We start from the raw sequence: 66425 nt of genomic DNA, 5'->3' as shown, positions 1-66425 counted from the left end.
CTGAACATGAATATTAAAGACTCTGGAATACCTAAAGGTTTTCTCACATTCTTTGCTGCATTATTTTGCTAGAGTTGACCAAAAAAAAAAATGAACCCCACACATCGGATGCTTAAACAACAGAAATTTATTTGCTTATAATTTTGGAGGCTGGAAGTCCACGATCGAAGTGTAGGTAAGGATGATTTCCTCTATAATGACCCTTAAAAGAAGCATTTCCTCCAGGAATCTCTCCTTGCCTTGCAGGTAACCATTTCTGGTCACTTCACATAAAAATCTGTTCCTGCTACCCTAGTATCTCTTTCACTTCTTTTTTTTTTTTTTTTGAGACGGAGTCTCGCTCTGCCGCCCAGGCTGGAGTGCAGTGGCCGGGTCTCAGCTCACTGCAAGCTCCGCCTCCTGGGTTTACGCCATTCTCCTGCCTCAGCCTCCCAAGCAGCTGGGACTACAGGCGCCCGCCACGTCGCCCGGCTAGTTTTTTGTATTTTTTAGTAGAGACGGGGTTTCACCATGTTAGCCAGGATGGTCTCGATCTCCTGACCTCGTGATCCGCCCATCGCAGCCTCCCAAAGTGCTGGGATTACAGGCTTGAGCCACCGCGCCCGGCCCTCTTTCACTTCTTATAAGGAAACCAGTCATATGGAATGACGGCCCCATTCTAACTGCCTCATTTTAAAATCACCTCTTTAAAAAACCATGTCTCCAAATACCACCATTATCTTGAGGTCCCAGGGATGAAAGCCTTAATATGTTAATGGGTGGATGGGACATAATCTACATCAGTGGTCCCCTTTTTGGCACCAGGGACGTTTTGTGGAAGACATTTTTCCTACGGACTAGAGTTGGGGATTAACCTGTTCCAGTTCAGATCATCAGGCATTAGATTCTCATAAGGAAGGCCGGGCGCAGTGGCTCAGGCCTGTAATCCCAGCACTTTGGGAGGCCGAGACGGGCGGATCATGAGGTCAGGAGATCGAGACCATCCTGGCTAACACGGTGAAACCCCGTCTCTACTAAAAATACAAAAACTAGCCGGGCGAGGTGGCGGGCGCCTGTAGTCCCAGCTACTCGGGAGGCTGAGGCAGGAGAATGGCGTAACCCGGGAGGTGGAGCTTGCAGTGAGCTGAGATCCGGCCACTGCACTCCAGTCCGGGCGACAGAGCGAGACTCCGCCTCAAAAAAAAAAAAAAAAAAAGATTCTCATAAGGAGTGTGCAACCTAGATCCCCTGCATGTGCAGTTCACAATAGAGTTCATGCTCCTATGAGAATCTAATGTCACTGCTGATCTGACAGAAAGTGGAGCTCAGGCAGTAATATTTGCTCATCCTACATTCACCTCCTGCTGTGCGGCCTGGATCCTAATAGGCCACAGACCAGTACCAGTCCATGGCCCAGGGGTTTGGGGACCCCTGATCTAGGCCATTCCACTTATTAGATTCATCAAGTTCTTCTCCAGCATACATCGGTGTATGATTAAAGCCTGTGGAACATAAAAAGGTTTTGCCACACTTCTTGAATTCATAGTTTCTCTCCAGTTTGTGTTCTAAAATGTTTATCAAGGACTGAGTAGCAGGCAAGGGCTTTCCCACATTCCTTACATCAATACGGCTTCTCTCCATTGAGAATCCTGACATATACCTTAAAGCTTGAGGAATAAGTGAAGATTTTCCACATTCCTTATAAACGTAGGTTTTCTCCTAGTGGGAATTTTGTGGTATCTGTCCTAAGGAGTAAATGAAGCCTTTCCCATATTTTCCATACACGTAGGGTTTCCTGCAACTGTGAATTCTTACAAGTTCATTATGACCTGAGATGATAATGAAGTGGTTCCAGATCCCCAACTCTCTCAGCATTTTTCTACAATATGACTTTGTTCACATCTTTCAGGTAAATGGGAACAACACAGGGCTTTCCCACAATTCTAACATCGATAAGGTTTCTCTCCAGTGTGAGTTCTTTAATGATATGGAAAGGGACTTTAGGAATTGAAGAATTGGCTGGGTGTGGTGACTCATGCCTGTAATCTCAGCACTTTGGGAGGTCAAACCAGGTGGATCACTGGAGGTCAGGAGTTCGAGACCAGCCTGACCAACATGGAGAATCCCTGCCTCCTCTAAAAATACAAAATTAGCCAGGCGTGGTGGTGCATGACTGTAATCCCAGCTACTTGGAAGGCTGAGGCAGAAGAATCACTTGAATCTGGGGGGGCAGAGGTTGTGGTAAGTTGAGATTGAGCCACTGCACTCCAGCCTGGGCAACAAGAGCAAAACTCCATCTCAAAAAAAAAAAAAAAAAATTCAAGAATTTATCATACTACTTACATTCACAGGATTTCTTTACAGTGAGTTCACATACTTGAAATGAATTTAAATAACTGTAGGTTTTTCAACATTGCTTTACATTTTTGGGGTTTTTCTCCAGTGAGTTTGTATGTGGATATTAAAAAGGAAAGATTATATAAATCCTTTCCAACATTTCTTATGCTGAAAGGGCATCTCTCTGGAGTAAATTCTCATACATTCAATAAGGTTTGAGTGAGTAACTAGTGATGGCTTCTCAATACTCCTCACATTCACAGGGCTCTGTTCACTATGAGTTCATGTTCAAGAAGGGCTGAGCATCGATGAATTTTTTTTTTTTTTTTTTTTGAGACAGAGTCTCGCACCGTCGCCCAGGCTGGAGTGCAGTGACAAGGTCTCGGCTCACTGCACGCTCCACCTTCCGGGTTCATGCCATTCTCCTGCCTCAGCCTCCTGAGTAGCTGGGGACTACAGGTGCCCGCCACCATGCCCAGCTAATTTTTTTTGTATTTTTAGTAGAGATGGTCTTTTTTTTTTTTTTTTTGAGACGGAGTCTAGCTCTGTCGCCCAGGCTGGAGTGCAGTGGCGCGATCTCGGCTCACTGCAAGCTCCGCCTCCTGGGTTTACGCCATTCTCCTGCCTCAGCCTCCCGAGTAGCTGGGGACTACAGGCGCCCGCCACCTCACCGGCTAGTTTTTTGTATTTTTAGTAGAGACGGGGTTTCACCGTGTAGACCAGGATGGTCTCGATCTCCTGACCTCGTGATCCACCCGTCTCGGCCTCCCAAAGTGCTGGGATTACAGGCTTGAGCCACCGCGCCCGGCCGAGATGGTCTTTCACCATGTTGGCCAGGATGGTCTCGATCGCCTGACCTCATGATCCACCTGCTTGAGCCTCCCAAAGTGCTGGGATTACAGGCATGAGCCACCATGCTTGGCCTTTTTTTTCTTTTTTGTTTTTTTTGAGAGTGTGTCACTGTTGCCCAGGCTGGAGTGCAGTGTCACAATCTCGCCTCACTGCAACCTCCACCTCCTGGATTCCAGCGATTCAGTCTGGTCACAAACTCCCAAACTCAGGTGATCCGCCTGCCTTGGCCCTCCAAAATGCTGGGATTATAGGCATAAGCCACCGCACCCAGAATTTTAGTCAGAGCTTCAGTGACCTGCAGGAAGGGAAATATCCAACTCCAGCCAACTCTATATATCCTGAGCCAACTAAAGGGTGGGAAAAACTATGAAGTTCACAGTGCAGAGGCACAGACTCACTAAAAGAGTGACATCTAATCCCTGGACAATAGAACACTGCCACTCTCCCCACAGCTTACCACCATTACTAGAGGCCTGCTTACAGCAGTTCCTCTTATCCAGTATGCCATGTCCAGCTAAGGAAAAATTACAAGCATACTAAAAGGCAAAACTTAGTTTAAAGAGAAAGAGTAAGAACCAGAACCAGACATAGCAGGACTGCTGAAATTATCAGACTGGGAATTTAAAACAATTATGATTGATATGCCCTGGGTTCTACTGGATAAAGCAGACAGCATCCAAGAACAGACAGACAGTGTAAATGCAGAATGGAAATTCTAAGAACCACAAAGAATTGCTAGAGATTGAAGACAGCAACAGAAATGAAGAATGTCTTTGGTAGGCTTATTATTGGCCAGAAAACAGTCAACTAAAGAGCTTAAGAATATGTCAGTTGGGGCCGGGCGCGGTGGCTCAAGCCTGTAATCCCAGCACTTTGGGAGGCCGAGACGGGCAGATCATGAGGTCAGGAGATCGAGACCATCCTGGCTAATACGGTGAAACCCCGTCTCTACTTAAAAATACAAAAAACTAGCCGGAAGACGAGGCAGGCGCCTATAGTCCCAGCTACTCGGGAGGCTGAGGCAGGAGAATGGCGTAAACCCGGGAGGCGGAGCTTGCAGTGAGCTGAGATCCGGCCACTGCACTCCAGCCTGGGTGGCAGAGCAAGACTCCGTCTCAAAAAAAAAGAATATGTCAGTAGAAAAGAGAATATATCAGTAGAAACATCCACAACTGAAAAGCAAAGAGAAGTAAGAATAAAAAAACAAGATATAAGACCTGTGGGATACCTAGAAAAGTTATATCCTACATATAAAGGAAATATCAGATGGAAAGAAAAAAAAAGGGGAAGAAACATTTGAAACAATAATGACAGAATTTCTCAAAATTAACTGACGCCAAAACACAAATCCAGGAGGCTAAGCAAACACCAAGCAGGACAAGCACCAAAAACCTATACCTAGGTATATCATTTAAAAAGAACAGAATATCAAAGATAACAAAAATTTTCATAGAAGTCTGAGGGGGAAAATGCTTTAAGTTTTGAGGATCAAATATAAGAATTACATCCAACTTTGAGCATAGAAGTGAAGAAAAATAACAATGTTTATTTTTCTAATTCTTAATTGATCTAACAGGTAACTTCTGAAAAACAGCTACAATGTATTAGATTACATATGCTAATTTTGTGTGTGTGTATATGCATATAAGTGAAATACAGTAATGAAGGAAGGTCTGAGAGGGAGGATTTAGGATTATTTTGATAGTATAAAGTACTAACACTACTCAAGAAACAATACAGTATTATGAGAATTCAGGTAAATATTATGGCATGTTAAATATTTAAAGGATATACCACATTCCTTACCTTCCCAGGGTTCTGAGGTAATTTTAGATGTGTAAAAAAAAATTTCTGTGGATTTAATGTAAGGCTTCCTACATGCATTACAGGTAGAAGGCTTCTCTCCAGCTTGACTTCTTACACCTTCTAGAAGGTAGAAAACATTAACGTAAGCTTTTCCACAATCCTAATGGGGTTTCGGTCCACTCCAAGTTCCAATATGGTGTATTGGGTCACATTCCTTACTTTCACAGTAAAAGAAACTTTCTTTCCTTTTTTCCCCTCTATTTTCATACGGTCTATATCCAGACAACTTGCATGTGAATATTAAAATACAGTGAACATTCACAGGCTTTTTCATGTGCCTTACATTCATACAATTTCTCTCCTACGTAATTCCTCCTGTATGTAGAAAGGACTGAAGACTCAATGAAGGCTTTCCCATGTCTTACATTCATATAGTTTCTCTCCAGCATGGCTTTGCATGTGAATATTAAGGCTTTTGGACAATCTATAAATGTTTTTGCTTATTGCTTACTGTATTCACTTGCTAGAGCCGCCACAACAAAACACCACAGACTGGGTGGCTCACACAAGAGAAGTTTATTTGCTCGAAGTTCTGGAAGCCCAAGATGAAGGTGCCAGCAGGGCTGGTGGCCTTGATAGAAGGATCTGTCCTGGCTCTCTGGCTTGCAGATGGCTATCATCTCATGACTTCACATCATCTTCTCTATTTGTCATCCCAGTTGTGGCTTTCTCTTCTTATAGGAACACCAGTCAGATTGGATTAGGGATGTACCCTAACAGACTCAATTTAAGCAAATCTTTTTTTTTTTTTTTTTTTGAGATGGAGTCTCACTCTGTCGCCCAGGCTGGAGTGCAGTGGCACGATCTCTGCTCACTGCAACCTCTGCTTCCTGGGTTCAAGCGATTCTCTTGCCTCAGCCTCCCAAGTAGCTGGGATTACAGGGACCCACCACCATGCCTGGCTAAATTTCTTGTATTTTTAGTAGAGCCAGGGTTTCGCCAGATTGGCCTCAAACTCCTGACCTCAAGTGATCCGCCCACCTCAGCCTCCCAAAGTGCTGGCATTACAGGAATTAAGTAATTTTCGTAGACTTTCTTCTCTCCAGAGGGAGTTCATTCATGTCTTTGAAGTGAACTGGAACAAATGAGAGCTTTCCCACATGTATTACATGGACAGAGTTTCTCACTAGTGAATTTGTTCATGTCTTCGAAGTGATCGGGGATGACTGTAAGCTTTCCCGCACTGCTGACATTTATAGGGTTTCTCTTCTGTGTGAGTTTTTTCATGAATTCGAAAGGAACTGGAACACGTGAAGGCTTTCCCACACTCCTTACATTCATAGGGCTTCTCTCCAGTGTGAGTCCTTCCATGTATCTGAAATGAACTGGAATGGCTGAAGGCCTTTCCACACTGTTTACACTCATAGGGTTTTTCTCCAGTGTGGATCCGCATGTGAATTTTAAGGTGGGTGGAATAGTTAAAAGCCTTCCCACATTCCTTACAGGTGTATGGTTTCTGGGCACTGTGTGTTCGCATGTGATTATTAAGACATGAGGGATACCCAAATACTTTCCCGCATATCTTACACTCACAGGCCTTCTCTTCAGTGTGAGTTCTCAAATGCCCACTAAGATTTGAGGAAACTGCAAAGGCTTTCCCACATTCAACACATACAAACGGTTTCTCTCCAGTGTGAGTTCTTATATGTTGAATAAGGCGTGAGGATGTAAGGAAGGATTTCCCACATTCCTTACATTCGTAGGGCTTGTCTCCACTGTGAGATCGTACATGCATACTAAGGCCCGAGTACTGAGTGAAGGCTTTCCCACATTCCTTACATACATAGGGTTTCTCTCCAGTGTGAGTTCTTCCGTGTATCTGAAATGAATTGGAATAATTGAAGGCTTTCCCACATTCCTTACATTCATATGGTTTCTCCCCAGTGTGAGTTCGCATGTGAATACTGAGGTAGGCTGGGTACCTATAGCCTTTTCCACATTCCTTACATTTGTAGGGCTTTTTTGCATTGAGGGTTTCTATAAGCACAGAAAGGCTTGTGGAGTTAATAAAACCTGGCCCATAATCCCTCCATTCATAGAGTTTTTCTCCATTGTGAGTTCTCATATGTGCCTGAAGGTATGACTCGTTAATGAAGGATTTTCCACAGTGACTACATCCAAATGACTTTTCTTGTGTGCTAGTTCTCTGGTATACAATATTTGGTGTCAGACTGAAGATTTTTTCACTCTGATTAAACTTCTCACCCGTAGAGGTTTTCTCATGCAGAGTAAGGAAATCTTTTCCATACCGATTACAGTTATGAGTGTTGCCTGTACTTTGAGTTCTCAAGTGCGTCTTAAGGCATGAGTGTTCACTGAAGACTTCTCCACACTGCTCACAGTCACAGAGCTCCCCTCCGTTGTGTTTTCCTTCCTGATGAAGGGATGATGATGATTTAAGGATTTTTCTCAAACATATTAACAGACGTACCCATCTGAAGCTACAAACGTTATAATGGTGATTATAATTGATGCCATTTTTATCACTCGCATTCAGGTCCTGCCCTGTAGATTTATTTTAAGTGGTACAACTTAACTCTTATTCTAGAATGTTGTGCCATCTACTTTAATCTTGGCTAGGTGTGGTGGCTCACGCCTGTAATCCCAGCACTCTGGGAGCCCAAGTTGGGGCAGATCACCTGAGGTCAGGAGTTCAAGACCAGTTTGGCCAACATGGTGAAACCCTGTCTCTACTAAAAATACAAAAATTAGCCGGGTGCGGTGGCTCAAGCCTGTAATCCCAGCACTTTGGGAGGCCGAGACGGGCGGATCACGAGGTCAGGAGATCGAGACCATCCTGGCGAACACGGTGAAACCCCGTCTCTACTAAAAATACAAAAAACTAGCCGGGCGAGGTGGCGGCACCTGTAGTCCCAGCTACCCGGGAGGCTGAGGCAGGAGAATGGCGTGAAGCCGGGAGGCAGAGCTTGCAGTGAGCTGAGATCCGGCCACTGCACTCCAGCCTGGGTGACAGAGTGAGACTCCGTCTCAAAAAAAAAAAAAAAAAAAATTAGCTGGGCTTGGTGGTACATGCCTGTAATCCCAGCTACTTGGGAGGCTGAGCACAAGAATCGCTTGAACCTGGAGGCGGAGGTTGCAGTGAGCCAAGATCGTGCCACTGCACTCCAGCCTGGGCAACAAAGTGAGACGCCATCTCAAGATAATAATAATAATAATAAAAACATATTTCTGTAGAATTCCAAGAAATTGTTTTTGAAATTCAGTGTCTACATGGGTGCAGTAGCTCACATTTGTAATCTCAGCATTTTGTGAGGCAAAGGTGGGTGGATCGTTTGAACCTAGGAGTTAGAGACCAGCCTGGGCAACATGGCAAAACTCCATCTCTACAAAAAATATCAAAAAATTAGCTGAGTTGGGTGCGGTGGCTCACGCCTGTAATCCCAGCACTTTGGGAGGCCAAGGCGGGCGGATCACAAGGTCAGGAGATCGAGACCATCCTGGTTAACACGGCAAAACCCCATCTCTACTAAAAATACAAAAAAATGAGACAGGCGTGGTGGCGGGCGCCTGTAGTCCCAGCTACTCAGGAGGCTGAGGCAGAAGAATGGCACAAACTCAGGAGACGAGTTTGCAGTGAGCCGAGATTGTGCCACTGCACTCCAGCCTGGGTGACAAAGCAAGACTGTCTCAAAAAAAAAAATTAGCTGGGCATGGCGGTGCATTCCTGTAGTCCCAACCACGTAGGAGGCTGAGGTGGGAGGATCACTTGAGCCAAGAAGTCAAGGCTTCAGTGAGCCATGTTTGTGCCACTGCACTCCAGCCTGGGTGACACAGTAAGACCTTGTCTTGACAAAAAAAACCAAAAGCAATTCATAATCTAAGCCAGATGTGGTGGCTCATGCCTGTAATTCCAGCGCTTCTGTAAACTGAGGTGGAGGATCACTTGAGCACAGGAGTTCGAGACTAGCCTGGGCAACACAGCAAGACCCTGTCTCCACAAAAATTTTAAAGAATTAGCTGGGTGTGGTGGGGCATGCCTATAGTCCCAGCTACTAAGGGAGGCTGAGGTAGGAGGATCGCTTGAGCCCAGGAGGTCAAGACTATACTGAGCCATGATTGCACCACTGCACTCCAGCCTGGGTGACAGAGCAATACTTCTTTTCAAAAAAACACCAAAACAAAACTCAATGCCTAGTTACATATGTGGGAATGTGTAAAAGCTCTGAAGAAACAAGTTTCACAATACATTTGGAGCATCCCCAGATTCTTCGCTCCCTCTTGTGTGTATGCAACTTCTCTCAAATATCTCTTACTTTTGCTGACTTCCCATAATAGAATTCCTGATTTTCTCTGAGAGTGGAAGATAAAAAATATCCCTTGCAAATCTTACCAATTGTATCCCGATGGATGTCTGACCCATCAAAAAGTCCTGCTGAAGTGTAGACCATTGGGTTTCAAGCTCCATTTCCCATCCTGAAACAAAACAGACAAAGAAAAGGACTCAGGCTTGACACGGTGGTTCACGCCTGTAATCCCAGCATTTTGGGAGGCTGAGGCAGGTGGATCACTTGAGGTCAGGAGTTTGAGACCAGCCTGGCCAACATGGCGAAACCCCATCTCTACTAAAAATACAGAAGTTAGCTGGGCGTGGTGGTGAGCACCTGTAATCCCAGCTACTCGTGGGGCTGAGGCTGAAGAATCTCCTGAATCCGGGAGGCAGAGGTTGCAAGGAGCTGAGATCACACCACTGCACTCCAGCCTTGGCAAGAGAGTGAACCACAACAAGAATAAATGAAAGGATTTGAAGAAAGAAATGGAAAGAGTTGAAAACAATATGACTCATTTCTATTTGTTTCAAATTAAACATGGCAAGAAAAAGCAGAAAGACATTTAGGGATCTCGGCTACATTAAAAATTTAGCTTTGGCCGGGCGCGGTGGCTCAAGCCTGTAATCCCAGCACTTTGGGAGGCCGAGACGGGCGGATCACGAGGTCAGGAGATCGAGACCATCCTGGCTAACACGGTGAAACCCCGTCTCTACTAAAAAATACAAAAAAAAAAAAAAAAACTAGCCGGGCGAGGTGGCGGGCGCCTGTAGTCCCAGCTACTCCGGAGGCTGAGGCAGGAGAATGGCGTGAACCCGGGAGGCGGAGCTTGCAGTGAGCTGAGATCTGGCCACTGCACTCCAGCCTGGGCAGCAGAGCGAGACTCCGTCTCAAAAAAAAAAAAAAAAAAAAAAAAAAAAAAATTTGGTTTTGATGTCAATGATCCAAAGGGAGTAAACTGACCAAGACAAGGACATGGGGTAAAACTTTTCAATCGTTTGTTACAAATTGATGCTATGGGCCGGGCGCGGTGGCTCAAGCCTGTAATCCCAGCACTTTGGGAGGCCGAGACGGGCGGATCACGAGGTCAGGAGATCGAGACCATCCTGGCTTACACGGTGAAACCCCGTCTCTACTAAAAAATACAAAAAACTAGCCGGGCGAGGTGGCGGGCGCCTGTAGTCCCAGCTACTCCGGAGGCTGAGGCAGGAGAATGGCGTAAACCGGGAGGCGGAGCTTGCAGTGAGCTGAGATCCGGCCACTGCACTCCAGCCCGGGCGAAAGAGCAAGACTCCGTCTCAAAAAAAAAAAAAAAAAAAAAAAAAAAACAAATTGATGCTATGAAAATTAAAACTGATAGTGAATACAGAGTATCAGGAAATGAAAGTAGGAAATTTCTGAAAAAAGAGCATATATCTAAACAATTAAAGAAATGTTCTGGCCGGGCGCGGTGGCTCAAGCCTGTAATCCCAGCACTTTGGGAGGCCGAGATGGGTGGATCACGAGGTCAGGAGATCGAGACCATCCTGGCTAACACGGTGAAACCCCGTCTCTACTAAAAAATACAAAAAAAAAAAAAAAAACTAGCCGGGCGAGGTGGCGGGCGCCTGTAGTCCAGCTACTCCGGAGGCTGAGGCAGGAGAATGGCGTGAACCCGGGAGGCGGAGCTTGCAGTGAGCTGAGATCTGGCCACTGCACTCCAGCCTGGGCAGCAGAGCGAGACTCCGTCTCAAAAAAAAAAAAAAAAAAAAAAAAAAAAAAATTTGGTTTTGATGTCAATGATCCAAAGGGAGTAAACTGACCAAGACAAGGACATGGGGTAAAACTTTTCAATCGTTTGTTACAAATTGATGCTATGGGCCGGGCGCGGTGGCTCAAGCCTGTAATCCCAGCACTTTGGGAGGCCGAGACGGGCGGATCACGAGGTCAGGAGATCGAGACCATCCTGGCTTACACGGTGAAACCCCGTCTCTACTAAAAAATACAAAAAACTAGCCGGGCGAGGTGGCGGGCGCCTGTAGTCCCAGCTACTCCGGAGGCTGAGGCAGGAGAATGGCGTAAACCCGGAGGCGGAGCTTGCAGTGAGCTGAGATCCGGCCACTGCACTCCAGCCCGGGCGAAAGAGCAAGACTCCGTCTCAAAAAAAAAAAAAAAAAAAAAAAAAAAAACAAATTGATGCTATGAAAATTAAAACTGATAGTGAATAGAGAGTATCAGGAAATGAAAGTAGGAAATTTCTGAAAAAAGAGCATATATCTAAACAATTAAAGAAATGTTCTGGCCGGGCGCGGTGGCTCAAGCCTGTAATCCCAGCACTTTGGGAGGCCGAGATGGGTGGATCACGAGGTCAGGAGATCGAGACCATCCTGGCTAACACGGTGAAACCCCGTCTCTACTAAAAAATACAAAAAATTAGCCGGGCGAGATGGCGGGCGCCTGTAGTCCCAGGTACTCGGGAGGCTGAGGCAGGAGAATGGCGTAAACCCGGGAGGCGGAGCTTGCAGTGAGCTGAGATCGCGCCACTGCACTCCTGCCTGGGCGACAGAGCCAGACTCCGTCTCAAAAAAAAAAAAAAAAAAGAAATGTTCTAAGACCCCAGGTGGATGCCTGAATCATGGCTTAGTTCTGAACCCTGCACACACTGTGATTCTTCGATCCGGTAACTGAGATGACCACTACGTGACTGACAGGTGGGGTACACAGCATAGATACACTGGACAAATGCATGATTCACATCCCAGGCAGGATGACGTAAGATTTCATCATGCTACTGAGAACGATGAGAAATTTCAAACTTATGAATTGTTTTGTTTATTTCTGGAATTTTTTTTTTTTTGCGGGGTGGGGGTCAGTGGCCAGGGTCTCACTCTGTCACCTAGGCTGGAGTACAGTGGTGCAATCACATCTCACCACAGCCTTGACCTCCCAGTCTCAATTAATCCTCACAGCTCAGTCTCCTGAGTTGCTGGGACAGCAGGTGCATCCCACCACCCTTGGCTAATTTTTGTATTTTTTGTGGAAACAAGGTTCTCGGTATGTTGTCCAGGCTGGTCTTGAACTCCTGTGCTCAACGATTTCACCCACCTAGGCCTCTCAGTGTGTGGGGATTATAGGCGTGGGCCACCATGCCTAGCCAAGTTTTCCATTTAATATTTTTGGACCATGGTTGAATGCAGATAACTGAAACCGTGAAAAATGAAATCACAGACAAGGGGGGACTGTTCTGTAAGTAAAAGCGTGTGGGAAGTTAAATATTTCCTAATTGTATCTAAACCTGCATGGAGAAAGTACATGTTAAAAAGTTTCCTAATTATGCTTCCAAACGGACTGAACTTCTCATCAACCAGAGTTGTTCTTCATGAACACTCACCTTGGAGAACTCCTCCCCGAACTGTCCTTGACTCTTCTTGTTCCAACCAAGAGATCAGACTGGGTTTGATGATCTGACCTCCTGAGCACAGAGAAATACATTAATGGAAGAGGCTCATACAAGAGATTACAAACCTTTCTATGATTCAGGAACTACAGACCTAATGAAAGTGATGAAGCTATTTCAAAAGGGCTAAAAATGCAAATAACAACTCTTAACTGTGCCCCAAACAGTCTGGTTACTTCTGTCCCCTAAATCCGAAATTCAGGCTTATGTACACATTTAAAAAGCACTAAGACTTTTGATCAAACACAAAATAATGGCCAGGTATGGTGGCTCATGCCTGTAATCCCAGCACTTTGGGAGGCTGAGGTAGGAGGATCACTTGAGTCAGGAGTTCGAGACCAGCCTGGCCAACATGATGAAACCGTCTCTCTTCTAAAAATACAGAAAAAAAAAAAAGAAAACTAGCCAGGTGTGGTGGCGCATGCCGGTAATCCCAGCTGTTCCCAGCTGTTCGGGAGGCTGAGGCATAAGAATTGCTTACACCCAGGAGGCAGAGGCTGCAGTGAGCCGAGATCATGCCAATGCACTCCAGCCTGCGTGACAGAGTGAAACTGTCTCAAAACAACAAGAACAACAACAACAAATACGAAATAAGGAAGTATAACAAAGATCTTCGTTCTTCTGGGGAAACAAATACCCCAGTGTTTTTGAAAACATTATTGTGCATCAGAGTCATCCAGAGAACTTTTTTTTTTTTTTGAGATGGAGTCTCGCTCTGTTGCCCAGGCTGGAGTGCAATGGCCGGATCTCAGCTCACTACAAGCTCCGCCTCCCGGGTTCACGCCATTCTCCTGCCTCAGCCTCCCGAGTAGCTGGGACTACAGGCGCCCGCCACCTCGCTCGGCTAGTTTTTTGTATTTTTTAGTAAAGACGGGGTTTCACCGTGTTAGCCAGGATGGTCTCGATCTCCTGACCTTGTGATCCGCCCGTCTTGGCCTCCCAAAGTGCTGGGATTAAGAGAACTTTTCAAATACAGATGATTGGACTCCAACTCCAGGTTTCTGGGTGCAGAAGGAAAATGTACATTTCTAACAGGCAGATGGTGTTGCTATTAATCTTGGACCACATTTTGAGAACGGTCACAGTAGATTAAAATCTATTTAGGACAGGGACTATGTCTCTATTATTTCTCTTTGTATTCGGAGTTGACATTGCCAATGCTGCAAAACAGTAAGTACATATCAGTTCCATAGGAGGCTGCAAGGATCTTACCCACTGTGGCCAGGTTCTTGTAGTTCTCCAGCATCACGTCACTGTAGAGGCTTCTCTGAGTTGGGTCCAATAAAGTCCACTCCTCCTGGGTGAAGTCCACAGCCACATCGTCGAAGGTCACTGAATCCTAAAGCATCACACACAACACTGGTTGGAGCCAAGTAACAAGTCCATCAGCGTTTACTGGAGAATGAGGAAGGGGGACCCAATGCCTATGCAGGATTCCAAGGGCTGCAATGGCCAGCCCCAGGGTATAGGGTCCTAGAAACTCCTCACTCCCTAAACATACTCACTGTCATCTCCTCCACTCATAGCTCATTAATGACACTCCTTGAATATGAATTTATCTCCCCACAGCCAGACTAGGAAGATCTTTTTTTTTTTTTTTTTTTTTTTTCCTGAAATGGAGTCTCACCCTGTCACCCAGGCTGGAGTACAGTGGTGCGATCTCAGCTCACTGCAACCTCCGCCTCCCGGGTTCAAGCAATTCTCCTGCCTCAGCCTCCCAAGTAGCTGAAATTACAGGCACGTGCCACCATTTCCAGCTAATTTTTTGTATTTTTAGTAGACATGGGGGTTCCACCATACTGGCTAGGCTAGTCTCGAACTCCTGACCTCACGATCTGCCCCCTTTGGCCTCCCAAAGTGCTGGGATTACAGGCATGAGCCACCGTGCCTGGCCGAGATCTCATCTTATTTCCATCTATTTGAGCACATTGCTCAGCACGTTCCAGACATCTGATCGATGCTGATAAACAACTTGAGGAAAGGACACTTTATTTTTTTTTATTTTTTTGAGACAGAGTCTCGCTCTGTTGTCCAGGCTAGAGTGCAGTGATGCAATCACAGCTCACTGCAGCCTCAACTTCCAGGGCTCAAGTGATCCTCCCACTTAAGCCTCTCAAGTAGCTGGGAGTCCAGTCATGCACCACTTTGCCCATCTAATTTTTAAATTTTTTGTAGAGACGGGGTCTCACTATGTTGCTCAGGCTGGTCTTGAATTCCTATACGCAAGCAATCTGCCCGCTTCAGCCTCCTAAAGTACTGGGATTATGAGTGTAAGCCACCATGCCCAGCCTGGGATGATTTCCAAGTTAACACCTTCCTATATGGGAGGCCTCATTCTTTGGGGAAATTCAAATGGGGATTCAGTCCTTGAGTGACTCTTTATTTGCTATCAGAAGCGTGGAGACGCCGGGCGCGGTGGCTCACTCCTATAATCCCAGCACTTTGGGAGGCTGAGGCGGGCGGATCACAAGGTCAAGAGATCGAGACCATGGTGAAACCCCGTCTCTACTCAAAATACAAAAAATTAGCCGGGTGTGGTGGCGGGCGCCTGTAGTCCCAGCTACTTGGGAGGCTGAGGCAGGAGAATGGCGTGAACCTGGGAGGCGGAGCTTGCAGTGAGCCGAGATCGTGCCACTGCACTCCAGCCTGGGCAAAAGAGCAAGACTCTGTCTCCAAAAACAAAACAAAGAAGCTTGGAGACAAGTCTGTCTAGAGGGAAATGTGTCTACCTGGTGGATGCAAGTATGTCACTACGTATAAGGATACAGCTGCTTTTTACCTGATAACAATCTGTTAGGCAGTCAGACACTATCCTTCCTGCTGGTGTCTTTTCTTCATGAAGGCAAACTGGGTTCCCAGAAAGATAATGTCCTGTAAGAAAATGAAAAGCATGAGAACTCCAGGCTGACCATAATCCCCACATCCACCTACCTACAGGTCATTACCTCCTAGTATGAAATTCCCATATATTCCTGCAAAATCAGGAAAATACACGAGGCCAGTTGCAGTGGCTCACATCTGTAATCCTAGTGCTCTGGGAGGTTGAGGTGGGAGGACTGCTTGAGGTGAGGAGTTTGAGATCAGCCTGGGCAACACAGTGAGACTCCGTATCTACAAAAAAATTTTACAACGAGCCCGGCATGGTAATGCACACCTGCAGTCTCACCTCCCTGGGGAGGCTGAGCCAGGAAGATTGCTAAGCCTAGGAGTTCAAGACCACCCTGGGCAACAGAGTGAACATAGACCCCCTCATCTCTACAAAAATAATTTTTTAATCAGTCAGGCACGGTGGCATGTGCCTGTAGTCCCAGGTACTTGGGAGGCGGAGGTGGGAGGACTGCTTGAGCCCGGGAGTTTGAGGCTGTGGTGAACTATGAACACACCACTGCACTCCAGCCTGCGCAAAAGAGTGAGACTTTGTATCAGAAAAAAAAAAAAGAAAGACAGAAAACACACACATACAACCTACTGCCATACAATGCCAGAGCAGTCCTAAAGGTGACGATGAGCTGTGCTGCCCGTCAGGAAAAGTACAATGGTGTCACTTCACCCATAAGAAAACATACACCCAGAGCATGTGACTCTAGCATGCTGATTAAAATTCATGAAGGAGATTATGCAGTACTGTTTCCAAAACTCATAGCCAGGCAAGGGCTAACTCACAAAAGAGCACGTTCCGGCCCCCCTCAGCACCTCCCAAACGAATCAGCAACATGACCAGGAGCCCAAACCACTAGACCCTATATTGTGCAGACAGAACCTAGGGCAGGATATCCAAAAAAGAGCAACAGGGCTTACCATGGGACAAATCAACAGCTGCCATCCTGTGAGATGAGAATGTGCCAGAAGCCTCCTTTCATTGATGCCAACATCACTTCAGAACACCTCATTAATCTAAATGGACAGTGGCAATCTCCATTCCTCTTTAAACAGGGTTACTGGGATTCCTGTTGGTATTAATCAATAATCAACAAGCAGTACTTCATCATCAGTCATCAAAACATATACATTGGCTGGGGCAGTAGCTCATGCCTGTAATCCCAGCATTTTGGGAGGCTAGGGTGGGAGGACTGCTTCAGCCCAGAAGTTTGACACCAGCCTTGACAACACAGCAAGACCCTAACTCTAAAGAAATAAAAATAAAAATAAGTAAAAAAAAAAAAAAAAAAAAAAAAAAATTGAAGCGGTAAACCAGAACCTGAATGCAAGTACAAGTTTTGCACGCACACATTAAAAAAAAAAACAAAAAACCTCACAATACACATAAGTATTGGGTAGCCTCAACAGGGCCTTGATTGGAAACACTCAAATCAAACAAACCTGCATTCCCAGGTCACACTGTCAGAGAGGCAACGCCAAACCGCTCTGTGCCTAACACTGGTCTGTTATATGGGTCTTCAAAGAGAAGACCTTTCCATAGTATTTATCTGGTTAATTTTTTTCCACCAAAGTTTGGTTTTACTTGGCCAGGCAGGGTGGCTCACGCCTGTAACCCTAGCACTTTGGGAGGCCGAGGCCAGCGGACCATGAGGTCAGGAGTTCAAAACCAGCCTGACCAACACAGTGAAACCCTGTTTCTACTAAAAATACAAAAATTAGCCGGGCATGGTGGTGTGCACCTGTAATCCCAGCTACTTAGGAGGCTTAGGCAGGAGAATCGCTCAAACCTGGGAAGTGGAAGTTGCAGTAAGCCGAGATTGCGCCACTGCACGCCAGCCTAGGTGGGTGACAGAGCAAGACTCTGTCTCAAAAAAAAAAACAAAATTAATGACAATCATTAAACATGAAACAGCCGCTCAAACAATGACCTACAGAATGAGAGTCAAATAATGATAAACAGTGAACGTTCCACAGTTCATTATCCATGAACCAAATTCACAAAAACTCTACAGGCCTCATTCTACCAATAAGACTAAAACCCTAAAGTCACAAAAACCACAGTTCTGGACTCCTGGTACGGATCACACCTACTCCCAGGGGTCTCAAACTGGGGGTCCTAGGGCTAAGCCCACAAACATTCAGTTTAGTGGCATCTGTATAGAATATTTTACTTTCTTTTTTTTCTTGGAGAGATGGAGTCTTGCTGTGTTGCCCAGGCTGGTCTTAAACGCCTGGGCTCAAGAGATCTTCCTGCCTCGGCCTCTCAAAGCGCTGGGATCACAGGTGTGAGCCACTGTACACAGGCAACTTTTTTTTTTTTTCATTGATATATAATCAATGTAGCTTAAAATACACACATCCTTTGTTTTTTTGTTTTTTTTTTTTTTGAAACAGAGTCTCACTCTGTCACCCAGGCTGGAGTGCAGTGGCATGATCTCGGCTCACTGCAACCTCCGCCTCCTGGGTTCAAGTGATTCTCCTGCCTTAAGCCTCCCAAGTAGCTGGGATTACAAGATCCCACCACCACACCCAGCTAACTTTTTTTTTTTTTTTTTTGGATTTTTAGTAGAGACGGGATTTCACCATCTTGGCCAGCCTGGTTTCGAACTCCTTAATCCAACCACCCAGTTAACTGTAAATTTGATGATTGTGATACTAAAATAATAAAGCCTTCATCCTTTTCTTCTGGAGGTCTGATTGTGAAGCTCTCTTGGGATGTACGGGCCTAGGAACTCCATTCGAAGAGAATAAGTTATTATTTTTAGTATTCTTTAGCACAAAGACTTGGCGGTCTACAAACGTTAGTATTCATATACACAAACATGCACACCCTATAAACCTACTAAGTATTTTTATCTTTCGTCATGAAAGTAATAGTCAAAAATAAAATACAACGCACAAAGATGAAATCAAACTTACAGATGAAATATTCGTTTGCATAAGAAAAGACAGAAAAGGCCCCCTAGAACCAACTTTCACCCAGTGCTTACCGAACTCAGAAATCTCCAGGTCCCTAAACCGGAAGGACCCTGGGGACGGAGCCAACGTGGATGCAAAAGGCGGAAATTATTTTCCTGCTGGAAAAAAATTCACAAACGCCGCTTTGGAGGCCTTTGGAGAGGTGAGCACACATGAAAACACCCTGCGGACACCGCAACTAGATGCCCGACTCCTCCCGGGGAGCGACGGTCCGAGCGGACGCTAGCGGCCCCTACGGACGCGAGAGGAGTGGGCCAGGCCTCTCTAAGGTCCTGGCCAAACCCGTCCTTTACCCCCAAACCACTTCATCTCCGCGGAACTCACCAACGACAGAGAGGCCCTAACTCTGAAAGGCAAAAAGACTCCCGGGCGCTCACATCTGACGTCACAGAATGAAGGGCGCCCCGCTGACGTCATTTCAGCTCTCCGCCACGGGCCGGGCGGGGTTTTGGTACTAGAGTTTCTGCCATGTAAGACCTTCTCGAGGCAGAAAAATTCTAGTTTTCTTCTGCTTGGCTGCGGAGGACGTTAGGGTGGGCTCAGCGCGGGGGCTGCCGGCAGAAGTGGGCCCAGAGGACAAAGTCGAGGTTAGAGCCAGGCCTGTGGGCCGGGCTACAGCAAGTGGCGGGGCCCACTCTCCCGGGCGGCGAGGAAGGTGGGGCCAGGCCCAGAAGAAAAGGTTGAAGTTACAGCCAGGCCTGCGGGCGAGGCCACAGGGGGGCGGGCCGTAGGGGAAGTAGCCAATGTGTTATGCATCTAGAAAATACATAACTATGTATTTTGCTATGTTACTATTTCAACATTTGATGTAAAAAACATTTTCTATGCAGCCAAAAGAATTTTCTTTTTCTTTTTCTTTTTTTTTTTTTTTTGAGACAAAGTCTCACTTTGTCACCAAGGCTGGAGTTCAGTGGAGCCATCTCAGCTCACTGCAAGCTCCGCCTCCCGGGTTTATGCCATTCTCCTGCCTCAGCCTCCTGAGTAGCTGGGACTACAGGCGCCCGCCACCTCGCCCGGCTAGTTTTTTGCATTTTTTTTTAGTAGAGAGGGGGTTTCACTGTGTTAGCCAGGATGGTCTCGATCTCCTGACCTCGTGATCCGCCCGTCTCGGCCTCCCAAAGTGCTGGGATTACAGGCTTGAGCCACCGCGCCCGGCCTAAGAATTGTTTTTAAAAATAATTTGGCCGGGCGCGGTGGCTCAAGCCTGTAATCCCAGCACTTTGGGAGGCCGAGACGGGCGGATCGCGAGGTCAGGAGATCGAGACCATCCTGGCTAACACGGCGAAACCCCGTGTCTACTAAAAAATTGAAAAAACTAGCCGGGCGAGTTGGCGGGCGCCTGTAGTCCCAGCTACTCGGGAGGCTGAGGCAGGAGAATGGCGTAAATCCGGGAGGCGCTACTCGGGAGGCTGAGGCAGGAGAATGGCGTAAATCCGGGAGGCGGAGCTTGCAGTGAGCTGAGATCCGGCCACTGCACTCCAGCCTGGGCGACTGCGAGACTCCCTCTCAAAAAAAAATAAATAAATAAATAAATAAAAATAATAATAATTTCTGGGTTTTTTGCCTTGCTTTAAAACGTCTTTGCTTTCTTTTTCTTTTTCTTTTTCTTTTTTTTTTTTTTTGAGACAAAGTCTCACTTTGTCACCAAGGCTGGAGTTCAGTGGAGCCATCTCAGCTCACTGCAACCTCTGCCTCTCAGGTTCAAGCGATTCTCCTCCTCAGCCTCCCAAGTAGCTGGGATTACAGGCACGTCCCACCACACCCTGCTAATTTTTGTATTTTTAGTAGAGACAGGGTTTTGCCGTGCTGGCCAGGTTGGTCTTGAACTCCTTGTCAGGCTTCTGGGCCCAAGCTAAGCCATCATAACCCCTGTGACCTGCACGTATACATCCAGATGGCCAGGAGCAACTGAAGAACCATAAAAGAAGTGAAACAGTCAGTTCCTGCCTTAACTGATGATGTTCCACCATTGTGATTTGTTCCTGCCCCACCCCAACTGATCTCTTGACCTTGTGACTTTCTTCTCCTGGGCAATAAGTCTCAGGAGTTCCCCACCCAGCACCTTGTGACCCCTGCCTCTGCCTGCAAAAAATAACCACCTTTAACTGTAACTTTCCATTACCTACCTAAATCCTGTAAAACTGCCCCACCCCATCTCCCTTTGCTGACTCCTTTCTCAGACTCAGCCCACTTACACCAAAGTGAATAAACAGCCTTGTTGCTCACACAAAGCCTGTGGTGATCTCTACACACAGATGCGTGTAACATTTGGTTCCAAAACCCAGGACAGGGGACTCCCTCAGGAGACTGGCCCCCATCCTCACCCTCACTCTGTGAGGAGCTCCACCTACAACCTCGGATCCTCAGATCCTCAGACCAGCCCAAGGAACATCTCACCAATTTCAAATTGGGTAAGCAGTCTTTCCACTCTCTTCTCCAGCCTCTCTCACTACCCTTCAATCTCCCTGTCCTTCCAATTCTAGCTATTTTTCCTCTCTAGGAGAGACAAAGGAGACACATTTTATCTGTGGACCCAAAACTGTGGCACCAATCACAGACTCAGGAAGACAGTCTTTCCTTGGTGGCTAATCACTGTGGGGATGCCTGCCTGATTATTCACTTACATTCCATTGGTGTCTGATCACGCCCAGGACTCCTGCCTTGGTCATTCACCCACATTCCCTTGGTGGCAAGTCAATTGCAGGGATGCCTGCTTTGGCTGCTCACCCCCACCCCACTGCCTCCTCCGTGTCTCCACCTTTGTCTTTAAACTTATCTCCTTCACTATGGGCAACTTCCACCCTCCATTCCCCATTCTTCTCCCTTAGCCTGTGTTCTCAAGAACGTAAAACCTATTCAACTCACACCAGACCTAAAACCGAAACAATTTGTTTTCTTCTGCAACACTGCTTGGCCCCAATGCAAACTTGACAATGGTTCTAAATGGCCAGAAAACAGCACTTTTGATTTCTCCATCCTACAAGATCTAGATAATGTTTGTCATAAAATGGGCAAATGGTCTGAGGTGCCTAACGTCCAGACATTCTTTACACATCGGTCCCTCCCTAGTCTCTGCTCCCAGTGCGACTCATCCTAAATCTTTCTTCTTTCTTTCCTCTCTGAGTCCTTTGAATCCTCCTTTTCTGCGGACCCATCTGACCTCTCCCCTCCTCCCCAGGCTGCTCCTCGCCAAGCTGAGCCAGGTCCCAATTCTTCCTCAGCCTCTGCTCCCCTCCTCACACCTGGTCCGGCTTACAGTTTTGTTCTGTGACTAGCCTTCCCCCATCTGCCCAACAATTTCCTCTTGGAGAGGTGGCTGGAGCTGAAGGCATAGTCAAGGTTAATGTTCCTTTTTCTTCTTCCAACCTCTCCCAAATCAGTTAGCATTTAGGCTCTTTTTCATCAAATATAAAAACCTAGTCCAGCCGGGCGCGGTGGCTCAAGCCTGTAATCCCAGCACTTTGGGAGGCCGAGACGGGCGGATCACGAGGTCAGGAGATCGAGACCATCCTGGCTAACACGGTGAAACCCCGTCTCTACTAAAAATACAAAAACTAGCCGGGCGAGGTGGCGGGCGCCTGTAGTCCCAGCTACTCAGGAGGCTGAGGCAGGAGAATGGCGTAAACCTGGGAGACAGAGCTTGCAGTGAGCTGAGATCCGGCCACTGCACTCCAGTCCGGGCGACAGAGCGAGACTCCGCCTCAAAAAAAAAAAAAAAAAAAAAAAAAAACCTAGTCCAGTTCATGGCCTGTTTGGCAACAACTTTTAGACACTTTACCACCCTAGACCCAGAGGGGCCACAAGGCCTTCTTATTCTCAATATGCATTTTATTACCCAGTCTGCTCCCAAGATTAGAAAAAGCTCCAAAAATTAGATCCTGACCCTCAAACCCCACAACAGCATTTAATTAACCTCGCCTTAGGCCGGGCGCGGTGGCTCAAGCCTGTAATCCCAGCACTTTGGGAGGCCGAGACGGGTGGATCACGAGGTCAGGAGATCGAGACCATCCTGGCGAACACTGTGAAACCCCGTCTCTACTAAAAAAATACAAAAAAAAAAAACCTAGCCGGGCGAGGTGGCGGGCGTCTGTAGTCCCAGCTACTCGGGAGGCTGAGGCAGGAGAATGGCGTAAACCCGGGAGGCGGAGCTTGCAGTGAGCTGAGATCCGGCCACTGCACTCCAGCCCCGGCGACAGAGCAAGACTCCGTCTCAAAAAAAAAAAAAAAAAAAAAAAAAACCCCGCCTTCAAAGTGTATAATAATAGAGAAGAGGCATATATATATATATATGTATATATACACCTACATACACACACACACACACACACACACATATCTTTTAATTGAATGTATTTGGGCATGTAGTGTGGAGTAGTGGATCCAATTTTATTTCATCCAAAAAGAGGGCCAGTGTTTGTAGCACCACTTATTGAGAGAAACTGCCTGATATAGTTTGGCTCTGGGTCCGCACCCAAATGTAATCCCCAGCATTGGAAGTGGAGCCTGGTAGGAGGTGATTGGATCATGGGGGTGGTTTCTAATGGTTTATCATCATCCCCCTAGCACAGTCTCGTGATAGGATTCTCAGGATAAGTGGTTGTTTAAAAGTGTGTAACACCTCCCCCTGTGCCCTCTCTCTCCTGCTCCACCATGTGGAGTCCTGCCTGCTTCCCCTTCACCTTCTGCCATGATTGAAAGTTTCCTGAGGTCCCCCTAGTCATGTTTCCTGTACAGCCTGTGGAATTAAACCTCTTTTCTTGATAAATTTCTTTATAAATTAGAGCAGTGTGAGATCAGGCTAATGCATTACCTTTAACCTGTTGATATGAACTTCTACCTCATTAAATTTTTTTTTTTAACTGGGCCGGGCACAGTGGCTCACACCTGTAATCCCAGCACTTTGGGAGGCTGAGGTGGGCAGATCACAAGGTCAGGAGTTCAAGACCAGCATGACCAACATGGTGAAACCCCGTCTCTACTAAAAATACAAAAATTAGCTGGGCGTGGTTGCACGCACCTATAATCCCAGCTACTCGGGTGGCTGAGGCAGGAAAATTGCTTGAACCCGGGAGGCGGAGGTTGCAGTGAGCCAGTACCGCACCACTGTACTCCAGCCTGGGTGACACAGCGAGACTGCATCTCAAAAAAATTTTTTTTAATCATTATGGATACATAATAGTTGTACTCTTAAAGTTTTTAAAATTTTGTTACTCCTAATTTTATGACATTAAACTTTTGAATTATTATGGACACATACTTGTATCCACCTTTTTTTTTTTTTAAGACAGAGTCTCGCTCTGTCGCCCAGGCTGGAGTGCAGTGGCCCGATCTCAGCTCACTGCAAGCTCCGCCTCCCGGGTTTACGCCATTCTCCTGCCTCAACCTCCCGAGTAGCTGGGACTACAGGTGCCCACCACCTCGCTTGGCTAGTTTTTTGTATTTTTTTTAGTAGAGACGGGGTTTCACCATGTTAGCCAGGATGGTCTCGATCTCCTGACCTCGTGATCCACCCGTCTCGGTCTCCCAAAGTGCTGGGATTACAGGCTTGAGCCATCGCACCCGGCCATTCACCTTTTTTGAAAAACAATAATTCCTATATATACCTGTATCAGTTTCTAAATCCTTCTGTGCCATTCGTAGATTTACTCATGCCAATGTTATTATATTCCTTTGATTCTAATGGTTTTATCTCAAATTTTAATATTTAGTTGTAAAAATGTAAGGGTAGCCAATGTTTGTTGACTATTACTGTTGTGGGATCTTTGAGGTGTCAATTATCTTCCCCTGGAAAACTCCTGTTGCCTGTGGTACTTTTGCCCAAGCTGAAGAAGAACAGGAGCTTTATTTAGTGTTAGAGCAGCTCAAAGGAGCTGGGCACAGTGGGTCACGCCTGTAATCCCTGCACTTTGGGAGGCCGAGGTGTGTGGATCACCTGAGGATGGTAGTTCAAGATCAGCCTGACCAACATGGAGAAACCCCATCTCTACTAAAAATACAAAATTGGCCAGGTGTGGTGGCACATGCCTCTCATCCCAGCTACTTGGGAGGCTGAGGCAGGAGAATCGCTTGAACCCAGGAGGCAGAGGTTGTAGTGAGCTGAGATTGTGCCATTGCACTCCAGGATGGGCAACAAGAGCGAAACTCTGTCTCAAGAAAGAAAAAAAAAAAAAAAACGAACAGCTCACAGGAGACCCACAGTGAGTAGCTCCCCTCTGTGGGCAGGCAGGTTGTTCGTCGAGTGTTCAGTTCTCAGCAGAGAGGAGGCGCTGGAGAGGGTAGCTCTTCTCAGGCAAGTTGTTCGGTGGTCTCTGCAGGTCTCTGAGGGTCTCAGCAGAGACACTAGCCTCCTGTCTTCTGCTAGTGGCACTGTCTGCTCAGCTCTAGCTGAGCCAGGGGGACTTTGTGAGCCTCAGAGGGCAGGAAGTGCATGCCAATTTGCCCATGGGTGGCCATGGGCAGGCCTGGAAAAGGCACCAGTTATCACTCCAGTTCGTGGGACTGGCGGCCCGGCCACCAGCCTTCAGGTCTTCCCTGGCCAGAAGGAGAAACCTTACCAGGGACCTACCCCTTTCCCCCGGGACTCTCTCATGTCTGTCCCGCTGTTCATGATGAGCCGGCTTGGCCTGACTTTGCTCCAAGATAGGAGGAGGCGTGGACAGCAGGGAGAAGCCAGGCAGCTGGGGCAGGCATTAAACATTAGCAAGGCACAGTGACGCACATCTATAGTTCCAGTTACTCAGGAGGCTGAGGTAGGAGGATTCCCTGAGCCCAGCAGGCTGAAGCTGCAGTGAACAGTGATCACACTGAGGTAGGAGGCAGAATTTTACTCCAGAGGTGGGGCTCAGACCTGGACAAAATTGAGGACTAGCTAAAACAGGGATGGGGCAGAAGCAGCTTTCCATAAGAAACACCCACCATGAGCCATGTCAGTTTACCATTATCACGGCAACACCCAGGAGTTACCACCCCTTTCCATGGCAACGACCCGATGACCAAAGTTACCACCCTTTTCCTAGAAATTTCTGCATAAAGTGACCCTTAATCTACATGTAATTAAAAGTAGGTATAAATAGGCCGGGCGCAGTGGCTCAAGCCTGTAATCCCAGCACTTTGGGAGGCCGAGACGGGCAGATCACGAGGTCAGGAGATCGAGACCATCCTGGCTAACATGGTGAAACCCTGTCTCTAATAAAAAATACAAAAAACTAGCCGGGCGAGGTGGCGGGCGCCTGTAGTCCCAGCTACTCGGGAGGCTGAGACAGGAGAATGGTGGGAACCCGGGAGGCGGAGCTTGCAGTGAGCTGAGATCCGGCCACTGCACTCCAGCCTGGGCAACAGAGCAAGACTCTGTCTAAAAAAAAAAAAAAAAAAAAAGTAGGTATAAATATGACTGCAAAACTGCCCTGAGCTGCTACTCTCAACACACTGCCTATGAGGTTCCCCATAAGAGCAGTCACAAAGCTGTAACACCACCAGAGCTGTAACACTGCTTCTTTGATAAAGCCTCTTTCTTCTATCATCAGCTCACCCTGAATTATTTCCCGGCCAAAGCCAAAAACCCTCATGACCTAAGTCCCAATTTGAAGCTTGCCTCTCCTACAGCAGCATGACTGCACTCCAGCCTGGGTGAAGGAGCGAGACCCTGGCTCAAAAAAGTATACTTTATCAAACAGATGTATATTAGAGGTAAGTTAAGATAGAACAGTTTCTTAATTCCAAAAAAAACAAAACATTTGAGCAAAGAACAATCTTTTGAATAAAAGTCATAAAAACAGACCAGACACGGTGGCTCATGCCTGTAATCCCAGCACTTTGGGAGGCCAAGGCAGATGGATCACCTGAGGTCAGGAGTTCAAGACCAGCCTGACCAACATGATGAAACCCCATCTCTACAAAAAATACAAAAATTAGTTAGGCACAATGGTGGGTGTCTGTAATCCCAGCTACTTGGGAGGCTGAGGTAGGAGAATTGCTTGAACCTGGAAGGCAGAGGTTGCAGTGAGCTGAGATCATGGCATTGTACTCCAGCCTCGGCAATAGCACATGACTCCGTCTCAAAAAAATAAAAAAGAAAAAAGAAGGCCAGGCTTGGTGGCTCACACCTGTAATCCCAGCACTTTGGGAGGCCAAGGCAGGAGGATCAACTGAGGTTGGGAGTTCAAGACCAAACTGGCCAACATGGTGAAACCCCACCTCTACCAATAATACAAAACTTAGCCAAGCGTCATAGTGCACACCTGTAATCCTAGCTACTCGGGAGGCTGAGGCAGGAGAATCACTTGAACCCAGGAAGCAAAGATTGCAGTGAGCCAAGATCTTGCCATTGCACTCCAGCCTGGGTGACAGAGCGAGACTCTGTCTCAAAAATAAATAAATAAAATAAAATAAAAAGAATTTGCATTTGGGGAAGTTTGTCAAAGATGTTAAAAGGCTCAAAACATTTGATTAAAATAACAGGTCACTTGTTAGTAATCTATGTAAATACAGTAATAATCAAAAGTCATTAACAGGAATATAGAGAGTTACTGGGAAAAAATGAATTCTTTTAAAGCCCAGTTTTTTGTTGTTTCTTTTTATTTATTTTGGGGTAGATGGGGGACAGCATCTCACTCAGTTGCCCAGGCTGGAGTGCAGCAGCACAAAAGCTCACTGCAGCCTTGATCTCCCAGGCCTAAGTGATCTTCCCACCTCAGCCTCCTGAGTAGTTGAGACTACAGGCACACGTTACCACACCCAGCTAATTGTGTGTGTGTGTGTGTGTTTGGTAGAGATGGGCTTTCATCATGTTGCCCAGGCTGGTATCGAACTCCTGAACTCAAGCGATCCTCCCACCTTGGCCTCTCAAACTGCTGGGATTCAGGCATGAAACACCATGCCCAACCAGATTTGTGTGTGTGTGTGTGTTTTAAGTGATAAAAAACTTAATAAGGCCGGGCGCGGTGGCTCAAGCCTGTAATCCCAGCACTTTGGGAGGCCGAGACGGGCGGATCACGAGGTCAGGAGATCGAAACCATCCTGGCTAATACGGTGAAACCCTGTCTCTAATTAAAAATACAAAAAAAACTAGCCGGGCGACGAGGCGGGCGCCTGTAGTCCCAGCTACTGGGGAGGCTGAGGCAGGAGAATGGCGTAAACCCGGGAGGTGGAGCTTGCAGTGAGCTGAGATCCGGCCACTGCACTCCAGCCTGGGTGGCAGAGCAAGACTCCGTCAAAAAAAAAAAAAAAAAAAAAAAAAACTTAATAAAGGCAACACAGGAGATTATCTCGATAATTTCGTGTAAAACCTTTCTTAGACCAGCTACCAAAAAGGCAAAGAAAAACCTTCTACAGTGTGATTATTTCTCCTTATGTGAAGCTCATTTAGATAACCTGGAAGTTGGCCAGGCACGGTGGCTCATGCCTGTAATCCCAGCACTTGGGTGGCAGAGGTGGGTGGATCACTTGAGGTCAGGAGTTTGAGACAAGCCTGGCCAACATCGTGAAACCCCTTCTCTACTAAAAATACAAAAATTAGCCGCAGTTGGTGGCATGCACTTGTAAACCCAGCTACTCAGGAGGCTGAGGCAGGAGAATCACTTGAACCCAGGAGCCAGAGGTTGCAGTGAGCTGAGATTGTGCCACTGAACTCCAGCCTGGGTGAGAGAGTGAGAATCCATCTCAAAAAATAAAATAAAAATAAAAATAACCTGGAAGTTGAACCAGATGAAAAGCGTGCTTGAATTTAGTTAGCAATATGTCCCAGGTTATGCGTGTAACAATTTAGATACATCAAGAAAAGCCAAGAATACAGAATCAAGTTATACAGAAGAAATACATTGCTTTTCTAGGCCTTCATGATAAATATTTCAGTGTCAGGCCATAATAACTGATTTAGAACCAAAGAAAAAACTTACAGGAGCAGACAAAAAAGTTGGAGACAGTCACCATCCCAGGCCTTCTCAATGTGAAAAAAAAGAAGGCAATGATGTATGACCTGCAAATGTCATACATTGAGATGCAAGAAAAGTTGATCCTCTGAGATATCAATGAGAAATCTGAAAACCAAAACTCTACCTCAACAAATTGGCTGGTTCTGTTTATGGTGGCTCATTCCTGTAATCTCAGCACTTCGGAAGGCTGAGGCAGGAGAATAACTTAAGGCCAGGAGTTTGAGACCAGCCTGGGCAACATAGCAAGATGCCATCTGTATTAGTCTGTTCTCGCATTGCTATAAAGAAATAACTAACAGTGGGTAATTTATAAAGAAAAAAGGTTTAATCGGCACACAGTTCTGCAGGCTGGACAGGAAGCAGGTTGCTGGCATGAGCGTGGCTTCTGGGGAGGCCTCAGGAAACTTACAATCGTAGCAGAAGGCTGAGGAGCAGGCATGTCACATGGCCAAAGCAGGAGCAGGAGAGAGGCGGAGGTGCTACACACCTTTAAATGACCAAATCGAGTGACAAGAACTCACTATCTATCAGTACTGAGGCAGGTAGTGCTAAATGACCCATGAGAAATCTGCCCCCCATGATCAAGTCACCTCCCACCAGCCCCTACCTCTAACATTGGGAATTACAGTTGAACATGAGATTTGGGTAGGGACACACATCCAAACCATATCATCATCTCTACAAATTTTTTTAACTGGGTGAAATTCCACCTCGATAAATAAAATTACGGTTTTAAATGACGAGGATAGTATTTAAAACCTGAAAACTACAGAAATTAAATCAATCTCGGAAAAAATGTGGCAGAAATAGAAATTAGAGCTTAGAAGATGGCTGCTAACAGATTTTAGAACAAACGAAACGTCTTGCAAATTTATTAAGCACAGATAAACATGTCCAAAAAAAGTTTGTTTTCAACATAGAGGACCAGACTCTGGTCCTGTATCAGTGCACCCAACACCACCGTTTTTTTTTTTTTTTTTTTTTTTTTTTTGAGACGGAGTCTCACTCTGTGGCCCAAGCTGGAGTGCAGTGGCCGGATCTCAGCTCACTGCAAGCTCCGCCTCCCGGGTTCACGCCATTCTCCTGCTCAGCCTCCCGAGTAGCTGAGTGCTGGGATTACAGAACACCACTGTTTAATTTTTAGGGAAATATAAAAAAAAAAAACCTATGTACAATTTCTTTTCAATCCTAGCCAACACAATCATACATTAAACTGTCCATAAGGCCTATCTTTCATAAATCCTATTCAAATTGTTTAGACACTTAACCATTTTCTTAAACTTTCAGTCTTAGTCTTACAGCTTTCTTTTTATATTGGTACAACCAATCATTTTATGTTAGGACAAAAATTTACCACATAAGAATCTTGTACAAGGCCGGGCGCGGTGGCTCAAGCCTGTAATCCCAGCACTTTGGGAGGCCGAGACGGGTGGATCACGAGGTCAGGAGATCGAGACCATCCTGGCTAACACCGTGAAACCCCGTCTCTACTAAAAAATACAAAAAACTAGCCGGGCGTGGTGGCGGGCACCTGTAGTCCCAGCTACTCAGGAGGCTGAGGCAGGAGAATGGCGTAAACCCGGGAGGCAGAGCTTGCAGTGAGCTGAGATCCGGCCACTGCACTCCAGCCTGGGCGATAGAGCAAGACTCTGTCTCAAAAAAAAAAAAAAAAAAAAAAAAAGAATCTTGTACAAAAATTGCTTTTTCCTAAATTTGTATTTTGAGTAATAGACCAAAATATATCTAGTCTTTTTAGACATTTTAAGAAGCCAGCTGGGTGCGGTGGCTCATGCCTGTAATCCCAGCACATTGGGAGGCAAAGACAGGTGGATCACTTGAGGTCAGCAACTCAAGACCGGCCTGGCCAACATACTGAAACCCCATCTCTACTAATAATACAAAAATTAGCCTGTCGTGGTTGCGGGCACCTGTAATCCCAACTACTTGGGCGGCTGAGGCAGAATTGCTTAAACCTGGGAGGTGGAGGTTGCAGTGAGCCGAGACTATGCCATTGCACTCCAGCTGGGTGACGAGTGAAACTCCGTCTCAAAAAAAAAAGTTGTTTTTTTTTTTTTTGTAGAGAAAGAAATTTTAAGAAGCCAAGAATGAACTTATATTTATTCAGTAATTTGTTTGCTTTATATCTTATTTGGATATGAGTATTATTTAAGATTTTAAATTACATGAAGTTTATTTATAAACAATCCATTTCCAGTTACCTACTTTAATTTTTAATAATTATACCTAGATTACTTATTAAAATTAAGATTTGACACAGCTAGTCATTGTTTTAAATTATTTTTTACTAACCAATTTTTTTTTTTTTTGGGGGGGCGGACAGAGTCTCGCTCTGTCGCCCAGGCTGGAGTGCAGTGGCCAGATCTCAGCTCACTGCAAGCTCCGCCTCCCGGGTTTTACGCCATTCTCCTGCCTCAGCCTCCTCAGTAGCTGGAACTCCAGGTACCTGCCACCATGCCCAGCTAATTTTTGTATTTTTAGTAGAGACGGGATTTCACCATACTGGCCAGGCTTGTCTTGAACTCCTGACCTTGTGATCTGCCTGCCTCAGCCTCCCAAAGTGCTGGGATAACAGGCATGAGCCACAGCACCCAGCCGTCTGGCTAATTTTTTTACGGTATACAGGATAATAATTTACGGTAGACAGGATTTCACCATGTTGGCCAGGTTGGTCTCTAACTCCCATTCTCAGGTGATCCACCCACCTTGGCCTCCCAAAGTACTGGGATTACAGGCATAAGCCACCGTGCCTGGCCTGTTTTATATATCTAATTTAAAAAACATCAACAAGGATAACAATGTGACACAAAATGGAAAATGAACAGGAATTACTGAAATGTTCTTTTTTTTTTTTTTTGAGACAGAGTCTCGCTCTGTCGCCCAGGATGGAGTGCAATGGCCAGATCTCAGCTCACTGCAAACTCCGCCCCCCGGGTTTACACCATTCTCCTGCCTCAGCCTCCCAAGTAGCTGGGACTACAGGCGCCCGCCACCTCGCCCGGCTAGTTTTTTTGTTTTTTGTTTTGAGACGGAGTCTGGCTCTGTCGCCCAGGCTGGAGTGCAGTGGCCGGATCTCAGCTCACTGCAAGCTCCGCCTCCCAGGTTCACGCCATTCTCCTGCCTCCACCTCCCAAGTAGCTGGGACCACAGGCGCCTGCCTCGTCGCCCGGCTAGTTTTTTGTATTCTTTAGTAGAGACGGGGTTTCACCGTATTAGCCAGGATGGTCTCGATCTCCTGACCTTGTGATCCGCCCCATCTCGGCCTCCCAAAGTGCTGGGATTACAGGCTTGAGCCACCGCGCCCGGCCTGAAATGAACTTTCTACCAAATGGATAAAAATTCAACAATAATCAGGGGGAAAAAACACAAAATTGACCCAAGTAACTTTTCTTTTATTACAATTTTTATTATGATAAAAACACATAAAATTTACCCTTTCACATACTTTGTGTGTACCGAACATTATTAACTATATGCATATTTTTATACAACAAATCTCAAAAAGCTTTTCCATCTTGCATGGCTGACACTCAGTACCCATCGAACAACTCATTTTCTCCTCCACCAGCTTGTGGCAAATACCGCAGTACTTTGTTGCTTCTGAGTTTGACATTAGATACCCCATGTAAGTGGAATTGGGTGGTATTTGTCCTTTTGCAACTGGTTTCACTTAACATAATGTCCTCAAGTCATATCCATGTTGTAGCATATGGCAGAATTTTGTTAAGGCTAAATGATATTGCATTGTATGTATTTTGTTTACCAATTCATCTGTCAATGGACATTTACTTTGCTTCCACCTCTTGGCTCTTCTGAATAATGCTGCAATGAACACAGGTAGGCATTCACACATTGAGATGCTTTCTTCAGTTCCTTTGGACATGTACCTAGAAGTGGATTGCTGCTGACCAAGTAAGTTTTAAACCTAGTGCTTTTATATTATGCCCTGAGCTAAAGATAAGAGCTGTGAATAAAAACTGAATTCTGGTTAGCAGATTTTTAAAAACAGTGGTGTGAGTTATCAATTCTGAGAGTAGCTTATATTTTAATCTAGGATTGAGCAAGTGCTATTTTTTGCAAGTGATGAAAGATAGCTACAGAGAAGGGAATTTGGAAGGCAAGAAATAACCCAGTAGTGTTGCGGTAGAATTAAAAGTGTTGGCATGTGGTCACATTTTTAATATAGAAATACAGTTATCAATGTGTGTGGATATGTATAGATAATTATCTATGTTTCCCACATCCTCCAGACAGGACCTAAAAGCCAGGGCACTATTACCTAGGAACACCACCCCACACAGAGACTGCAGCTTCTAAATAGTATTCTCCATTAAAAGAAACTAGATTTTTCTGATTCTAGGGTGGAGACAAACGTACCATGAACAGACTGTTGCCCAGAAAATAATTATATACCCACGAAATTAGGAGAATACATTTTTAGATTCAGAAGATAGCTTGATGGGGATCCTACTTATTGAATCTGGAAAAATATCTGCATCAAATTTACAGTAGCTAACTATACCCCATAGAGTAAGAATTTATGATACATGTTCCTACAAGTAAATGGGAAAATAAATGAATAAAGACAACTCTTCCTTACAAAATTCCAGTTAAGAAATGTAGAAGAAACTATGGAATTAGAAAATCACTTTTTGGGCTGGGTGCAGTGGCTCACACCTGTAATCCTGGCACTTTGGGAGGCTGAGGCAGGACTGCTTGAGCCCAAGAGTTTGAGACCTGTCTGGGCAACGTAGTGAGACCTTGGCTCTACAAGTAAAAAAATTAACTGGGTGTGTTAGCATGTGCCTGTGGTCCCAGGTACTCAGGAGATGGAGATGGGAGGATCACTTGAGCCCAGGAGGTCAAGGCTGTAGGGAGCCATGATTGTGCCCCTGTACTCCACACCCTAAGCAACAGAGCAAGACCCCGTTGCAAACCAACAAAAAGAAGAAAAAAAGAAAAAAAAGAAAACCACCATTTGGAAACCACTACAGCAATAACTAGACATACCGCATGCTACTTCGCTTCATCACTTTACAGATATTTTTCACAAGTAGAAGTCCTGTGGCAATGTCATGTTGAATAAATCTGTAATACCATTTTTTCCAACAGCATGTGCTCACTTTTGTCTCTCACATCCTGGTAATTCTGACAATATTTCAAACATTTTCCTTATTATTATACTTATCGTGGTGCTCTGTGATTTTTTTTGTTGTTGTTTATTTTTTTTTGAGACGGAGTCTCACTCTGCCGCCTGGGCTGGAGTGTGATGGTGCAGTCTCAGCTCACTCTAACCTCCATCTCCCGGATTCAAGCGATTCTCCTGCCTCAGCCTCCCAAATAGCCAGGACTACGGGTGCCTGCCACCATGCCTGGCTAATTTTTTGTATTTTTAGTAGAGACGGGGTTTCACCATGTTGGCCAGGCTGATCTCAAACTCCTTACCTCATGACTTACCTGCCTCAGCCTCCCAAAGTGCTGGGATTACAAGTGTGAGCCACCATGCCTGGCTGCTCTGTGATCTTTGATGTTCCTATTGTAGTTGTTTTGTGGTACCACAAACCACAACCTTGGAAGACAGCAAACTTAATGCTATGCTCTCACTCCTCCAACTGGCCACTCCCCCCCCTTCCCAGGCCTCCTAATTCCCTGAGGCACAACAATATTGAAATTAGGCCAATTAATTACCCAACAATGGCCTTTAACTGTTCAAGTGAAAAAAGGAGTTGTACATTTCTCACTTTAGATCAAAAGCTGGAAATGATTAACCTTAGTGAAAAAGTCATGTCAAAAGCCAAGATAAAGGCCAGGTGCAGGGGCTCACACCTGTAATCCCACCGTGTTGGGAGGCAGATAGGGGAGCATCACTTGAGGTTTTAAGTTCAAGATCAGCCTGGTCAACAGTAAAGTCCTGCCTCTTTAAAAAAAATAAAAACAAAAAATGAGCTGGCCATGGTGGTGCACACCTGCGGTCTTAGCTACTCAGAAGACAGGAAGATCACTTGAACCCATGAGTCTGAGGCTGCAATGGGCTATAACTGTACTACACTCCAGCCTGGACAAAAGCGAGACTATGTCTCTAAAAACAAAAACAAAAACAAACAAAAAAAAAACACTGGAATAGGCCAAAATCTAGGCCTCCAGTGCCAGTTAGCCAAGTTGTGAATGCAAAGTTCTTGAAGGAAACTAAAAGTGCTACTCCAGTAAAAACACAGATAATAAGAAAGGAAAACAGCCTCACCACTAATATGGAATAAGTTTTAGTGGTCTGGATAGATCAGACCAGCCACAACATTCCCTTAAATCAAAACCTAATCCAGAGCAAGGCCCTAACTCTAATTCTATGAAGGCTGAGAGGTGAATTAACTGCAGAAGAAATGCTGGAAACTGGCAAAGATCAGTTTGTGAGGTTTAACAAGTTATTTCTATAACAAAAGTACAAAGTGAAGTAGCAATTGCTGATGTGGAAGCTGCAGCAAGCATTTCCAGAATATCTAGATAACTGGCAGAGGTAGCTCTACTAGAATTTTAACAGAGACAAAACAGCCTTACTTCGGGAGATGCTGTCTAGGACTTTCATAGCTCTAGGTAAGCCATATCTGACTTCAAAGGACGGGCTGACACTTTACTTTGTAGAGACAGGGTCATGCTCCATTGTGCTGGTTGGTCTTGAACTCTTGACCTCAAGTGATCCTCCAACCTGAGCCTCCCAAAGCACTGGAATTCCAGGTATAAGCCACTTTTCCCAGCCTGGGCTGGCTTTCTTGTTAAGAGGCCAATGCAGCTGATGACTTTAAAAGAATGCTAATATTCAATTACCATTCTAAAAATCCAAGAGCCAGTTAAGAATTATGCTACATCTAATCTCCTTGTGGTATCTATTTACATCTATTTACAGCACGGTTTACTGAATATTTTAAGCCCACTGTAAAACATACTATTCAGAGATTCCTTTCAAAATATTACCACTGACAATGCACCTAGTAACCAAGAGCTCTTATGGAGGTATAGACAAGATTAACGTTTTCATGTCTGCTAACTGCAGCCCATGGATTAAGGAATAGTTCTGACTTTCAAGTCTTATTTAAGAAATACACTTCGTGGCCGGGCGCGGTGGCTCAAGCCTGTCATCCCAGCACTTTGGGAGGCCGAGACGGGCGGATCACGAGGTCAGGAGATCGAGACCATCCTGGCTAACACGGTGAAACCCTGTCTCTACTAAAAATACAAAAAACTAGCCGGGCGACGTGGCGGGCGCCTGTAGTCCCAGCTACCCGGGAGGCTGAGGCAGGAGAATGGCGTGAACCCGGGAGGCGGAGCTTGCAGTGAGCTGAGATCCGGCCACTGCACTCCAGCCTGGGCGGCAGAGCGAGACTCCGTCTCAAAAAAAAAAAAAAAAAAAAAAAGAAATACACTTCGTAAGGCTAGAGCTGCCACTAATAATGCTTCTTCTGACGGGATCTGGATAAATTAAATTGCAGACCTTGCAAAAAGGGTTCACCATTCTAGATGCCATTAACAACATTTATGATTCATGGAAGGAGGCCAAAATATCAACATTAAGGCAGGTGTGGTGGTGTGTGCCTGGAGTCTTGGTTACTCAGGAGGCACAGGCAGGAGGATTGCTTGAGGCCAGGAGTTCAAGGCTACCGTGTGCTCTCATCGTGCTGGTGAACACCCACTTGTACTCCAGCACAAACAACACAGCAAGACCTTGTCTCTAAAAAAAAAAAAAAAAACCAACATTAACCAGAGTTTGGAAGAAGTTGATTCCAACCTTCAGAGGTGACTCTGAAGGGTTCAAGTCTTCAGTGGAAAAAGTAACTATGGATGTGATGGAAAAAAGAGAACTAGAATTAGAAATGGAGCCTCAAGATTTGACAGAATTGTTTCAATCTCGTGAAAAAACTTCAACAGATGAGAGGTTGCTTTGTATAGATGAGCAAAGAAAGTGGTTTCCTGAAATGAAATCTACTCCTGGTTAAGATGCTGTGAACACTGTTGAAATGACAACAGACTTAGAATATTATATCAACTTAGTTGATCAAGCAGTGGTGAAGTTTGAGAGATTGAGTCCAATTCTAAAAGAAGTTTCACTATGCATAAAATGTTATCAAACAGCATCGCAGGCTACAGAGAAGTTTTTCATGTAATGAAGAGTCAATCAATGCAGCAATCTTCACTGCTGTCTTATTTTAAGAAACTGCCACAGCCACCCTGACCAACAGCCATCAACACTGAGGCAAGACCTACTACAAGCAAAAAGATTACAACTCGCCAAAATCTCACATGATCATTAGCACTTTTTGGCAATAAAGTATTTTAAAGTAAGGTACTTTACTTAGACGTAACACAACTGCACACAAGAGACTACCATATGATGTAAACCTAACTTACATGCACTGGGAAACCAAAACATTTGTATGATTCGTTATTGTGATACTTGCTTTATAGTGGTAGTCTGGAACCAAACTCGCAATATCTGCAGGGCATGCCTGTATCTTATATCAATATGGTTTCTCTCCATTGCAACATCTTACATACTTAGAAAGGCCTAAGGAAATAATGAGGGCTTTCTGTGTTTCCTATATTGTATGGCCCCAGGGTGAGTTCTCAAATGTTGGATTGTGACCACAATCCAATCGCTTGAGAAGAATGTGTATTAACAACAACTGGAAAAAAAAAAGGCCGGGTGCAGTGGTTCATGCCTGTAACCCCAGCACTTTGGGAGCTCAAGGTGGGTGGATCACCTGAAGTCAGGAGTTAAAGACCAGCCATGGCCAACCCTGTCTCTACTAATAAAGAACAAAAATTAGCTGGGCGTGGTGGAGGGCGCCTGTTATCCAAGCTACTCAAAGACTGAGGCAGGAGAATCGCCTGAACCCAGGAGGCAGAGGTTGCAGTGAACCGTGATCATGCCATTGCATTCCAGCCTGGATGATCACAAGAGCAAAACTCTGTCTCAAAAAAAAAAAAAAAAAAAAAAAAATCCAATGGCGCCCTAACATTCCTAAAATTTATGGGGGACACAGAGAGTACAAGTTCTTTCATGTCTTCAAAGTGAATGGGGATAACTGAAGGCCTCCCCACATTCTTCGTACCAATAAGATTTCTCTTCAGTGTGAATTCAAGTGTGGTAATTATGGTATGAGAAATTCCTAAAAGATTTCCAAATTCCTTACATTCAGAGTTTTTCATTCAGTGTGTTTTTAAATGTTTAGTAAGTAAATAAAATCTATTGTAGGCTTTCCCACATTCGTTACATATATAGGGTTTCTCTCCAGTGTGAATTCTAACATGTTTCTGTAGGTGTGAAGAAGCACGGAAGGTTTTCCCACATTCCTTACATATATACGGTTTCTCTCCAGTGTGAGTTCTTATGTGTTCGATGAGTTGTGAAGATGTAGCAAAGGCTTTCCCACAGTCCTTACATTCATAGGGCTTCTCTCCAGTATGGATTTTTACATGATTATGTAAGCTTGAGGAAACAGTGAATGCTTTCCCACACTCCTTACATTTATAGGGTTTTATTCCAGTGTGAATTCTAAAGTGATTCTTAAGGCATGAAGAGCTTCTGAAGGATTTTCCACATACCTTACATTCAAAGGGCTTCTCCTCTGTGTGAGTTTTAAAATGTTCAGTTAGTAGATAAAACCTATTGTAGGCTTTCCCACATTCGTTACATTCATAGGGCTTCTCTCCAGTGTGTATTCGTACATGTTTAGTAAGGCCTGAGCGCCCAGCGAAGGCTCTTCCACATTCCTTACATTGATAAGGTTTCTCTCCAGTATGAATTCTTACATGTTCAACTAGGTGTGAAGAAACAGTGAAGCATTTCCCACATTCCTTACATTCATAGGGCTTCTCCCCAGTATGGGTTCGCATGTGACTATTAAGATATGAAGAATATCTAAAGAATTTTCCACATTCCTTACATTCGTAGGGTTTTTCTACAGTATGCATTTTAACAGACACAGCATGGCTTGTGGAGTAAGTAAAAGCTCTCCCACATTGCTTCTGTTCATAGAGTGTTTCTCCATTGTGAGTTATCCTATTTGCCTGAAGATGTGACTGATCAACAAAGGCTTCCTCACAGTCACTGTATTCAAAGGATTTGTCTCCTATCCACGTCCTCTGGTGAACATTTGGTGGCAGGCTGAAGGCTTTTCTGCACTGATTCAACACAGAAAGTGTCTCTCCAGTAGGGGCACTGTTGTGTAACATGGGAAAGTTTTCTCCATACTCATCACAGTCATAAGTGTCCCCTGTATTTTCAGTTCCCATGTGTGCATTAAGGCATGAGTGTTCACTGAAGAGTTCTCCATTTTCCATAAAGTCACAGAGTTCCTCTCCATTGTGGATTTCTGCCTGTTAATAAAGGGATGAATGATGATTAAAGGATTTTTCAGACTTATCAATAGATCTTACCCATCTGAAATCAGACACATTATTATTATAATTTTTGCCATTTTCATTACATGAATACAGTAGCTGCCCCATGGATTTTTTACAAGTTGAATGAAGAAAACCTGCAAGAACCCTGTGCCATTTGCTCTAAGAACCTTGAAATATTTCCTATATATTTTCATGAAATTGTTTTTATTATCTATCTAGCTCCATATGTGATAATCTGTACTTGTGAGAATGCTGAAGCACCAAGTTTTAAGATAGAATTAGGGTATCCCCAAATTCATTATATTTAGAGTATCCCTCTACAGCAGAGGTCCCCAACCTTTTTGGTACCAGGGACCAATTTCATAGATGACAATTTTTCCACAAACAGGGGTGGAATGAGGGTGGGACAGGGACGGTTTCAGCATGATTCAAGAACATTACATTTACTGTGACTTTATTTCTATTATTATTATTACATTGTAACATATAGTGAAATAATTATACAACTCACCATAAAGTAGGATCAGCAGGAGACCTGAACTTGTTTTCCTGCAACTAGACAGTCCCATCTAGGTGGCGGGAGACTGTGACAGATCATCAGGCTCATAAGGAGCACACAATCTAGAACCCTCACATGGGTGCTTCACAGTAAGGTTTGCGCTTCTATGAGAATCGAATGCTGCTACTGATCTGACAGGCGGAGTAATAAGACAGGCAGTAATACGAGTGATGGGGAATGGCTATACGTACAGATGAAGTTTTGTTCACCTGCCGCTCACCTCCTGCTGTGCAGCCCAGTTCCTAACTCTAATAGAAACAGTGCCAGTGGGGACCCTTGCTCTAGAGACATTCCTCCTGCTTGAGTAAATGTTACCTCTCTCAAGTATCTCTCATTTTTGCTGATTCTTTATAACTGAATTCCCAATCTTTTTTGAGTGTGGTAAATAAGAAATCTTAATCTTACCATTTGTATGCCGTTTGATGTTTTAAGCCAAAAAAAATGTTGTTGAAGTGCTGACACTTTGGTTTTAACTTGCCATTCTGAAGTAAAACAGAAAAAAAGAAAAAAAATAGGGTCTGAGAACAAAACGGTAGGTTAAATAAGTCAGAATTATAAAGCTCATTTGTGTTTTTCATATTCAGCACACTCAAAAAAATTAAACAAACATAGATTTGAACAGTTTATCCATGACTAATATTTGGCAATCATAAGGACTTGGGGTCTAAACCTAGTAATTTCTTTTTTTTTTTTTTTGAGACAGAGTCTCACTCTGTCACCCTGACTGGAGTGCTGGAGTGCAGTGGCGCGATCTCGGCTCACTGCAACCTCCGCCTCCTGGGCTCGAGCGATTCTCCTGCCTCAGCCTCCCAAGTAGCTGGGATTACAGGCATGTGCTACCACATTTGGCTAACTTTGTAATTTTAGTAGAGATGGGGTTTCTACATGTTGGCCACGCTGGTCTCGAACTCCTGACCTCAAAAGATCCACCCGCCTCAGCCTCCCAAAGTGCTGGGATTACAGGCATGAGCCACCACGCCCGGCAATTTAGTAACTTTTTAAACAATTTATTCTATAGAAATTAAATGAGATAATGAACAGAAATAGTATTATTAGGGAAGGAAAGTAGAAATGATCTGGATAAAAAGCACACGTTAACATAAGCAGGCCGGGTGCGGTGGCTCAAGCCTGTAATCCCGGCACCTTGGGAGGCCGAGACGGGCGGATCATGAGGTCAGGAGATCGAGACCATCCTGGCTAACACGGTGAAACCCCGTCTCTACTAAAAAAAATACAAAAAAACTAGCCGGGCGAGGTGGCGGGCGCCTGTAGTCCCAGCTACTCGGGAGGCTGAGGCAGGAGAGTGGTGTAAACCCAGGAGGTGGAGCTTGCAGTGAGCTGAGATCCGGCCACTGCACTCCAGCCTGGGCGACAGAGTGAGACTCTGTCTCAAAAAAAAAAAAAAAAAAAAAAAGTCATAAGCAAAAAGATATAAGAGCAGATCATTTGCAAAATCACATGGAAGTCTGGGTTAGATGAAAAGGAGAAATATGGAAAGTTGAAGATACCTAAAACTTCCAAGTCCAATGATCCCATGTTCTGTGACAAAGTACATCTTTTAAATATATCTTCATTATGCTTCCCAACATACTGAACTTATCATTGACTAGGAATGTTCTTCACACTCACCTTGGAGAACTCCAGTTGGCAATGTGCTCAACTTTTCCTCCTCCTCCTCCAGTCAAGAGACAGACTGAGTTTGAACAGGTCCTGTACAGAGGGAAAGATACATCAATGGAAGAGGCTTATGAAGGAAACGACAAACATAACCAAGAAAAAATAACTATATTTCTAAAGAGAGTAGTGAAACTACTTTAAAAGAGCTCAAATTTCATATATCTCATCTTTTTGTGCCCTGAGGAGACTGGTTATCTCTGACCAAATACCCACTATTCAAACTTAAATACACATTTAAAACCATTAAAGACTGGGCGCAGTGGTTCATGCCTGTAATCCCAGAATTTTGGGAGACTGAGGTGGGAGAATCACCTGAGCCCAGGGAGGTTGAGGCTGCAGTGAGTCATGATTGTGCCACTGTACTCCCAGCCTAGGCGATAAAGTGAGACTCTGTCTCGAAAAAAATTAAATAAAAACCATTAAAACGTGTATCCAAATAGGAAATAATGCAAGTGCAAAGAGAGATCATTATTTTGTTTTTTGGTTTTCTTTTGAGACAGAGTCTCACTCTGTCACCCAGGCTGGAGTACAATGGCACGGTCTCAGCTCACTGCAACCTCGACCTCCCAGGTTCAAGTGATTCTCCTGCCTCAGCCTCCCGAGCAGCTGGGATTACAGGCACCCACCATCAGGTCTGGCTAATTTTTTTTTTGTATTTTTATACAGACAGGATTTCACCACATTGGCCAGGCTGGTCTTGAACCCCTGACATCAAGTGATCCGCCCACCTCAGCCTCCCAAAGTGCTGGGATTACAGGCGTGAGCCACCACGCCTTGCCAAGATCATTTTTTTTTAAACAATATTGTCAATAGTTTGAATATTGTCTTTTGTAGCTTTTTTAATATCATGGGTAGTATTACATCTCTCTCTCTCTTTTTTTTTTTTGAGACAGATTTTTGCTCTGTCACCCAGGCTGGAGTGTAGTGGCACAATCTTAGCTCACTGCAACCTTTGCCGCTGCCCACCCTGGTTCAAGCAATACAAAAATTAGCCAGGCGTGGTGGCAGGTGCCTGTAGTCCCAACCACTCAGGAGGCTGAGGCAGGAGAATCACTTTTACTCAGGAAGCGGAGTCTGCAGTGGGCCGAGATCGTGCCACTGCATTCCAGGCTGGGCAACAGATCAAGATTCCGTCCAAAAAAAAAAAAAATCAGAGAGCTTCTTTAGGACACCCCTGAAATAAAGCTATTTCTTATGTTCTCAGGGCTGAAATTGTTATAATTAATGAGGCTCATATGCCGGAGCCTCCCTGGCATAATGTGAAGAAGAGAATCCTAGAGAGACAGGAGTGTTGCACTGGATTTACTATGTGTCATCTGTATAGCCCACTCCCCCACCCTTTGCTGACAGAGCAGAAGACACTCTCTTCACAAAGGTTATTGAGAGTAGTGGGAGGAGTATCGTAATTCTTGAAAAGCCCTGTTGGTATTCTCCTTCATAGGACAAGTATGACTGCAAAGAATACCATCAGTGAGATGAGTTCCCTGTTGTGTTGTGTTGTGTTTTGTTTTGTTTGTTGAGTTTTGCTTTTGTTGCCTAGGTTGGAATGCAATGACGCAGTTTAGGCTCACTGCAACCTCTGCCTCCTGGGTTCAAGTGATTCTCCTGCCTAAGCCTCCCAAGTAGCTGGGATTACAGGTGCCTGCCACAACACTCGGCTAATTTTATTTTATTTTATTTTTTGTATTTTTAGTAGAGACAGGGTTTAACCATGTTGGCCAGGATGGTCTGGAACTCCTGGCCTCAGGTGATCTGCCCGCCTAGGTCTCCTGAAGTGCTGAGATTTCAGGCGTGAGCCACCGTGCCAGGCCGAGTTCCCTGCTTTCAATCGAGATGAAGGGGTGACCCAGAATAGCAGAAATCAAGACAGTAGTATTTAGTCACCAAAGACAAGGTGAGAAAATCAACTATCAAGGACAGTGGAAATGTACCAGTAATCAGAATGCCCTGACCTACAGAGGTCTGTGGTGGTGGCTAACCGATCGTGGTGTCCCCAGAAATGAATTAGATAAGCAGTTAACAAATCCTACTCGAAGGAGCCACAAAATATATGTTAGGCATTAGGGGCCACATGGTCTCTGTTGCAGCTACTCAACTCTAATGTTGTAGCATGGAAAACACCATAGAAAATGTAAACAAACAAACACGGTTGTGCTCTGATTAAACTTTATATATAAAAAACACGCAGAGGGACAGACATGGCCCATGGGCCATAGTGTGCCAATCTCTGCACTTGAATACTGCTCTATCCACGTAAAAAAGTCTGAACTACAGTAGCCAAAAACTAGACTTATCCCAGTGGAGAATCATAATCTCTCACTCAATTACCACACCAAAATCATTCATAAATCATGAACTTAGCCATTTTTCAAAATGTAATGTCTTTACTAGATAAATCAACATAATTTCTGTCACTTGGTATGCAGGCACTGACATAGCTAATGTCTCTTCTCCATACCAATTTGAAAAAAACAAGACTCAGTTACCTTTCACCTGGCAGGCCCAACAGTGTATCTTCACAGCATTGCCCCAGCATGTGTCAGTTCTCCAGGTCTCTGTCTAACTTAGTCTCCAGAGAAAATGACATTCAATGAAACACCACACTGGTACACTATGTTGACACCACTATACTGATCATATCCAATGAATAGGAAGTAGAAAACACATTTTTAAAAATTAGAGACAGGATCTTACTCTGTCACCCAGGCTGGATTAGAGTGGTGGTGATCATAGCTCACTGCAACCTCATATTCCCAGGCTCAAGCAATCCTCCTGCCTCAGCCTCTCAAGCATGTGGGACTACAGGCACATACTACCACACCTGGCTAATTTTTACAAATTATTTTATTTTATTATTATTATTATTTTTTTTAACTATAGACCTGAGGTTTCACTATGTTGCCCAGGCTAGTCTCAAACAATTCTCCCACGTCAGCCTCCCATCGTTAGGATTACACGCATGAACCATTGTGCCCTGCCTGAAAATACCTTAGACAGCTTTATTAGAAGCATGCAGCATTAATGGTTCCAAAATGTAGTACAGAAGCAAGCTGGTTTCAGTCCCCTTACAGAAAACCAAAACCAAATACACATTGGGAAAATTATCACTAGCAATGTCCCTGATCTCAAATATAAAAATTAGGCAGTTTCTGGGGCTACAAAGAAGTGAAAAAACTCCAAGGAGACGTTAAGAGAATCAAATTTCCAAGAACATGGAAAATTTCTACCAATTCACAGTTTCTACACTGGAAAAAAAATGAGATCAAGGTGGACAACTGCCTTCTCCACCATCCTGGGTTCCCTGGTAAAAGATCAGTCCCTCCCTGTCTCAACCCACAGGAAGCATCACACAAGTGTCTGAAGGGAGAAACATCCCTGACGACATCCAGGGACAAAGAGGGGAGGCAAGACTACCATCCCCAGCCCTGGAAACTCTGTTTTATATCTCGGCCAAAGGAGAAGTCAAATCAGAGTGGCTGTTCAGGGGCACCATACTGTAGGGGTATTCTACACAGGTCCCTGGGCATGAACACACAGCCAGCCTGTCCACAGTGCTGGAATATGCCCTTTAGGACTCCCTCATTCTGGATGGACAGTATTCTTGATAGTTTGCTAGAGCAGAGGCAAACGTGGGCTTGATTCCATCTAGTGCTGAAAAGGAGGCAGTGACCTAGGGAAATTTTAAAGAAAGAAAATCACTTTGGGAGGCTGAGACAGGCAGATCGCTTAAGCTCAGGAGTTCAAGAACAGCCTGGGCAACAGGATGAAAACCCGTCTCTACTAAAAAGTACAAAAAGTAGCCAGGTGTGGTGGCGTGCACCTCACCTACTCGGGAGAGGACTGCTTCAGCCTAGGAGGCAGAGGCTCCAGTAAGCCATGATCATACCACTGCACTCCAGCCTGGGTGACAGAGAGACCTTGTCTCCAAAACAAAACAAAACAAAACAAAAAAAACAAAGCAAAAACAAAAACAAAACAACAAAAAAACAAACAGGTAAAGAAAACATATCCAATAAAAACCACAAGCCAGACAAAGACTGTAATAAATAATCCTTCAATGCAGACACAAATGTACATCCACAAGAAACAGCAAATGGGAACCATGACCTCCCAAAATGGACAAAAAAATTACCAGTGACTGAACCTAATGAAATGACAATACGTGAGTTCCCTAAGAATTCAAAATAGCACTTTTAAGGAAATACAGTGATCTCCAAGATAACACAGAAGAGCAACTCAGAAATGTGTCAGAAAAAACTTTATATTAACAACAACAAAAAAGAGCAATCTTGTAACTGAGAAATACTCAAAAAAATTCACAGTAGAATTGGCCGGGCGCGGTGGCTCAAGCCTGTAATCCCAGCACTTTGGGAGGCCGAGACGGGCGGATCACAAGGTCAGGAGATCGAGACCATCCTGGCTAACACGGTGAAACCCCGTCTCTACTAAAAATACAAAAAACTAGCCGGGCGAGGTGGCGGGCGCCTGTGGTCCCAGCTACTCGGGAGGCTGAGGCAGGAGAATGGCGTGAACCCGGGAGGCGGAGCTTGCAGTGAGCTGAGATCCGGCCACTGCACTCCAGACCGGGCGACAGAGCGAGACACCGCCTCAAAAAAAAAAAAAAAAAAAAAATTCACAGTAGAGGCTCTCAATAGCAAACGGATCAGAGGAAAGAGTCACTGAGCTTGAAGAAAGGCTATTTGAAAATATAGCCAGAGGAGAAGAATGAAAAGGAACTAAGACTGTCTGCAAGATACAGAAAGTTACCTTGAAAGACCAAACCTAGGAATCACTGGTGTTCAAGAGGGAATGCAGCAAGTGCAAGGGTAAGCTTTGAAAGCTTATTAAAGAAATAACCAAAGATTCCAAAAATTGAGAAAAATATAAATATCCAGGTACAGGAAGGTAAGACGACACCAAACAGATTCAACCCAAATATGACTACTACAAAGCATACAATAATCAGACTCTCAAAGGTCAAGGACAAAGAAAGGACCTTAAAAGCAGTAAGAGAAAAAAAGCAAATAACATATAAAGGACTCTAACTGGTCTGGCAACAGGATTTCTCAATGGAAACCACACAGGCCAGAAGGGAGGAGGATGACATTTTCTTTCTTTCTTTTTTTGTGAGACGGTCTCACTCCACTGCCCAGGATGGAGTACCATGGCACAAACATGGCTCAGTGCAGCCTTTATCTCCTAGGCTCAAGCCATACTCATCAGCCTCCCAAGTAACTGGTACTACAAACGTGCACCACCATGCCTGGCTAATTTTTCTATTTTTTTGTAGAGATGGGGTTTCACCATGTTTGAAATGCTTGTTTCCCGGTGTGGAAAGAAATAGCACGTGAACATAAATTTAATTTATTTAGCAAGGCCATTTTTATATTTTCTGCAGAAAGGGCACACTCCCCAGCAGTTCTGCCATGAGAGTACACCGAACAAAGGAGACAGGGTCATTTATAACCTGACACATCCACCCTACTGCTGTGTCCAGTTTCCATTGGCTGGAAAGGGACCTCACATTTTGTATTTGTTCTGACTGGCTAGCAACTTAGAACTTTTTAAAAGAGGCAAAGGCACAGGAGAAAAAAGGAAGAAGTAACTTGTGGAATGCTGAGAAGGGTAAACACCCTTCAAATAAGGAAGAGGAACAGGCTATGACCAATGCTTGCTTGGACCAGTATAAGCATGCCAGGGCAAATATTTAGGCTAAACTGTGGGAGCGAAGAACATAAAGTACATTGATTTCTTTATTACAGCTAGCAGATATTTAAGAATGTTAACACAGGTCTTTGAATACATTTTGCTTCTAAAAAAAGTTATTTATTCCTCATTAGACGGAAAAAAAAAAAAAAAGTCTTTAAAGAAAAACCTCTACTTTACTTTCTACAACCAAGGTGCCCAGGCTAGTCTCAAAGTCCTGAGTTCAAGCAATCCACCCGCCTCAGCCTCACAAAGTGCTGGAATTACAGGCATGGGCCACCTTGCCTGCCTATGGGATGAAATTTTCAAAGTGCTGGAAGAAAAACAAAATTGACATCAGGCCGGGCGCAGTGGCTCAAGCCTGTAATCCCAGCACTTTGGGAGGCCGAGACGGACGGATCACGAGGTCAGGAGATCGAGACCATCCTGGCGAACACAGTGAAACCCCGTCTCTACAAAAAAATACAAAAAAAACTAGCCGGGCGAGGTGGTGGGCGCCTGTAGTCCCAGCTACTCGGGAGGCTGAGGCAGGAGAATGGCGGGAACCCGGGAGGCGGAGCTTGCAGTGAGCTGAGATCCGGCCACTGCACTCCAGACCGGGCGACAGAGCGAGACACCGCCTCAAAAAAAAAAAAAATTCACAGTAGAGGCTCTCAATAGCAAACGGATCAGAGGAAAGAGTCACTGAGCTTGAAGAAAGGCTATTTGAAAATATAGCCAGAGGAGAAGAATGAAAAGGAACTAAGACTGTCTGCAAGATACAGAAAGTTACCTTGAAAGACCAAACCTAGGAATCACTGGTGTTCAAGAGGGAATGCAGCAAGTGCAAGGGTAAGCTTTGAAAGCTTATTAAAGAATAACCAAAGATTCCAAAAATTGAGAAAAATATAAATATCCAGGTACAGGAAGGTAAGACGACACCAAACAGATTCAACCCAAATATGACTACTACAAAGCATACAATAATCAGACTCTCAAAGGTCAAGGACAAAGAAAGGACCTTAAAAGCAGTAAGAGAAAAAAAGCAAATAACATATAAAGGACTCTAACTGGTCTGGCAACAGGATTTCTCAATGGAAACCACACAGGCCAGAAGGGAGGAGGATGACATTTTCTTTCTTTCTTTTTTTGTGAGACGGTCTCACTCCACTGCCCAGGATGGAGTACCATGGCACAAACATGGCTCAGTGCAGCCTTTATCTCCTAGGCTCAAGCCATACTCATCAGCCTCCCAAGTAACTGGTACTACAAACGTGCACCACCATGCCTGGCTAATTTTTCTATTTTTTTGTAGAGATGGGGTTTCACCATGTTTGAAATGCTTGTTTCCCGGTGTGGAAAGAAATAGCACGTGAACATAAATTTAATTTATTTAGCAAGGCCATTTTTATATTTTCTGCAGAAAGGGCACACTCCCCAGCAGTTCTGCCATGAGAGTACACCGAACAAAGGAGACAGGGTCATTTATAACCTGACACATCCACCCTACTGCTGTGTCCAGTTTCCATTGGCTGGAAAGGGACCTCACATTTTGTATTTGTTCTGACTGGCTAGCAACTTAGAACTTTTTAAAAGAGGCAAAGGCACAGGAGAAAAAAGGAAGAAGTAACTTGTGGAATGCTGAGAAGGGTAAACACCCTTCAAATAAGGAAGAGGAACAGGCTATGACCAATGCTTGCTTGGACCAGTATAAGCATGCCAGGGCAAATATTTAGGCTAAACTGTGGGAGCGAAGAACATAAAGTACATTGATTTCTTTATTACAGCTAGCAGATATTTAAGAATGTTAACACAGGTCTTTGAATACATTTTGCTTCTAAAAAAAGTTATTTATTCCTCATTAGACGGAAAAAAAAAAAAAAAGTCTTTAAAGAAAAACCTCTACTTTACTTTCTACAACCAAGGTGCCCAGGCTAGTCTCAAAGTCCTGAGTTCAAGCAATCCACCCGCCTCAGCCTCACAAAGTGCTGGAATTACAGGCATGGGCCACCTTGCCTGCCTATGGGATGAAATTTTCAAAGTGCTGGAAGAAAAACAAAATTGACATCAGGCCGGGCGCAGTGGCTCAAGCCTGTAATCCCAGCACTTTGGGAGGCCGAGACGGACGGATCACGAGGTCAGGAGATCGAGACCATCCTGGCGAACACAGTGAAACCCCGTCTCTACAAAAAAATACAAAAAAAACTAGCCGGGCGAGGTGGTGGGCGCCTGTAGTCCCAGCTACTCGGGAGGCTGAGGCAGGAGAATGGCGGGAACCCGGGAGGCGGAGCTTGCAGTGAGCTGAGATCTGGCCACTGCACTCCAGCCTGGGCAACAGAGCGAGACTCTGTCTCAACAAAAAAAAAAAAAAATTGACATCTAAGAATACAGTATTCAGGGCGGTGCACTGTCTCACACCTGAAATCCCAACACTTTGGGAGGCCTAGACGGGCGAATCACCTGAGGTCACAAGTTAGAGTCCAGCGTGGCCAATGTGGTGAAACCCCATCTCTAATAAAATTTTTAAAAAGTTAGCCTAGTATGGTGGCACATGCCTTAGTCGCAGCTACTCAGGAGGCTGAGGCAGGAGAATCGTTTGAACCCAGGAAGCGGAGGTTGCAGTGAGCCAACATCGCACCACTGCACTCCAGACTGGGTGACAGAGCAAGACTTCATCTCAAACAAAAACAAAAAGAGATAAAGGTCACTATAGCTGGTCATAGTGGCTCACGCCTGTAATCCCAGCACTTTGGGGACGCCGAGGTAGGCATATCACGATGTCAGAAGTTCAAGACCAGCCTGGCCAACATGGTGAAACCCCGTCTCTACTAAAAATACAAAAATTAGCCGGGCGTGGTGGCGCATGCCTGTAATACCAGCTACTCAGGAGGCTGAGGCAGGAGAATTGCTTGAACTCAGGAGGTAGAGATCGCAGTGAGCTGAGATCACACCACTGCACTCCAGCCTGGGAGACAGAGCAAGACTCTGTCTCAAAAATACAAAAAAAAAGAAGGTCACTATGTAATGATAAAGGGGTCAATTCAGCAAGAGGATATAAAAACTGTCAATATTTATGCACTCAACACTGGGGCACCCAAGTATATAAAGCAAATATTAATAAATCTAAAGGGAGATACACACTGCAATACAGTAATGGTAGGGGATTTTAACACCCCACTCTCAGTGATGGACAGATCATCCAGTTAGAAAATCAACAAAGAGGCCGGGCGCGGTGGCTCAAGCCTGTAATCCCAGCACTTTGGGAGGCCGAGACGGGCGGATCACGAGGTCAGGAGATCGAGACCATCCTGGCGAACACTGTGAAACCCCGGCTCTACTAAAAAAAAAATACAAAAAACTAGCCGGGCGAGGTGGCGGGCGTCTGTAGTCCAGCTACTCGGGAGGCTGAGGCAGGAGAATGGCGTGAACCCGGGAGGCGGAGCTTGCAGTGAGCTGAGATCCGGCCACTGCACTCCAGCCCCGGCGACAGAGCAAGACTCCGTCTCAAAAAAAAAAAAAAAAAAAAAAAAAAAAAAGAAAATCAACAAAGAAACACAGAAGAAGTTAAGCAATACACTAAACCAGAAAGGCCTAACTAAAACAGGACATTTTATCCTACTGCTACAGAAGATTTATTCCTTTTCTCAGCATATGGAATATTCTCCAGAAAAGACCATATCTTAGGCCACAAAAAAAGTCTCAACAAATTCAAAAATGTAGAAATCATATCATCTTTTCTGACCACAAAGGAATAAAACTAGAAATCATGAACAAGAGGAACCTTGATTCACAGTCTCAAAATGGTGGCTCATGCCTATAATCCCAGCACTTTGGGAGGCTGGCACAGGAAGACTGCTTGCACCCAGGACTTTGAGACCAGCCTGGGCAACATAAGGAGACCCTACCTCTTCAAAAAAAAAACAACACAACGGAACATTGTTTCGGTATGTTGACATATCAAAATCCATGGGACAAAAGCACACAGAAATTTGGAAATTACAGTATTTCCTAAAACAAATGAAAGTGAAAATACAACATACCAAAATCTATGGGATAAAAGCAGTACTAAGGGAGTATTTTACAGCAATAAACACGTACATACAAAAAGTAGAAAGATTTAAAATAACCGGATGATACCCCCTAAGATACTAGAAAAGCAAAAACAAACCAGACTCACAATTAGATCAAAAGGATAAAGACCATAGCCAAATAAACAAAATTGAGAATAAAAAACAATACAGAATATCAATAAAACAAAGTTGATTACTTGAAAAGATAAACAAAATCAACCAACCTTTGGCTAGACTAAGGGGAAAAAATGACCCAAATAAAATAAAAAATGAAAAAGAAAACAGAACAGAAACCACATAAATACAACCAATCATTAGAAACTATTGTGAAAAACTATATGCCAACAAACTGAAAAGCCTGGAAGAAATGGACAAATTCTTGGGCGCATACAACTACCAAGATCGAACCACGAAGAAACAGAAAACCTCAACACACCAATAACAAGATTGAAGCCATAACAAAATGAATCCCATGAAAGAAAAGCCCAAGACCTGATGGTTTCACTGCTAAATCCTACCGAAAACTGAAAGAATAATACTACTCGAACTCTGCAAAAAATATTGAAGAGAAGAGAATATTTCCAAACTTGGTCTACAAAGTGAGCATTATTCTGATAGCAAAACCAGACAAGAGCACAACAACAAAACTACAGGCTAGGCCGGGTGCGGTGGCTCACGCCTGTAATTCTAGCACTTTGGAAGGCTGAGGCGGGTGGATTACCTGAAGTCAGGAGTTTGAGACCAGCTTGGCCAATATGGTGAAACTCCGTCTCTACTAAAAAAAAACACAAGTGGCTCATGCCTGTAATCCCAACACTTTGGGAGGCCGAGGTAGGCAGATCACAAGGTCAGGAGATCAAGACCATCCTGGCTAACATGGTGAAACCCCATCTCTACTAAAAATACAAAAAAATTAGCCGGGCATGGTGGCAGGCGCCTGTAGGCCCAGCTACTCAGGAGGCTGAGGCAGGAGAATGGCGTGAACCTGGGAGGCGGAGCTTGAAGTGAGTAGAGATTACACCACTGCACTCCAGCCTGGGTAACAATGAGACTCCGTTTCAAAAAAAAAAAAAATGCAGGCCGGGCGCGGTGGCTCAAGCCTGTAATCCCAGCACTTTGGGAGGCCGAGGCGGGCGGATCACGAGGTCAGGAGATCGAGACCATCCTGGCTAACACGGTGAAACCCCATCTCTACTAAAAACTACAAAAAACTAGCCGGGCGAGGTGGCGGCGCCTGTAGTCCCAGCTACTCGGGAGGCTGAGGCAGGAGAATGGCATGAACCCGGGAGGCGGAGCTTGCAGTGAGCTGAGATCCGGCCACAGCACTCCAGCCTGGGTGACAGAGCGAGACTCCGTCTCAAAAAAAAAAAAAAAAAAAAAAAAAATGCAAAAGTTCTCCGGGCATGGAGGCATGTGTGCCTGTAATCCCCACTACTCTGGAAGCTGAGGCAGAATAATCGCTTGAATCCAGGAGGCGGAGGTTGTGGTGAGCCAAGACTGAGTCATGTACTTCAGCCTGAGTGACAGAGCAAGACTCCATCTCAAAAAAGAAAAACAAAGAAAAAGAAAAAAAAGTAACCAAACATGTGAAGGAGCTATGCAAGAAAAACTCTAAAACACGGATGAAACAAACTGTAGAGGACACAGAAAAAAACCTGGAAGATATTCCATGCTCATGGATTAGAAGAATATTGTTAAAATGACAATACTACCCAAAGCAATTTACAATTCAGAGCAACCCTTCTCAAAATACCAATGAAATTCGTCACAAAAATAGAAAAAAAATCCTAAAATTTATATGCAATCACAAAAGACTTTAAACAGCCAAAGAAATACTGACCAAAAAAACACAGCTGGAGTGACCGGGTGTGGTGGCTCACACCTGTAATCCCAGCACTTTGGGAGGCTGAGGCAGGTGGATCATGAGGTCAGGAGTTCAAGACCAGCCTGGTCAACATGATGAAACCCCATCTCCACTAAAAATACAAAAATTAGCCAGGGTGGTGGTGCGTGCCTGTAGTTCCAGCTACTAGGTAGGCTGAGACAGGAGAATTCCTTGAACTGGGAGGCAGAGGTTGCAGTGAGCCGAGATCGCACCACTGCACTTCAGCCTGGGAGACAGAGTGAGACTCAGTCTCAAAAAAAAAGAAGAAAAAAAATAAAAGCTGGAAGCATCCAACTGCTTGATCTCAAAATATACTACAAAGCTACCATAACCCAATCAGTATGGTACTGACATAAAAACAAACACATAGGCCGGGCACGGTGGCTCAAGCCTGTAATTCCAGCACTTTGGGAGGCTGAGACGGGCGGATCACGAGGTCAGGAGACTGAGACCATCCTGGCTAACACAGTGAAAGCCTGTCTCTACTAAAAATACAAAAAAAAAATTAGCCAGGCGAGGTGGCGGGCACCTGTAATCCCTGCTACTTGGGAGGCTGAGGCAGGAGAATGGCGTGAACCCGGGAGGCGGAGCTTGCAGTGAGCTGAGATCTCACCACTGCACTCCAGCCTGGGCGACAGAGGGAGACTCGTCTCAAAAACAAACAAACACGGCCGGGCGCGGTGGCTCAAGCCTGTAATCCCAGCACTTTGGGAGGCCGAGACGGGCGGATCACGAGGTCAGGAGATCGAGACCATCCTGGCTAACACGGTGAAACCCCGTCTCTACTAAAAATACAAAAAACTAGCTGGGCGAGGTGGCGGGCGCCTGTAGTCCCAGCTGCTCGGGAGGCTGAGGCAGGAGAATGGCGTGAACTCGGGAGGCGGAGCTTGCAGTGAGCTGAGATCCGGCCACTGCACTCCAGTCCGGGCGACAGAGCGAGACACCGCCTCAAAAAAAAAAACAAAAAACAAAAAAACAAACAAACACATAAGATCTATGGAAGAAAACAGAGAACCTAAATATAAATCTACACATTTATAGACAGCTCTTTTTCAACAAAGGCACCAAAAGCATACAATGGGAAAAATCAGTCTTTTCAATAAATGCTGCTGGGAAAACTGAATAACCATATGCAGAATGAACTAGATGTCATCTCTCAGCATAAACAAAGTCAAAACAGATTAAAGATATGTAACACCTGAAACCATAATGCTACTAGAGGAAGAAACTGGGGAAACAATCCAGGACATCGGTCTGGGTAAAGATTTCTTAGGTAAGACCTCAACAGCACAAGCAACAGGAGAAAAAATAAACATGAGATTACATCAAACTAAAAACTTCTCCACAGCAAAAGAAACAATCAACAAAGTGAAGAGACAACCTACAGTATGGGAGAAAATATTTACAAACTATTCACCTGACAAAGATTAGTAATCAAAATATATAAGGAACTCAACTTGATAGCAAAAAAAAAAAAAAAAAAAATCCGAACAAAAAATTGGCAAAAGGTTAGAAGAGTTGTTTCTCATAAAAAAGACACACAAATGGCCAACAAGTGTACGAAAAAATGCTCAACATGGCTAAACATCAGAGAAATACAAATCACACATAACTACAATGAGAAATCATCTCACCTCACAGAATGGCTTTTATAAAGACAGGGAATAACAAGTACTGATGAGGATGTGGTGAAAAGATAATCCTTGTATGCAGTTGATGGGAATGTAAATTAGTACAGCCACTATACAGAACAATATTCAGGTGTGGTGGATCATGCCTGTAATCCCAAAACCTGAGGCTGCGGTGGGAGGATCACTTGAGCCCACAAATTCGAGACCAGCCTGGGCAACACAGCAAGACCTGTCTGCACACACATGCACACACAAAACCTGTCAGGCACAGTGGATCATGCCTGTAATCCCAGCACTTTAGGAGCCCGAGGCAAGTGAATCACTTGAGGTCAGGAGTTCGAGACCAGCCTGGCCAACGTGGTGAAACTCTGTCTCTACTGAAAATACAAAAATTAGCTGGGCATGGTGGCATGCGCCTGTAGTCCCAGGCAGAAGAATCACTTGAACCCAGGAGGCGGAGGTTGCAGTGAGCTGAGATCATGCCACTGCATTCCAGATTGGGCAACAGTGAGACTCTGTCTCCAAAAAAAAAAGAGAGGTTGAGTCATGGGTAAAATATACAGGTAGAAGAAACAAGAACTGGTGTTCAATAGATCAGTAAGGTGACTACATTTAACACTCATCTCCTGTACATTTCAAAACAGTTAAGAGAATAATTTGATGTTCCTGCAATAAAGATAAATATTTAAGGTGACAGATATCCTACTTACCCTGATTTGATAATATAAATGTATCAAATTATCACATGTACTCAGAAAATATGTACATCTATTATGAATCAAAAACTTTTTTTGAATTGTAAAATAGGAGGTGGGAGATTCTGGGGCCGCCATGTCTGTGGGTAAAAATATTCCCTTGTCTGGATCATGTAAAGACATCCCTGCAAGATGTCACTGCAAGTTATTTCACCTAATACCGCCTACCATTAAAAAGAAGCAAGGAGCCATGATTATGTCCTTGCACTCCAGCCTGGGTGATCCAGCAAGACTCTGTCTCAAAAACAAAAGAAACACAAAAACTCAAGATGGAGGTTTCTCAAAAAACTAAAAATAGAACTATCAATAGAACTATCATCCGTAGACCTCTTGAATTTTGGAGGCAATATATACATTTGCATGTGCTTGTTTAACGTCCCACAGACTTGCCTGTAAGGATTCTAGTAGTTTCAACTGTAGACAAGAGCAATTTCAGGCTGCAGTGCAGGCTTCCCAAGCACTTGGTCCACCTGATCAAGCAGACCCAGTGATACTCAAAGTGTACATGTTAAACAGCATCCTATTTATTGGAATGCTCTGGCATGCACCAACAGAAGATGTAGAGTACAGCCCTCTGGTATTCCAGAGTCAATCCATGCCGTCTTGTGCAGATTAACTGTTTTTCTTTTGAGAAACAGGTTGTGGTTTGCCATTAGCACATGATAGAGAATGAACAACTAATCATGGGACATGAAGTAACTAAGGCGGAACTGAGTAATTTGAGACTTTATCGTTTCCAAAGCATGAAGTACATACTGTCAGACCTTATCAAACAATGGTTGTCAGCTTCTCCTCTGGACCCAATTCCAAGTTTGTAGGAAATCGCATGAAATAAAGGAATATTTACACATACCATGAGAATCCAATCAGAAATATCTGATTGTATGACTTTCTAAAAGAATGAGTGTTGTTAGGAATAACACTCAAAATCCTAAGGAAGTTGAACACTCGAACAAAGAATTATTAGCAAAGCAATTTTACTTCTGCGCAGAGGGGTGCCTCCTTGGCCAGTCGCCATGAGAGCACACCTGAACAAAGGGGCACGAGAGCCTTTATTCCTGATGCAAGTCCTGCCCCGCTACCCTTTCCCCATTGGCCAGGGTTGGGTTGTACAATCTAAACTAATCCCGGTTGGCTAAACATTTGATTTTTTTTAGACAGGGTGGGCACGCAAAAGAAAAGTGGAGAGGAAGGAGAAGGGATGTCTGTAACGAGCTAGGAAGTTAGTCCTCTTTCCAAATGAGGAAAGGCATGTGAGCTGGTACTGATAATGCTTGGTACTGTGGTGTGCCTGGGCATCTAACAAAGGCAAAAAGGAGAAAAAAGGAGAAGGGTGGGGGGTACTATGAAGTAAAGAATAAAATATTGATGAGATTATTTGAAGAGAAATCTCATCATACCCCACAGTGTGACTCTCCGAAAGTCAATATAATATACAATAATAACTGTTTTAGATAAAAACACTGAAAACATTAACAATTTGCAATGTAAAAATGGATACATTTTAAATGGATCTTAGACCAAAAAACATTCAAGAGCATACGTTGAATCAATGCAGAGAATTTTAGTTATTAAGCAAAGTAGACATTAGATGACATTATTATTTTTTATTTAAGTGAAATACTAGTATTGTGGTTTCAGAATGACAATGCCTTTTTTTTAGGAGATGCTTTACCAAGTATTTAAAGGTCAACATCAAGTGTGCAATTATGCTCAATTTACACTCAAATTGTTCACCATAAGATGTATTTACCTGAGGAGAAAGAAAACAAGCACAATGCTAAAAAAGTAAGTGTTTGGGCACAGTGGCTCACACCTGCGATCTCAGCACTTTGGGAGGCCGAGGCAGATGAATTGCCTTGGTTCAGGATTTTGAGACCAGCCTGGCCAACACGGTGAAACCTCGTCTCTACTAAAATACAAAAAAAAATTAGCTGGGTGTGGCGGCGTGTGCCTGTGTCCCAGCTATTAGGTGTCAGGCCTCTGAGCCCAAGATAAGTCATCATATCCCCTGTGACCTGCACGTATATATCCAGATGGCCTGAAGCAGCTAAGAACCACAAGAAGCGAAAACAGCCAGTTCCCACGTTAACTGAGGCCATTCCACCATTGTGATTTGTTCCTGCCCCACCCTAACTGATCAATTGACCTTGTAACATTCTTCTCCTGGAGAATGAAGCTCAGGAGCTCCCCACTGAGCAGTTTGTGATCCCCGCCCCTGAGGGGATCTCTGTAAAGAGAAAAACCCCCTTTAACTGTAATTTTCCACTACCTACCCAAATCCTATAAGACTGCCCCACCCCTATCTCCCTTTGCTGACTCCTTTTTCTTCTTTTTTTTTTTTTTTTTTGAGATGGAGTCTCGCTCTGTCACCCGGGCTGGAGTGCAGTGGCCCGATCTCAGCTCACTGCAAGCTCCGCCTCCCGGGTTTACGCCATTCTCCTGCCTCAGCCTCCCCAGTAGCTGGGACTACAGGCGCCCACCACCTCGCCTGGCTAGTTTTGTATTTTTTAGTAGAGACGGGGTTTCACTGTTAGCCAGGATGGTTTCGATCTCCTGACCTCGTGATCCGCCCGTCTTGGCCTCCCAAAGTGCTGGGATTACAGGCTTGAGCCACCGCGCCCGGCTCTGACTCCTTTTTCGAACTCAGTCCCCCTGCACGAGGGTGATTAAAAGCCTGTTTGGTAGTCTCTTCACATGGACATGCCTGACACTACAGAGGCAGAATTACTTGAACCTGGGAAGCAGAGGTTGCAGTGAGCCAAGATCGCACCTCTGCACTCCAGCCTGAGTGGCAGAGCGAGACTGTCTCAAAAAAAAAAAAAAAAATCCAGACTGGGTGTGTTAGATGTTCAAGTTTTCCTTAGGATCAAATTTTTCGGAAAAAAAATGTAAAAACTACACTTAGTCAGCATAATAAAGCCTCCACCCTGGTGGCCACTCCTGTAATTACAGGCTCACTCCTGTAATTCCAGCTCTTTGTAGGCTGTGGGATGGATCACAAGGTTAGGAGTTCGAAACCAGCCTGGCCAGCATGGTGAAACCCCATCTCTACTAAAAATACAAAAAAAAAAAAAAAAATAGCTGGGCATGGTAGTCCCCGCTACTCGGAGGCTGAGGCAACAGAATCGCTTGAATCCAGGAGGTGGAGGTTGCAGTGAGCTGAGATCGCTCCGCTGCACTCCAGCCTGGGCGGGAGAGCAAGACTCCGTCTCAAAAAACAAACCAAAGCCTCCATCCTTTCTTCCTGTGGGCCCTGTTTTAAGGCTCTGTGGGGGAAGTACAGGCCTAGAAACTTCAGATGAAGAGAACAGCTGTGTATTACTGCCTTTCTTACTTTCTTTTGTTTGAGACGGAGTTTTGCTTTTGTCGCCCAGGCTGGAGTGCAGTGGCAGATCTCGGCTCATTGCAACCTCGGCCTCTCAGGTTCAAGCAATTCTCCTGCCTCAGCCTCCCGAGGAGCCGGAATTACAGGGGCCTGCCACCACCCCTGGCTAATTTTTGTTATTTTTTACTGAAAATACAAGGTTTCATCATGTTGGCCAGGCTGGTCTCACCTCAGCCTCCACCTCCCAAAGTGCTGGGATTACAGGCGTGAGCCAGCACGCCCGGCCTGCCTTTCTTTTGTAGAAAGTCTTGTAGCTGGTAACAACAACAACAAAAAATCAAGTCCAGGAAAATAAAAATAAGAAACTAAAGGCTTACAGTCTACACATGTTCATATTTACATGCAGAAATAGGCACGCCCTAAACGACTATATTTTTTTCCATCCGAAAGTAGTGAGCCAAAAATAAGTAAAGGACATAAACACAATGCCAGTTTCTCAGACGATACATTTTTTAGCAAAGAAATGGAAGTCAGAGCCCTCTTGAAACCAATTTTCTGCCGGTGCTCACCAGAAACAGGCCGGAATCGCCAGGTTCCTGAGGCTGGGGGATGCGGGGCCGCAGCCAACCTGACTGGAACGCAGAAATCCTTTTACTTTCGGAAAGAAAAAAAAATTCACAAAGGTTGCTTTCCAAGCTTTTGAAGAGGGGAGCACAGCGGTTGAAAAGACTCCAGAAAACACCGCGCGGAGGCGGGACAAACACACTTCCCGACCTGGCCCCTGACCGGGACGGACTGAGCCTGCGGCCTCTCGCAACTGGCCGCGCCGGGAGGACCAACAGCCCCTGGAGAAGACAGTGAAACGAGGCGGATCCCAGAGGCTCCTGGGCGACCGCGCCCAATCGTTCCTTTACCACCCCCGCTACTATCTCAGGGATCCCCAAGCAGGCGGAACTCACCACAGCCACGGCGGACTCCACCGCGATAAAGGCGAAATGGCACTGACCATGCGGAGCCAGCGCCGGAAAAGATGGCGATGGCGCGCTGACGTCACTTCCGCTCGGAGCCTAGGCCCGGGCGGGGCTCCTGGGTTCGAGTTTCAGCCACGTAGGACCCATTCCAACACAGAAATTCTAGTTTCCTCCTGGGTGGTTGCGGACAAGTCTGGGGTTGGCTCGGAGAGGGGGATGCAGAAACAGGTCGAGAGCAAAAGGTGAGGTTAGAACCGGGCCTCTGGAAGGAACTGTGGGGCCCATACTCCAGGGCGATTTAGAGGTGGAACCAGGCCTAGCCCTCGGTTCAGGTGGCCAGACCCACTGGAAGGGCAGGGATGGGGATGGGACGCACCCCAGGGGATGCTCCTGCATAGCTTTTCCCTGTTGCCCGCAGTGGCTAATGCCTGTAATTCCAACACTTTGGGAGACTAAGGCACGTGTATAGCTTGAGTCCAAGAGTTCAAGACAAGCGTGGGCAAAATAGCAACATCCTTTCTGTGGGCGGCAAGCCATCCAGGTGCTAAGGCAAGAGACTAAGGCACGAGCTGTTGCGGTATAATAAAATATATAAAATAAGAATAGTTACACTAGATTAGATATAGATCATAGATATGATTATATATGAATATAATTAATCATTAGTTTGTAGCAATTACTCTTTATTTCAATATTATAATAATCTTCGCTCTATAATCATAACCTAGGAAAAACCAGGCCATACAGAGATAAGAGCTGAGGGGACATAGTGAGAAGTGACCAGAAGACAGGAGTGTGAGCCTTCTGTCATGCCCGGGCAGGGCCACCAGAGGGCTCCTTGGTCTAGTGGTAACGCCAGCATCTGGGAACATGCCCGTTGCCAAGCAGACTGTGGTCTAGCGTTAGCGTTAGTGTCAAGGAAAAATACCTGCTACTTAGCAGACCAGGAAAGGGAGTCTTCCTTTCCCCGGGGGAGTTTAGAGAAGACTGTACTCCTCCACCTCTTGTGGAGGGCCTAACATCAGTCAGGCCCGCCCACAGTTACCCGGAGACCTGTCTCCCTGTGATGCTGTGCTTCAGTGGTCACGCTCCTAGTCCGCTTTCATGTTCCATCCTGTACACCTGGCTCTGCCTTTTAGATAATAGCAAAATTAATGAAGGTACTAAAAGTCTGATGTGCAGAAATAATGGTGTAAGCTGTCTCTCTCTCTCACTCCCTCTCTCTCTCTGCCTCGGCTGCCAGTCAGGGAAGGCCCCCTGTCCAGTGGACACGTGACCCACGTGACCTTACCTATCATTGGAGATGGCTCACACCCCTTACCCTGCCCCTTTGTCTTGTATCCAATAAACATCAGCGCAGCCTGGCATTCGGGGCCACTACCGGTCTCCGCTTCTTGGTGGTAGTGGTCCCCCAGGCCCAGCTATCTTTTCTTTTATCTCTGTCTTGTGTCTTTATTCCTACAATCTCTAGTCTCCGCAAACGGGGACAAAAACCCACCGACCCTGTGCGGCTGGACCCTACACCTTTCTCTATTAAAATATATATATGCCGGGCGCGGTGGCTCAAGCCTGTAATCCCAGCACTTTGGGAGGCCGAGACGGGCGGATCACGAGGTCAGGAGATCGAGACCATCCTGGCTAATACGGTGAAACCCTGTCTCTACTTAAAAATACAAAAAACTAGCTGGGCGAGGTGGCGGGCGCCTGTAGTCCCAGCTACTCGGGAGGCTGAGGCAGGAGAATGGCGTAAACCCGGGAGGCAGAGCTTGCAGTGAGCTGAGATCCGGCCACTGCACTCCAGCCTGGGTGGCAGAGCAAGACTCCGTCTCAAAAAAATAAAATAAAATAAAATATATATATGTGTGTGTGTGTGTGTGTGTGTAGCTTTTTTGTATATATCTCCTCATGTTCCTAGAGCCTTTCCACAATTCTTCCATATTGATAAACCTGCCAATGGCATGGTCTATCTCTTCTATTCAGTCATGCTTTCTGTAGGCCTTTATTTCTTCATTCTTTCTTTCTTTATGTATTTATTTGAGATGGAGTCTCGCTCTGTTGCCCAGGCTGGAGTGCAGTAGCGCGACCTAGGCTCACTGCAAGCTCCGCCTCCCGGGTTCAAGCAATTCTTCTGCCTCAGTCTCCCGAGTAGCTGGGACTACAGGTACCCACCACCACACCCGGCTAATTTTTTTGTATGTTTAGTAGAGACGGGGCTTCCCCGTGTTAGCCAGGATGATCTTGATCTCCTGACCTAGTGATCCGCCTGCCTTGGCCTCCCAAAGTGCTGGGATTACAGGTGTGAGCCACCACGCCTGGCCAAAAACAAGTATTTCTATTATTTTTCTGATTTCTATGATTTACCACATGGGCCAGGACCACATTTCCTACATTATAAAATAGCATTGACACCAGACATTCTCCCCAGGTTTATTCAGAAATGTAACATAATCCCAATAAAAACATTAAAAGTTTTTTCTGGAGTTAGGTACATTGATACTAAAGTTTATGTGGAAGAACAAACATCTGATAATAACCAAGAAAAGAAAAATAAAAGCAATGATGAGCAGCAGATGTTAAAACATACTATTGACAGTTTTCACACAAGACAAATAATTAAAGTATATTAAAATAAATAAGACATACTATAAAGCCTCTATAATTAAAACTATGTGGTACTAGCACATGAAGCAGAAACAGACTAATAAAATATCTAAAAATAGACCCAAGAACACGTAGAAATTTGGTTCATAAGTTAATTTTGCCAAGTGCGGTGGCTCATGCCTGTAAACCTAGCAATTTGGGAGACCAAGGCTGGAGGATCACTTGAGGTCAGGAGTTCAAAACCAGCCTGCCCAACATGGTGAAACCCCGTCTCTATTAAAAATACAAAAAAATTTAGCCAAGCATGGCCTGGAATGGGGTGCCTGTATCCCAGGCCGAGGTAGGCGGATCACAAGGTCAAGAGATGGAGACCATCCTGGCCAACTTGGTGAAATCCCATCTCTACTAAAAATACAAAAATTAGCTGGGCATGGTGGCGGGCGCCTGTAATCCAGCTACTCAGGAGGCTGAGGTAGGAGAATCGCTTGAACCCGGGAGGCAGAGTTTGCAGGAGATCGCTCCCCTGCACTCCAGCCTGACGATACAGCAAGAATCCATCTCAAAAAAAAAAAAAAAAAATTTAGCCAAGCATTGTGGTGGGCGCCTGTAAGCCCAGGTACTCCAGAGGCTGAGGCAAGAGAATCGCTCAACCTGGGAGGCAGAGATTGCAGTGAGCCTAGACTGCGCCATTGCACTCGAGCCTGGGCAACAGAGCGAGACTCAGTCTCAAAAAAAAAAAAGGCCGGGTGTGTTGGCTGACGCCTGTAATTCCAGCACTTTTGGAGGCACAGGCAGGTGGATCACCTGCGGTCACGAGCTAGAGACCAGCCTGACCAACATGGAGAAGCCCCATCTCTACTAAAAATACAAAATTAGCCAGATATGGTGGCACATGCCTATAATCCCAGGTACTCGGGAGGCTGAGGCAGGAGAATAGCTTGAACCCAGGAGGCGGAGATTGCAGTGAGCGGAGATCATGCCATTGCACACCAGCCAGGGCAACAAGAGTGAAACTGTCTGAAAAAAAAAAAAATGGCATTTCAGATAAATGGGACAAAAAATGCCATTTGTAATGAAAGGTCTAAGATAGCTGGTTAGCCATCTGAGAAAATATAAAATTAAATCCATACTTCGGCCGGGCGCGGTGGCTCAAGCCTGTAATCCCAGCACTTTGGGAGGCCGAGACGGGCGGATCACGAGGTCAGGAGATCGAGACCATCCTGGCTAACACGGTGAAACCCCGTCTCTACTAAAAATACAAAAAACTAGCCGAGCGAGGTGGCGGGCGCCTGTAGTCCCAGCTACTTGGGAGGCTGAGGCAGGAGAATGGCATAAACCCGGGAGGCGGAGCTTGCAGTGAGCTGAGATAGGGCAACTGCACTCCAGCCTGGGCGACAGAGCGAGACTCCATCTCAAAAAAAAAAAAAAAAAAAAAAAAAGATTAGGGGAGTCTGTGAACCCTTGGGGCAAGACTGTCCATCGATATTGTTTCCGCCCTGAGTGGGGATCCTCCCATTCAAAAGCAAATATATCTCGGCTATCTCCAGCCAGGGGACACTCCAAAAAAGCATCCTTCAAATCTATGACAGTAAACCATTGATGATTATATGAAATCTTGCTAAGAATGGTGTAAGGTTTGGGGACAACGGGGTGGGTAGTCTGGACTATTTGGTTGATAGCCCTAAGGTCCTGTACTAGCCGATACGACATCTGATTTCTTGACTGGTAGTACTGGGGTGTTACAAGGGGATATACAGGACTGGAGAAGCCCATCCTTAATAAGGCCTTTGATTAGTGGTTTCAACCTTATCCTACCTTCTAGGGGAATAGGGTATTGCTTCCTTCTTACTACTTCTCCTGGGGTTTTTAGCTTGATGTGGCTTGGAGGGACCTGGAGTTTCCCTCAGTTTTCTTCTTTGGACCAGACATTAGGATTAATATAATTTTCATCTGCAGTGGTGAGTAGGTTTAATGAGGTGAGGAATCCTCTTGGGATGGCTTGTAGACCTATGGCCAACTTTAACATTAAATCCCTCCCCAGTAAATTAGTTCCTGCTTCAGGGATTAACAAGAACTGAATATAAGCTGAGCGATCCTGGTATCTAACTTATGTGTTGTTGTTTTTTTGTTTGTTTGTTTTTGTTTTTTGTTTGAGACAGAGTCTCGCTCTGTCGCCCAGGCTGCAGTGGCCGGATCTCAGCTCACTGCAAGCTCCACAGCTCCACCTCCCGGGTTTACGCCATTCTCCTACCTCAGCCTCCCAAGTAGCTGGGACTACAAGCGCCCGCCACCTCCCCCGGCTAGTTTTTTGTATTTTTAGTAGAGACGGGGTTTCACCGTGTTAGCCAGGATAGTCTCGATCTCCTGATCTCGTGATCCGCCCGTCTCGGCCTCCCAAAGTGCTGGGATTACAGGCTTGAGCCACCGCGCCCAGCCTAACTTCTGTGCTTTGTAAAATTTTTGCTCTAAATCCTTCCCCTTCTACCCTGGAGACTAAAAGTTCCTCTGAGGAGGAGACAACATTAGACGGGGGGGGGGAACAGAGGAGCGAGCAGCCCGAATCGACTAAAAAGGCGATAAGCTCATGTTTAGGTCCCACATCCAAATTTATCAAGGGCTCCTGGTGGGACTCAAGATAAAAGAGACAGGGCCCCTGACCCCCCCATTCTTCCTTGAGAGTAATGAGTGGAAGGGCTTCTTTCTCCTTTCTTAGTTCAGGACGTTCTCTCTTGAAGTGGCCTGTTCTTCCACATCTATAGCACCTATCCTGTCCTTCTTCCCTCTTAGTTCTGGGATTCTTTAACCCTGCTCCCCCATACTCTTTAGAGGGCCTGGTAGATGAGGACCTTGGTCCTCCAGATGGAGGCTGGGGTCCTTTAAACGAGAGTTCAGACCCTTTATACTTTCTGTCTCCCTGGAAACTCTGTCTAGAAGTACCTGGGTTTGGAGCCATCTGTTGGAAGGTGGAAAACACAAGTTTTGTCTTTTGTTTCTGTTTTCCTTCGTCCCGTTTCACGTATACTTTCTGAGATTCCCTAAGAAGCTCACTTAGAGGACAGTCTTCTCAATTGTCTCTTTTTGTAACTTTTTTTGAAATGTCTGGCCAACTTATAGTGACAAATTGGAGTTTCAACATTCTTTGTCCAAGGGGATCATCCAAATTGAGGCCTGCATATTGCCTCATTTGCTCCCTCAGTCTGTCTAGGAATCTCATAGGCCCTTCATCCTTTTCCTGTTGTATATCAAGTGCTTTAGAAAAATTTCGGGTTTGGGGTATTGATTCCTGAATTCCTTTTATTATCATCTCCCTTAGGTCCTGCATATTTTCCAGGTGATCTGCACTGTTATTATCCCACCGGGGGTCTTGGGTGAGGAATTTCTGCTCCACAGTAGGAATGTCGGGAGGATGCTCACATTCCCTAACCACTATAGCAGCCCTACAAATCATATTCCTTTCTTCCCGGGAAAAGAAGATGCCCAAGATGGACATTAACTCGACCCAAGTGTATAACTGAGTTCCTAAGAATTGGTCAATTTCGTCTGCCACTCCGTAAGGGTCATCTAGTAGCGGTTTAAGCTCCTTTTTAAAATCCTGGACTTCTCAACTGGTTATGGGAGCATTTACAAAGCCAACGGCCCCTAATCCTTGTGGTATCTCTTTCAAAGGGAAGAGGGTCGGGGCTGACTCTTAGGTATGGAGGGAAGTGGGAAATTCTGAATATCTTTTTTACATTGTTCTACCTCATGCTGGAGTCCTTTTAGAGAGGGATATTTAGGTTGGGGTGGGGAACAGGCTGATGGGATGGTAATTCCCGAGTCAGGGTTATAAGGAGGAGGAATAACATGAGCAGAGAGGGAATTTGGAACGGGGTCTGAGGTGACAGTGGCTGTCTGAGGTGAAAGACTGGGGACACTGAATGGGGGAAGATAGTCTAGGGGATCCCATGTGCTGGAGTCTTTAGGCATGAGAGCTGGCTCCTCTGACTTCTCATTTTGAAGTGCCAGATCGGGTTCTTCCCTATTTAAGGGAAAAAGGAGGGCAGGTCCTTGCCTCCAACAAAGGGCATAGCCGAGTCCTTCTTGAGACACTGGACTTTTATTATTAACGTATCGGATTAGAAGCTGACACATTACATCCTCATTCGATTCAAATTGTGGCCAGAAGATTGAGGGATTGAGGATGGGTCCCTGAGTCCAAACAAAACAGCAATATTTTATCACGTGTTGCTTGTTCCTATGTCTAGTCCTTTCATTATCCTTCCAGTATTTCAGCATAAGACCTAGGGGGCTATCTGGGGGAATATCT

The 66425-nt window shown here is 45.1% G+C and overlaps 2 protein-coding genes and 1 long non-coding RNA gene across 9 annotated transcripts; all 3 read right to left on the bottom strand.

Moving 5' to 3' along the window:
* Positions 1 to 4688: 4688 nt before the first annotated feature.
* On the bottom strand, positions 4689 to 19277 carry ZNF426 (zinc finger protein 426). Of its 4 annotated transcripts, none has more exons than XM_033195367.1 (8): positions 18627 to 19277; positions 16555 to 16703; positions 15702 to 15867; positions 15536 to 15627; positions 13969 to 14095; positions 12691 to 12771; positions 9386 to 9468; positions 4689 to 7408 (listed from the first exon to the last, which is right to left on the bottom strand). In XM_033195367.1, exons 5-8 carry the CDS (start codon positions 14000 to 14002, stop codon positions 6161 to 6163), a joined length of 1446 nt encoding a protein of 481 aa, XP_033051258.1. In that variant the 5' UTR covers positions 14003 to 14095; positions 15536 to 15627; positions 15702 to 15867; positions 16555 to 16703; positions 18627 to 19277; the 3' UTR covers positions 4689 to 6160. The 4 variants fall into 4 exon arrangements, with proteins under 4 accessions (XP_033051258.1, XP_033051256.1, XP_033051257.1 ...); XM_033195365.1 differs by lacking the exon at positions 15702 to 15867 and having other exon boundaries at positions 18627 to 18713; positions 18940 to 19276; XM_033195366.1 differs by lacking the exon at positions 15702 to 15867 and having other exon boundaries at positions 18627 to 18710; positions 18940 to 19276.
* Positions 19278 to 34082: 14805 nt separating this feature from the next.
* LOC117075183 lies at positions 34083 to 37306 on the bottom strand. The gene is made up of 2 exons (XR_004433874.1): positions 35978 to 37306; positions 34083 to 35658 (listed from the first exon to the last, which is right to left on the bottom strand). It is a non-coding gene; the product is annotated as an uncharacterized LOC117075183 (long non-coding RNA).
* A 138-nt stretch (positions 37307 to 37444) lies between these two features.
* On the bottom strand, positions 37445 to 59602 carry ZNF121 (zinc finger protein 121). 4 transcript variants are annotated; one of them, XM_033197166.1, is made up of 5 exons: positions 59507 to 59572; positions 59117 to 59201; positions 41146 to 41226; positions 39922 to 39998; positions 37445 to 38930 (listed from the first exon to the last, which is right to left on the bottom strand). In XM_033197166.1, exons 4-5 carry the CDS (start codon positions 39922 to 39924, stop codon positions 37761 to 37763), a joined length of 1173 nt encoding a protein of 390 aa, XP_033053057.1. In that variant the 5' UTR covers positions 39925 to 39998; positions 41146 to 41226; positions 59117 to 59201; positions 59507 to 59572; the 3' UTR covers positions 37445 to 37760. The 4 variants fall into 4 exon arrangements, with proteins under 4 accessions (XP_033053057.1, XP_033053058.1, XP_033053055.1 ...); XM_033197167.1 differs by having other exon boundaries at positions 59117 to 59179; positions 59507 to 59567; XM_033197164.1 differs by lacking the exon at positions 59117 to 59201 and having other exon boundaries at positions 59507 to 59600.
* Between the last annotated feature and the right edge of the window lie 6823 nt (positions 59603 to 66425).

This window comes from Trachypithecus francoisi, unplaced genomic scaffold (genome assembly GCF_009764315.1).
Source record: "Trachypithecus francoisi isolate TF-2019V2 unplaced genomic scaffold, Tfra_2.0 Lachesis_group5, whole genome shotgun sequence".
Lineage (NCBI taxonomy): Eukaryota > Metazoa > Chordata > Mammalia > Primates > Cercopithecidae > Trachypithecus > Trachypithecus francoisi.
This window is presented reverse-complemented; position numbering and strand designations above follow the sequence as displayed.

What these genes read in the sequence shown, in the direction of transcription:
- ZNF426 (XM_033195364.1), bottom strand. Translation starts at nt 16,579, where the DNA reads ATGGCAGCTGTTGATTTGTCCCATG. An exon ending in AGCTGTTGATTTGTCCCATG is followed by an intron (nt 15,628 to 16,554) that starts GTAAGCCCTGTT and finishes ATTTTCTTACAG; the next exon opens with GACATTATCTTTCTGGGAAC. An exon ending in CATCCATCGGGATACAATTG is followed by an intron (nt 7,409 to 9,385) that starts GTAAGATTTGCA and finishes TCCCTTCATCAG; the next exon opens with GAAGGAAAACACAACGGAGG.